Source organism: Lactuca serriola, chromosome 3, assembly GCF_051521515.1.
Source record: "Lactuca serriola cultivar US96UC23 chromosome 3, Lser_US96UC23_V15, whole genome shotgun sequence".
NCBI classification, from domain to species: domain Eukaryota; kingdom Viridiplantae; phylum Streptophyta; class Magnoliopsida; order Asterales; family Asteraceae; genus Lactuca; species Lactuca serriola.
In genome coordinates, this window is record NC_136410.1 from 9240632 (window position 1) to 9312550 (window position 71919).

The 71919-nt window shown below is 35.4% G+C and overlaps 6 protein-coding genes, 1 long non-coding RNA gene and 1 pseudogene across 10 annotated transcripts; 4 read left to right on the forward strand and 4 right to left on the reverse strand.

The window, feature by feature from the left end:
* The first annotated feature begins 3870 nt into the window (after positions 1–3870).
* LOC145091414 (E3 ubiquitin-protein ligase At1g63170-like) lies at positions 3871–5974 on the forward strand. Of its 2 annotated transcripts, none has more exons than XM_079029123.1 (5): positions 3871–4754; positions 4897–5019; positions 5113–5245; positions 5330–5503; positions 5642–5974. In XM_079029123.1, exons 1-5 carry the CDS (start codon positions 4234–4236, stop codon positions 5813–5815), a joined length of 1125 nt encoding a protein of 374 aa, XP_078885249.1. In that variant the 5' UTR covers positions 3871–4233; the 3' UTR covers positions 5816–5974. The 2 variants fall into 2 exon arrangements, with proteins under 2 accessions (XP_078885249.1, XP_078885251.1); XM_079029125.1 differs by having other exon boundaries at positions 3873–4754; positions 5333–5503.
* A 2901-nt stretch (positions 5975–8875) lies between these two features.
* Positions 8876–9682, forward strand: LOC145095010 (uncharacterized). Its single transcript, XM_079032954.1, has one exon. The coding sequence runs from the start codon at positions 8876–8878 to the stop codon at positions 9680–9682; it is 807 nt and encodes a 268-aa protein (XP_078889080.1).
* A 1431-nt stretch (positions 9683–11113) lies between these two features.
* On the forward strand, positions 11114–19724 carry LOC145095011 (4-hydroxy-3-methylbut-2-enyl diphosphate reductase, chloroplastic-like; annotated as a pseudogene). The gene is made up of 9 exons (XR_013703677.1): positions 11114–11197; positions 16956–17178; positions 17468–17664; positions 17927–18237; positions 18328–18402; positions 18661–18770; positions 18844–18931; positions 19342–19569; positions 19659–19724. The product of XR_013703677.1 is annotated as a 4-hydroxy-3-methylbut-2-enyl diphosphate reductase, chloroplastic-like (transcript).
* A 6078-nt stretch (positions 19725–25802) lies between these two features.
* On the reverse strand, positions 25803–27069 carry LOC145095012 (uncharacterized). The gene is made up of 5 exons (XM_079032955.1): positions 26885–27069; positions 26669–26726; positions 26560–26596; positions 25928–26475; positions 25803–25856 (listed from the first exon to the last, which is right to left on the reverse strand). Exons 1-5 carry the CDS (start codon positions 27067–27069, stop codon positions 25803–25805), a joined length of 882 nt encoding a protein of 293 aa, XP_078889081.1.
* A 3950-nt stretch (positions 27070–31019) lies between these two features.
* LOC145091415 (DNA topoisomerase 4 subunit B (DUF810)) lies at positions 31020–37809 on the forward strand. Of its 2 annotated transcripts, none has more exons than XM_079029126.1 (23): positions 31020–31289; positions 32003–32067; positions 32212–32461; positions 32551–32617; positions 32783–32933; positions 33043–33210; positions 33286–33375; positions 33465–33662; positions 33737–33838; positions 33916–34146; positions 34241–34543; positions 34638–34784; positions 35116–35208; positions 35324–35395; positions 35489–35606; positions 35696–35868; positions 35955–36135; positions 36490–36596; positions 36671–36748; positions 36834–36929; positions 37016–37111; positions 37203–37386; positions 37479–37809. In XM_079029126.1, the coding sequence occupies exons 1-23, from the start codon at positions 31127–31129 to the stop codon at positions 37646–37648; spliced, it is 3303 nt and encodes a 1100-aa protein (XP_078885252.1). In that variant the 5' UTR covers positions 31020–31126; the 3' UTR covers positions 37649–37809. The 2 variants fall into 2 exon arrangements, with proteins under 2 accessions (XP_078885252.1, XP_078885253.1); XM_079029127.1 differs by having other exon boundaries at positions 31020–31286.
* A 7251-nt stretch (positions 37810–45060) lies between these two features.
* LOC145091416 (uncharacterized) lies at positions 45061–45868 on the reverse strand. Its single transcript, XM_079029128.1, has one exon. The coding sequence runs from the start codon at positions 45717–45719 to the stop codon at positions 45144–45146; it is 576 nt and encodes a 191-aa protein (XP_078885254.1). The 5' UTR covers positions 45720–45868; the 3' UTR covers positions 45061–45143.
* Positions 45869–62013: 16145 nt separating this feature from the next.
* Positions 62014–63314, reverse strand: LOC145094262 (uncharacterized). Its single transcript, XR_013703247.1, has 2 exons — positions 62696–63314; positions 62014–62240 (listed from the first exon to the last, which is right to left on the reverse strand). It is a non-coding gene; the product is annotated as an uncharacterized LOC145094262 (long non-coding RNA).
* A 988-nt stretch (positions 63315–64302) lies between these two features.
* LOC145095013 (transcription initiation factor TFIID subunit 8-like) lies at positions 64303–65133 on the reverse strand. The gene has a single exon (XM_079032956.1). It carries the CDS (start codon positions 65131–65133, stop codon positions 64303–64305), a length of 831 nt encoding a protein of 276 aa, XP_078889082.1.
* Between the last annotated feature and the right edge of the window lie 6786 nt (positions 65134–71919).

Consider the following 71919-nt stretch of genomic DNA (forward strand, 5'->3'; position numbering starts at 1 on the left):
TGAATTGAACAAATTAATTTTTGGGGGAATGTAATGTTTAAACAATGTATGATATGTAAACACTACTGGTTGTACTATGTTAATGAATGGTGACGAATGTTGTTATGTTTCATATATATTCAATGTTATGGTATTCAATTGAGTCACGACAGCCCCCGGACGTTTCCGCCGTCTGGTTCGGGGGTGTGACATCAGAAGAGCTATTGTTAAGGAATCCCCTTAGCAGTAGTGTCCATCCCGATGATGATCCTTAGACTAGGTCCCTTATGATAGGTGTTTAGGGATGTAAAGTGAGGATAACGGGAACGGGTAATCGGGTTATTGTTGATTGATGAAATTAATAAACTTATTTATTGTGGGTTGAAAACCCTATGTGCTCACCAGGCTCCCAAGCCTGACCCACTCAGTTTCTTTTATTACAGGTAGTGGCGCATGAACATAGATGTGATGTTTTGGATGAGGGATTGCGGATATAGGCCTGTAGATATGAAATAATGTAGTAATGCTTATATTGTATTGTTTATACTTATGTATTGTATTGAACATGACATCCCGAGTCTTTTAATGAAATACATTTCTAAGGAAATGCTTTTGATAAATCTTTATCATCATATTGTTTTGGGACAAATTCTGCAACTCTTTTATTAAAAGATTACTCTGATTTTGAAATAAAGTATAAACAAAACTGGTCTTTTCTGGCTATGATTTTGGGGATGTCACAACACCCCCTACGCGCGGGTAAGAATTGGAGTAAAACCATAGACATAAGCTTGTAATCATATCATACATCCAAGCTTATAAACTCACTTGAGTATGGTCTTCCTACCAATGTGAGATTCATTCCCACATCCACCTCTTTTGCTAACTTCTATTCTCAAATACCTAATTTTAAGTATTGATATCTCATTCACATATACTACATTCTTGACATACAATATATCGTTTCAAAGCTCTCACGGAGTAGAACACAAACCAACTTAGAGTTAATTATATATATATATATATATATATATATATATATATATATATATATATATATAGGAAAAACTGCAATAAAGTCCCCACATATTGGATTCATAATCGATTTAGTCCCTATATTTATTTTTTATGCAACTAAGTCCTAAAAACCGGTAATTGTATTAGATTTAACCCTTTGACCCGGTCAACAGGTCATCCAACTTTCAAAAATTACATTTTTGGCCCAGATTTCAAAAATTATTACAAATTTGGTCCAAATTTTACACTTTTGGCCCAAATTTTAATTTTTTTTACAAATTTGGTCCAAACTTTATCCTTTTTGCCCAAATTTTAGAATTTTATTATGAATTCATCCTAACTTTTGTTCTTTTTACAACTTTTTTTCTCAAAAATTTGTTTCTAATATGTTTTTTCTTTATAAAACCATATTTATACAAAAAAACGTATTTTCACATAAAAATCTTATATTTTCTATATAATTTTTTTTAAAACTTTTTTGTATATGAAGTATCTAGTTATAAAAATAAATTTATTAAGTATATAAATATATACAAAACCGTTTTTATGAAAAAAATGTATACAAAAACGTATTTTACAAAAAATGTATACAAACTCCTATCACCTTTATATATATATATATATATATATATATATATATATATATATATATATATAGGTGTGTATCTATTTTTTTTATAAAATCGTGTTTGTTTATATATATTTTTTATAAAAACGTGTTTGACTAACTTTTTATATAATACGTGTTTGTATACATTTTATAAAAATGTGTTTAAATAAGGTTTCATATAATATGTGTTTGTATATATTTTATAAAATCGTGTTTGTATATATTTTATAAAATGTATACAAACACGTATTATATTAAAAATTAGTCAAACACGTTTTTATAAAAAAATATATATAAACAAACAAGATACCTAGTTTACTCGTTGAGTCTCTTTGAATCCATGGCTGAATGGTTAAAGCGCCCAACCGGGCAAATTCGTAGGTTCGATTCCTGTTGGATGCACTTTTTACGTTCAGTTCAATCACTGCTCACGGAATTGATACATATAGCTCGCCCTTATAGCTTATGGGGCACTTCTCTCGCTTAACACTCGTTCAAAACATCCAATCTTTCTTCACTCGCAAGGGAAAGATAAAGGATAGATGACTTAAAATCCCGCTTAGAGATCGCAAAACTAAAGTCAGAGTAGGAGTTCCCATCCGTCGAGGCCTCGTTTTACCCGCCCTTGGGAATAGAACTGATTGGTTGCTTGTTGTGACAGCTAAGGTCTGAACATGATAAAATAGATGTTTGTATACATTTTTTTTTTTCTAAAATACATTTTTGTATACATTTTCTTATAAAAACGGATTTGTATATATTTATATACTTAATATATATATATTTTTATAACTAGATATTTCATATAAAAAAAACTTTTTATATAGACAATACAAGATTTTTAAGTGAAAATACGTTTTTTTTTTTGTATAAATATGATTTTATAAAGAAAAAACATATTAGAAACAATTCTTTGAGAAAAAAAGTTGTAAAAAAAACTAAAGTTAGGATGAATTCATAATAAATTTCTAAAATTTGGGCAAAAAGGGTAAAGTTTGGACCAAATTTGTAACAAAATTTAAAATTTATGCCAAAAGTGTAAAATTTGGACCAAATTTGTAATAAATTTTGAAATCTGGGTCAAAAATATAATTTTTGAAAGTTGGATAACCTGTTGACCGGGTCAAAGGGTTAAATTGAATACAATTACTGGTATTTGGAACTTAAATTGAATAAAAAAAATATATAGGGACTAAATCAATTATGGGACCAATATGTAAGGACTTTATTGCAGTTTTCCTATATATATATATATATATATATATATATATATATATATATATATATATATATATATATATATATATATATATATCCAAAGTAAGTAAAAATACATATATTTATACTAAAATTTCCAACAGTTATCATAGTTGTTATTCACTAAGCCGTGAGGCTTACTGTGTTTGTTTGTGGTTGTTTTTGCAAGTTAGATGTGGTAGTGTCCGGCTCGGATCATGTATTTGTGACCAGTACAATCCCTAGGGATAGTTTCTTGTGCTATAGGGTACCATTATACCTGGAATGAAAAACTGGGAGTTACAATCATAACAAATCAGGTTAATAAATTTCTTCACAACATTGTATTGAATGAATAATAGTATAATGCACGATCTACCTATAAACTCAAACCCTAAATGTCCATCTACACATTTGGATCAGGATAATTGTACTAGATTTGATAAAACCAACCTATAAATTTTGTAAATTATATGAACCGAAAAAAATCGGTAAGTTTATATTTTCTTTTATCAAAGTGTAAATGCTCCCAACGTTTTATCACCTAACTTTTGTTAGATAGGATGTCTCAATCTCGTTATTAAGTCATGAAAAGAAAATCTTCCCATATTTGTATATGAAAAGGAAAAATCATCAGATGCCATAATTAAGAAGGTATTATAAGTCAAGTCAATCTAAAAATTAAATAATTAAGTGCTTCATATTTATGTACAATAAATCAATAATCAATCATGAATGTTTAAATGTTTTATCACTATTTCCCTATCATAAAGTTGAAAGATTTGACAATAGAAATACAAGATATTTTTATAATTATATCAGTTGATACAATATACATATTAACTATAAAAAGTAGAACCGTTCAATTTGATACGTCTTTATGATTGCATATAAGCTATATGTAAAATAATAGTATAATTAATTGATTATATTAAATGCTTGAAAAGAATAATAGTAGTAAAATGAATAGAATTGAAGAATAAAGTTGAATTGCTTCTAACGCCAAAAAGGTGCATCCATTCCATCGGCCAACCATAATTCACGAGCCACATGCAAGCGTAGAAGAATACAAGTATAGATGATGTACCAATACTGGAGTCTGGACACCGGTTCTTATTTACCCGCAAAATCAGTTCTTGTTTTCAGGTAGGGACACCCACACATCACATACCAATCAATCACTGTTCACACAACAAACAGTCAAAACGTTGGAAAATCCCTTTTATTTCGAATCTAATCCGACCCTAAAACCCCCAATTCTGTTATACAATTCTGCTGACAACTTCTCCGATTTGTTCGTAAATCAACACCCAACGGTTCAATAACGATGAACTGATCTGAACTTTGAAGGAATCAAATTCACGATTTAGGGTTTAATCCGTTACTGAAAAATGTTGGCTCCAAGTCCATCTGGCAACATCCCCGGTACGACTCCGCTGCTTTACTCCGTGGAAGATGATCGAGGCCGCCGGTCACTCAGGCGACAGAGTTTACGTGATGCCGCTCGGTTTTTACGGCGAGCAAGTAGCCGGCGGATGATGAGGGAGCCGTCGATGCTCGTTAGGGAAACGGCAGCCGAGCAGCTGGAGGAGAGGCAGAGCGACTGGGCTTATTCGAAGCCGGTGGTGATACTTGATCTCGTATGGAACCTGGCGTTTGTTGTTGTGGCTGCTGTCGTTTTGGTTTTGAGCCAGGATGAGTCGCCGACGGCGTGGTTGAGGTTGTGGATTGTAGGGTATGCTGTGCAGTGTATTGTGCATATGGTGTGTGTTTGGAGTGAGTATAAGAACAGGCGTGAGCATCGGTGGGCTGGTGGTGGAGAATCCGGTGAGAGCAGTGACAGCGTCAATGGGTCCAGAGGAAATGGCAGCCAGTATGTTACATTAGCCAATTTGACCAATAACGACAACAGGTATGTACTTTCTATCTGCAAATTCAACAATACGAAGGATCTTCTTGTCTTGATTCAGTTTTAAATCATGAGTCGGCTGTTTGTAGTAAGTATTGATGTCGTATCATTCTGATCCGATTGAAATGAATGATCCGTTTTGCAGTGGGGTGGCTAAGTATTTGGAATCTGCAAATACAATGTTTTCATTTGTATGGTGGATCCTTGGGTTCTATTGGGTTTCCTCAGGTGGGCAAGCATTGGCACAGGATTCCCCTAAGCTTTACTGGTAAAATTGACCTGCGTTTTTTTTTTTTCTTGTTTATATTTGTTAACTCAACTGCAGATGATTGATTGATTGATATTTGGAAACGCATTGCAGGCTTTGTGTAATATTCTTGGCATTTGATGTGTTTTTTGTTGTTTTCTGCGTTGCACTGGCATGTGTCATTGGTATAGCAGTTTGCTGTTGTCTTCCATGTATAATTGCTGTCTTGTATGCTGTTGCTGATCAGGTATAAATCAGTGTGTACTTCTGAATGAAGCATCATTTGGGTCTTAAAAGTAAATTAAGTTTGTTGCTGTTATAAAATATAAAGCAGGAAGGAGCAAGCAAAGAGGACATTGAGCTGCTGCCAAAGTTCACATTCAGGCGGGAAGGTGGGAAAAGTGATGATGAAATACAAGGAGGAGGAGGGGGGCTTTGTGGAGGAGTAATGATTGAACATGCTACAGAAACACCCATTCAACATCTTCTCTCACCTGAGGATGCTGTAAGTTCTATTTTTTGTCATTTTTTTGACTTTTATTTAACTTATATATGAATGTTTCTTTTTGACTTAGTGCATATCAGGAAAATTACTTGATTTGAGATGTGATGTGATGTGAAATGGTTAATGGTAAAAATGCAGGAGTGTTGTATCTGTCTATCTGCATATGAAGATGGAGCAGAGTTACGTGAGCTTCCATGTTGTCACCATTTTCATTGCAGCTGCATAGACAAGTGGCTCTACATCAACGCCACCTGTCCTCTCTGCAAATACAACATTGTCAAGAATCGCACCAGTGCTTGTGAGGAGGTCTAGTCTAGTAGTAGTAACAACATAATATTAAATATCATTTTCACTTGTATCAACAACGCCTGTTTCTTGCATGTTTGCTTTCATTTTGGCTCATAAATTATCATTCATGAAAACCCAATGTATGTTTGTGTGTGGTTTTCCCATTATAACATTTTTATGATATCCGCTATGTTTCAATCATGCACTCATAATTACGTTATTGGGACCGGGTACCAAACTCTTGACCCGAACCTGTCCTAAAAATTTGGACCCGATTGGAGTTGGGTCAGGTTTGGGTTCTTGATTTATAGGTAAAATCAGCTGCAAAAGATCTTCTTGAGTTTAGAATATGGATGTAGCCTAAGGTGTTGTTTGATGGATTGATGGACTTTTAATTTTTCAATTAAGAGAAAGACTCCTTAACTTTTAGATTCAAAGCGTTTGATAGCCTCTTATTTATTAGGGGTGAGCATAATAACCGAAAAACCGAACCATAACCAAATTAACCAATATAACCGAACCATAATAACCAAGCTGTTTTAAAAACCGTTTGTTCGGTTTCTAATTTTTGTTAACCAATAACAAATGGTTCGGTTATGGTTTTATAGGTTAATCGAACCATTATTAATCGAACCGCTAACTTTATATTTTAATACATAAAAATTGTGGATTATATATAAAATAATATAGTCAAACTTATTTAAGACACATTAAAATTTCAAAAGATAATTCATTAATTCTCACTTATCAGGAGACGAACGTGCAATCAAACCATCAAAGGATGATCACGTAGATCATGCAGACACACACAATTTTCCAATCATGTATTGAGTTAGATTATTGATTAATGTGATAATTCTTAATCAGCTAATTCTATAATTCGTAAATATTATTCACAATTACTTTAACCTCTACACTCATAATCCTAATCGGAGGCTTCTCACACCGTTAATCCTAACTAAAGATTGTTTTGACTTTATAGTTCTATTCGAAGGATTTTTTTAATTTATAATCAAAAGTTCTAGGTAAGTTAAGTTTTTGATTCTTTTTCACTTTGTGATATATTAAGAATGTATTTTTTTTAAAAAAAATCTTTTTTTATTTACTGTATTTGACTTAATCACATTGAATGTATATGAGTGATTGGTTTTTTTTATATCCATATAACACGTAATATAAATGTTTAGCTATTTTATTTTATAGTTTTTTATTTAATCGCATTGAACGTGTATGAATGTTTGACTTTATTTTAATGTTAATATCGATTATCAATATATGAAGTTATTAATGTCAATTTTTTTTAATGTTTTATACTTTTTATTAAATGTTTTTGATTTTGAATGTGATTATGTGTTATCTCACTTTAAGTATCAGATACACATTTTATTATATTGGCGCTGAGGACTTTTTGTATTATTTTTTCATTTTTTATGCCACTATACTTTCGTCATTTATATTATTTTGAACATTATGGTTAACCAATATTAACCATTAACCAAAACCGTTAACCGACAAAAACCATTAATAATAACCAATATTAATCATACCCAATGATTACCAAAATGCATTAACCAATCATAATGATTATGGTTCGGTTTTGACTAATAACCGAACCAAACCGCCCCATACACACCCCTATAATATTTATTGTCTCTTAATTGTTCAACAATCTCTTATCTTTTAAAAGAAAACGTTGTATCTGAATTAAAAAAATAATTGTATTTTGGAAATATTTTAATTTTTTAACAACTTTTTTCCCTATTTTTTTTTTTTTTTTGTATTTCAAACGACCGTCTCCCTTTCCCCTCCCGGTTCATCTTTTAAAAATGTAGGATCTGGACCAAACAGATTTTAATATTTTCATTATATGGTGACAACATTATATAAACTATATTCTTGTTGTATATTTGTCTTATATAATGATAAAGTTGGTTGTAAGCTTGTAAGAGTTGTAGATGCATTTAGTTAAATTAGGTGTTTCAAAATAAAATTTGGATATTTTTGAACTCGTTAATATAAAATAAACTACTTTAAACCAAAAAAAGAAAAGAATAAAAATATAGTCAAATATTTATGAAAGTAATTTATATATAATTTTTTTATTTGTGTACAACATTTTATGCATGTTGTATAACTTCTCTAAAAACATACAGATTTTAAATTGTATTGAGTTATTGACTATCTCTTATTGTATTACTATATTTGAAGTAAATTGGGGCATTTGGGATTTTGGACTATTAAAATATAAAACGTGGGCTTTAGAAATATTGAGATATATATATATCTTTATTCTAATAAAAGAATAGTTTTAATATCTTTTTGATATGTGTTATCATATTAGGTCTCCTAATTAATACACATTTTATTCTTTTTTTTGCCATGTGTTACCCTATTAAACATTTTAATTAATGCATTCCACTTGTCAACCTATTAATTCTCTATTTCAAATTTTAAAATTTTCACTTTAATTACAATAAACTATTTGTGAGACCCGTATATTATACGGGTTGATTAAAACAAAATGTTAAATAGAAACGATTAAATAAGAAGTTTATTTGAATTTGAAATTTGAACTAAATAAAAATTATGAGAAAAAAACATGCAAAAATTAAATAAATTAAAATTATTGTTTAGTTATCAGATCCGTATACTAAACAGGTTAATTATAACAAAATGTTAAACACAAATGTTTAAACTGTATATTTATTTGAAATTGAAATTGAAATTTAAAATTAAAAATTTGAAATTAATATCATTATGGTAGGTTTAATTTATGGAAACTAATTAATAATATATTAGAAATGGAAAATGAAATAAATGACAAGTGGAAAATAAATATATCTCTAAATTATGACAAAATGACATGTGGCAAATTGAATGAGAGAATGACATGTGGCAAAATTATTCTTATTTATTAGGGTAGATTAATAACAATGCATTAAAAATTAAAATAAAATTAATACAAATTATAAGGTGATATAATTTCACATATTTATTTAAATTAACGATTATAATTGATTAATAATTTTGAGTTATAACTATTAAAGTTTAATTAATTTTGTAGCCGTGGTTTCACGGGTTATAATGAAATGGTGGTGGAAATTGAGAACTGAACCACATCATATTTGGGCACAAGTAATATCAAGCCTGCATAATCTTAAAGAGAAACCTGATGGTATTTACTCGAAGAAATCATTAACTGGAGTTTGGAATAACATCGCTGGTATAAAGAAGGCCCTTGGTAAAAAAGAAATCCCGATTGAATCCGTGTTATCCAAACAACACACAACTAATGGGGAAACTTGGAGATGTTGTCTGTCTTCGACGGGAACGTATGAGGTTCGTGACCTTGGACATAGATGGGATTACACGACATCTGTCATGGATGGTCAAACCAGTTGGCTTAAGGAAGTCCCTCTAAAAGTCAATTGCTTTATCTGGAGGGCGAAAATGGGAAGGATACCTGTTGCTGTGGAGTTAGCAAGGAGAGGGGTCGTTCTGGAAAATTTGACTTGCCCCATGTGTAATGACTACGAAGAAGACTCTAATCATGTCCTGGTGGACTGCAGATATGCCAGGAGTGTATGTGAAGGGGTATCAAGATGGTGTAATATTCAATTGGGACCTCTCCACACAGTCAAGGATGTATTGGGTTCCATTTCTCAATGGGGGGTATGCAAAAAAAGGAGAAGGATAATCTTAGCAATCTATTATGGAACTTTATGGAGTCTTTGGAAGGCAATGAATGAAATGGTCTTCAAGAAAAACCGGCTGTCACCAGATAAAGTTACTGATATCATCAAATCAGTGGTTTACCTGTGGGTGAAGAATAGGGGGAACAGCGACAAGATAAATTGGGCATCATGGTCTCATTGCCCTTTGCTTTTTTGAATTTTTCTTTGTTTTGTTTTACAATTCATGTTTCTTTTCATTTCATTGTATTTTGAACTCTTGTTTGCCACTAGTTGTGGCTTTCTTTTTTCCTCTATATAAATCATTGGCCGGTTCCAAAAAATATATATATATATATATAAACTAGTATATATATATATATATATATATATATATATATATATATATATATATATATATATATATATAAATGACATGTATTTTTATATTTTAATACACATGTATAACGTCCCAAATCTAAAACCAAATTTTCATTTTCAAAATAAAGTATAATATTAAACTTCGTTTCCAAAAGTAATATAAAACTCACTTGTTCAACATTGTAAAAACATGGTTTCCAAAACATGCTAATAACATAAAATCAACGGAAGTCTAGGTCATGAAAATCTATCGATGCGAATGTACATTCATGTCGCATTGTTCCCTTTTGTACATGAACAATATGAAAAGCATACAACTTAACAACGCAAGCACACAACTTAATAAAATTTCTAATATACCACATATCACATCACATATACCATACATATAAAAACAAGGCTCTCAGCTCTAGTGTTGATCCACCTGATCAAGGAAGACTAATGACACTAGTGTCGTCTAATCATCAACGACGACTAATAGCTTCGGTGCATGTTTAGTCATCAACAGCGACTAATAGCTCTTGTACGTGTCTAGTCATCAACAACGACTAACAACGTTAGTGCTTGTCTAGTCATCAATGACGACTAACAACTCTGGTGCTCGTATAGTCATCAACAATAAGTATTCTAGGCTCACAACTCTAGTATTGTTCCACCATCAACCCTCAACATAGCATATCACCATATCATACAATTAAGTAATCATCATGCAAAAGACTATACCAGCCTACTTGCATACTATTCAATTCTTCTCGCCTTTATTAGGTTAGCATCAACCAATAACACAAAAATAAAAAAGAAAACTAAAATTTCACCATCAAAATCCATATGTGACTTGTTAAATATAGCATGGAAATTGTTAACATATACTGCATACCACTTAACATGCCAATTGCATACCACATAAACATGTATGTTGCATAACATATAAATTCATAATATAACATCCAAAATTCATCTAAAAAACGTCCATAAGTCAGCCCCTTAGACTTTAAGGATATTGTGTTATTATCATATATTATTTAATTAATTATATTACAAAAATAATTAAATATTAAATTCATGTTTAACCGTTGATTGTTGATAGTTGCAAATTTTTGGTTTTAGCAAGTTTTAACTATTATAAATACCAAATCAATTGTAGAATTATGTTCGGCTCTTTTTCACCCAAAATTGGGTTTCCCTCTTATGTTTTCTTTACACTACATAATAGAAATGCATTTGATTTTAGACATTCAAGTTAGATTGATAGTTATATTATCTATTAGGCATGGAAATTGCATTCGATCCGGTGGGGAATCCGGTTGACCCATCCCAATTGGGGACAAATATTCCCTGCAAAAACGAGTACCAGGTATGGAGCTGAGGATCCCCATTATGTTAAAACTGGGGATGGGATCGGTATATATATATATATATATATATATATTACTATATTGATAGTTTATTGATTATGAAATAATTCCACTGATAATGAATTGATTTGTATTGGACTGAGAGTCCGTATACCAAATTATGTTCCTAATTCCAAGAGTTCTTAAATCCTTATTTTGTTCGAGGGTCCATATACCAAATCACTACTTCTTGTTTTGATGCTTGTTAGACTTTATGATTGATGTAAACATAATCTGATTATGGCCTCTATTTTGTATCACTTTAATAAACTTGAATTTTTTGTGTAATTTTTTGATAGGTCGGGGATGGGTCGGGGAAAAGCCCATTTTAAAGGGGATGGGATTCGATTCCCCGCATCTGTCGGGATGAGGACAATGTTAGACACTCGGGGATGGGGAAAATGATGATCAACCCCGCCCAATACCAACCTATTTCCATCCCTATTATCTATACAAACATTATATTTTATTTCTCATTCTTAAGCCACTACGTATTACATATCGTTGTCGGCCTCAATACTAAACAATTTTGTTATTTGAAATTGTTGTCAAGCACATAAGTGATTTTTATATATTATATATCTATGTAATATCACAATTGAAAGTAAAGAATATATATATATATATATATATATATATATATATATATATATATATATATATATAGAGAGAGAGAGAGAGAGTAAGAGGTTCAAGTATTCTAACTAATTATTGTGTGGATGTAGGAATTAATGTGGACCAATTGTAACGCTCGTGTTTCTAGGCTACCCATTAGTATGATGATGTAATAGTCAATGTCAACCATTGTAACTCATTGTGAAGTAATAAAGATGAATAACTTGAATATTATGTGATTTTATGTACTTATATACTTGTCTATAAATATATAATAAATCAAGAATGAGAATAAGCGTCTAAAATAAAATGTTAGATAAACCCGATATCTATGAAGAAAGTTGTAGTGGTCGTGACAAGGATTCCGGACATATAAAGAACGCCGAAATCCGAGTTATAACGAAGAATTTATGACTTGTCGAAGTTTTACGGCTAAACCGGCATGACACCGCGTAATGTAAAAAGTGAATTTTGACAAAAATACTTTTTAGCCTTATAGATCTAAATGAAATTTGTAGTATACGTTAAACCGAGAGTGTGCACAAAAAGAACGCCCAAATCCGACTTCGTACGAGGAAGTTATGATTTTTCTAAACTTTGGCATAACAGTACACAACCTAAAATTCAAATTTTAGATAGATCAATTTTTAGCCGACACAACCTAAATGAGAATTGAATATCTCATTAATAAGAGTTCAACGATAAAAAGACAGACGAAAACGAAGTCTGTAGTATGTAGAAGTTATGAATTTTACATGGTCGTTAAACAGTGTAACATTCTCATACTGTTAAATTTAAAATTGGTCGAGAATTAGTCATTGGAGTCAAAAGGAGAGTTGTAGATCTTGTCAATACCTACGCGTGGATATAAAGAACGTCAAAAACGGAGCTCATATGAAGTTACGAGGTTTAGAAGTCGGCAGGGTGGTGCTGCGAAGGGGGTGACGTAACTGAATCTGGGCCATTGCTTTCTTCCCAAGCCTTGACACCTGATGGTGACATGTGGCACCAACTCGACGAGTTTGAGGCCAAAAATCGACGAGTTGAGCTGTGTTTCAGCCTATAAATACCTTGCGAGACTACCTTCATTTCTCACACTAAAACCTACTTCCCTCTCACTCTAACTTCTCTCTAAACCTCCCAAAACCCCTCTAAAGCCCTAGTAACCTCAAGGTGCTATAGGAAAGCCTCAGAGCACCCGAAGGCTCCAAGAAAAAAGCTTTTTGGCTCAGAAGCTCTGCTCCAGCGGATCCCAGTTTTTTAGCAAAACTCACTGTAAGTGAGATACGCCTACCCTACTTTAAATATAGCTTATATTTAAATATAATATTGTTATTATGAACCTATAAGCACTACAAGAAAATGACCCTTTTACGATGTGCAAACCACGACACTCATTAATTTATGTTACGCAAAAGAGAGTGACATTAAAAAAGTGTTGTCTCTTCAAAAAATTTAAAGACTTAGGTCACGCATTATTGTGTGCCCTTAAATTAGTGTCTAAAAAAACACGGAGGACACCTATAATAAAATGTGTGTCATCTAAGGCTGACGCTTTATAAATTTTAATGGAACGCGCGCTCCATCCTTTAATAGCAGGGGGGAAATGAGATCCTAAAAAATTAAAAACCCCGCGTTTCATCCGTCTTTTAGGATTTCCATGTAAACCTTAGACCTCATTTACAGGTTTCGTTCGTTCTCTGATCAAGTTGTTGTTGTTCGGGAAGAAATAACAAATTTATCCTCTTCACCAGCCAACAACCTTCACTATCTCCTTCTCCTTTTCTCTGTAAACCCTAATCCGCCTCCACCACTACCGAATACCTTTTGTTTATCCTAAATAAATAACACAAACAAGCTCGTATCTCAGATCAATTACTCTGGCGTGGAGTTAACCTGCTTCAGGCTCACATCCTCGCTGACGTGCATCACGTGATATTCCAGACCACCGCGGTTTGATCGACTTGACGGCTCCACTCGGAGGCTGGAGCAGCGGCTCGTGTCCATGAAAATCGGAGGAGGTGGTGAAGGATGGTGGTTGGAGGAGGCGATGAATAACATGACCGAGGAGATCTATGGTCGCTTCCACATCTCACAAGCTTCCTGATCCTCTCCTCTACTTCGATCTTATTTCCAATCTTATTTCCTCCATTCACAACGAGCCCAAGGTCTGCGATTGTCTACATTTCTTTATGATACGTATGATTTGTTTTAGTTAACTTTTAATATGATTATTTTGTTCGGTTTACATCACTAAAACATATTGATTGTGAAATTGATGACAAACTACACCCAGTTATTTGAACTCCTTTGGACTAATTCTTAAAACCAAAACTTTATGCTATCTAAAGCTTGAATCTGGGAAGTAGGGTTTGAATCTCATAAGTTAATTGTGGAATCCTTAATTAAGAATTAAGGGATTAGGAGTTTATGATGGAAGTTTCCACATCTGAATAATTAATTTGAAATTATCAGGAGTCTGTACTTCTATTGCAAAGGAAATGTGAGGATGCACTCTTTTCTCTGCAAGTTCTTGGTGCAAGGCGCCCTGTGCGTCATCTGGAGTTGGAGAGCTTGATGATTCCCAGGCCTCTTACTGTGTCAAGGTACCACTTTCTTAGTTACTCTGTGTATCTTGTTGCATGAGGTTAGACTTGAAGAAGTTGACTCCTACGAAGGAGATGACTCTAGATAGGACGATGTGGAGGCTTAAAATCAGGGTAGTCAGTAGTGGATGTAATGCCCGTAGATCAGGGCTAGTCAATTTAGAGACGATAAGCGTCAAAAATGACTTTTTGATAGAATATTATTTAGAATGAATAATCTTAAATAAGTTGTAGTATATGTTACAAGGATTCCGTACATATAAAGAACGCCAAAATCCGAGTTATAACGAATAAGTGATGACCTGTCGAAGTTTCGCGACAGAACCGACACGACACAGCGCGACGTAAAAAGTGAATTTACGTTAGAGCGATATTTAGCCTTATCAATCTAAATTAAAGTCGTAGAATACGTTAAACCATGAGCGTGCATAAAAAGAACGTCCAAATCTGACTTCGTATGAGGAAGTTATGATTTTTCTAAGTTTCTACTTAGCAGTATGCAACCCGAATACTCGATTTGAGACCGAGCGGTTTTTAGCCGAAACAATCTAAACGAGAATCGAAGATCTCGTTAATTGTAGTGAAACGATAAAAAGATAGGCGAAAACGGACGTCGGATGAAGAAGTTATGAATTTATAACAGAGTTTTCCTGTCCCTGCTACTAAAAATAAATAATAAAAATAAATTCAAAATTAGCCGACAGAGTCTAAACGAAAGTTGTAGAGCGTAGTCTCACCTACGCGGGGATATAAAGAACGTCGAAAATGGAGTTCGTATGAGGAAGATATAAATTCTTGAAGTTTATTAAATATTTTCGATATTAAATTTAAATATAAATTTTCGATATTATCCAAGGGGACCGGGCTTATCCAGGTTACGCCCAGCGTAACTTAAGATTACGCCCAACGTAAATCGTGAATCCATACCCTATAAAAGGAGTCGAGTGCAGCCGATTCATTTGCTCATTTCTCTTCTTTCTCTCGCGTTTTTGCATCGTTTTTCGTACAAGAATTATCCCGAAGCCCCGGTATCATCCCGAGCCCCGAAGCAAGTCCCAAGGCCCCGAAGATCCCGAGAAGTGAAATTCCCGAGCCGAAGCTCTGCCCACGAGGAGCCCGGTTTTTGTGAAGATCTTCCAGATCTACCGAAGAATACTACTTTTACAAGCCGTAGTGCTGTCCGATCATCTTCTGATCAAGTGAGTGTATAGTTACTTTCTTCTAACACATAAATATAAAGTATTAGCTATGAAATACGTGCTATGTGTTATATATTATTTGTCTATTTGAGATGGGCTTAGAATTGATGTTTTTATACGGGTGTTAAATGATTTAAATTGTGCTTGTATTTATATCTACAAAAATGTTGGGTAGAACATGGGTAGATGGAATAGTTGGTGACGATGCGACTTCGTGCCTATTAAGTAAAGCTTTGGTGACGATGCGACTTCGTGCCTATTGAGTAAGCTTTGGTGACGATGCGACTTCGTGCCTGTTTAATAAACCTTGGTGACGATGTGACTTCGTGCCTGTTGTGTAAACCTTGGTGACTATGAGACGTAGTGCCTATTGTATGAACCCTGGTGACTATGTGACGTAGTGCCTGTTGTATAAACCGTGTTAGCAAATGGACCTTGTGCCAATTCCTTAGGTAAATCCTTAGGAATGAATGAATGAAGGATAGTGGATTCTTAGGGTAAACCCTTGAGAAAATAAAGGACAAATGGGGATGGGTATTTGGGTTGATTGTTTGATAATTGAATATAATAAATGTATTATTGTGGGTTGAAAACCCTATATGCTCACCAGGCTTCCAAGCCTGACCCAATCAGTTTTCTTTGCATTACAGGTAATGGCACAAGGGTGTAAGTTGGTGGACTTGACGAGAGATTTTGGATTGTAGATCAGTAGTTATAAATAACTGTTGTAAGGTTTATTTTATATTGTTTATGCTTTTGGTCTGTATCGAACATGACATCCCGAGGTTTTATTATTTAATGAAAATACAGTCTCTTTGAGAAATGTTTTGATAAATGGTTATCATATTTTTGTTTTTGGAAACAAATTCCGCAACAGTTTTCTTTAAACGATTACTCTAATTTTAAAAATAAAGCATAAACAAATCGGTCTTTTCTGGCCGTGAAATTTGGGGATGTCACAGTGGAGTAGCTTTAGGAGTAGTCTAGACCCTAGGTGTCTTTCTGTTAAAATTTGAACTCCATTGTATCGGTTTTTTTAGCATATATAATATTTTGATAGATGTATTAATTTTTGCAGCAAGTGGACCTCTTTCAAAGGATTTGCGAATAGGTACAACCTTGTCATGGGTGTTCTTCTTAGAGGTCAAATTTTGTCTCTATTACTAGTTTTTAGGATATTATCTGCAATATTCATCTCTACTTGTTGCTATTGGTTCTCATTTACCAGACCTTGTAAGCTTGATTGTTCAAAAATGTTCCAAAATGATGATTTTATCTACAATATTCATCTCCAATAGCGTCTCTCTCTTCCTGTCATCAGAGTTTTCCGTTGCCGGAAGACTCTCTCCGTCCGGTGCTCTACTGGAGAACCTTCTTCATCCTCATCTCCTTCGATTTCTGTTGGTTCTGATTTCGACGCCAAGGTTTTTCGACATAATTTGACCAGAAGCGAGAACTACAACCGGAAAGGATTCGGACACAAGAAGGAGACGCTTGACCTAATGAGTCAAGAGTATACCAGTAATAATCTTATCCGTTTAGCTTGTTTCAACTAATTCTTTTTCCCGAATTTGAGATAATTGAGCATTGAGAATTTATAAATTTGTTGCGACTTTTGATGTTGTTCAAATTTACTTATCTCATGGGCTAATTGTCTACGACTGGAAAACTGATTGAGATCATTTTCTAGTCAACGGAGTTTCCAACACTGATGTTTATGTTAAATAATCGTTTCAACACGGTGTAAGCTATCTTATAGCCTAAAATTCTAATGATTGATATGTATTTTGTTTAAATTGAATTTTTATAGGTGACATAATAAAGACTTTGAAGGAGAATAACTATGAATATACATGGGGAAATGTTACTGTAAAGCTTGCAGAAGCTTATGGCTTTTGCTGGGGTGTTGAGCGTGCTGTCCGGATTGCTTATGAAGCCAGGAAACAATTCCCTGATAAGAAGATTTGGATCACTAACGAAATTATTCACAAACCGACTATTAATAAGGTATTAGTTTAGTTTCTTTGGGTAAAGTCTATAGCATACAGTTTTCTGGTGATTTTCCTCTAATAATAAACATTTTTAAGGGTCTTTTATTTGTTCTGTTTTCAGTTGATCCTTGAATAGTGCTGTCATTTTAATAGATTTATGTTGATTCCTAAGTGAAAGTATTCTCTATTATTCCTACTTCCCTAATATGCATGTATCTTGTAAAAATTTACATTTTTCAACAAATGATCATTAAAGTTTTTAACTTTTGTAATGCTAGAGGCTAGAAGAGATGGAAGTTAAATATATCCCAATTGAGGAAGGAGAAAAACAATTTGATGTCGTTGATAAGGGTGATGTTGTAATTCTGCCTGCTTTTGGAGTTGCAGTAGACGAAATGTTGACTTTGAGTAACAAACAAGTACAATAGTTGATACAACATGCCCTTGGGTGTCTAAGGTGTGGAATACTGTTGAAAAGCACAAGAAGGGGGATTATACTTCAATCATTCATGGTAAGTATTCCCATGAAGAGATAGTGGCAACAACCGCTTTTGCAGGAAAGTATATCATTGTAAAGAACATGGATGAGGTATGCTTAATGGGCTTCTTCTTTTGAAGTGCAAAACACTTTTCCACATTGATATAATTATATTAAATAATATTTTATTACTTGATCCAGGCAACATATGTGTGTGATTACATTCTTGGTGGTGAACTTAATGGATCTAGCTCAACCAAAGAAGCTTTTCTGGAGGTGATTTGTTTAGTATAACATCTTACTTGAATAATTTTTTTCCTGTTTACAACATTGAATGTCAAAAATCTACCCAGTTATTTTTACTTGAATAAAGCTTTTCTGGAGGTGATTTGGTTATTTTTCAAAGTTGAATGTCCCAATAAGAAAAAAGTTGAAAGTACAATGTTGTAGTTTGGTAAAAATTTTAAAAGTAAAATGCTTTAATAGGGAAAAGATTGAAAGTAAAATGTTGTGATAAACTTTCAATTCTTGCAGAAATTTAAATTTGCAGTTTCCAAAGGTTTTGATCCAGATAAGGATATTGTGAAAGCTGGCGTGGCGAACCAAACTACAATGTTGAAAGGAGAAACAGAGGAGATAAGTCAGTTCTTTTTTTTTTGCTTCAACATAATTCAGAACTCATGGTTCTTAATATATTTGTTTATCTGTTGAAATAAGGGAGGAAGTTGGAGGGGACAATTTTTTCCTTTCTGGAGCAAAAGCAGATGAAGTTCCCAAGCTCAGGAAAGATCAAGAAAATGGATTGGTGAATTTGGATCTACAGTCTTCATAGGAAATAGCATGCCCATACGCGATGCATATATGTATGGAAGTAGTCATGGAAAGGGTAGTTACGGTAAAATTACCAAATTACCCTCAGGTGTTCCATTAGAAACAGAGGTGCTAGTGGTATCGATGGTTGACTCAGTAATGCTATTGGTTTTGCTGTGGACCACAACAAAAAAAGTGAGTATTTGATAGAAATATTTTCTATATTCATTTTTATATTTTTAATGTTTCTATAATTTGGGATTCAGATTTTTTGTGTGATTGTAGATGTTTCCTTTTTACATGATACTAATCGATTAGCACTTCTAAAACAGGGGTACAAAATACAAATCCTATATTTCTCAGATTTTTATATTTATGTGTTTGCTAAATTTCTTGTTTTTGAAGGATTTCAAGAAAACAGATGACAATAATTGTGATCAACAACCATGGGGATGCGATTTAAGACAAATTTCATGTCAAGTAGCAGATCTGGTGGCTTGGAGTTTATATAGGCTGCTAAAATCACAATACAAAGATGTTAATGAACTTTTGAAACTTGTTGATGAGTCATACAGATTCATGCTCTTCTCAAATGGTGACAAATGTTGGAATGGGCCTCAAAGAAGCTTAACTGTACCTATCTCAATATTTTAATCTTTACATTAATTAAAAATTACAGAAATTCCCCTTTGAACATATGATATTTACTCAACATTTTACAGGTGAGATTAAGGTGTGGTTCAAAAGTTGAAGTTGCTGATATAGATGAACCTAGCCGTTGCGAGTAACCCCCCCCCCCCCCCCAAGAAAAAAAAATAATAATTTATTTATTTTTATTGTGAATTGTGAATAAAAATGTTAATTGGCGATACGCGACATTATTAACTACTCCAGCCCTTTGTCAAGAAGGAAGACTCAAGGTATACATGTTTTCACCATTTTGTCTGTGAAAAAGACGAAAATACCATTCTCATTGTAAAAGAATAAGCTGAGAAAGATTGTATGGAATGTTTCAGGAACTACAAGATAAATTAGAAGCAGTGAAAATGGAACAACCATAAGGTTATGATGAGCTTTAAATATTTTTTTAATACTATTTATTATGGAAAAAGCAAAAAAAAAAAAAAAAAAACAATGACTGATTTGACCTTTTATTACAGTAAGGTTGAATGATGCAGTTACAAATGAGTGTGGGGTGAGTTTTGTGTATGATGATGGGGAAAAAGAAGAAGAATATGTGTTGGGTTATTACAAGTCATGGAATCACATCGTTGGTGGAGATCTTACCGGGTTTCAGTTAACAACAGGAGAATACATCCTAAGCAACCATCTAATTCTACAACCTATGTTTTTAAATTTTTTTTTTTCGTACAGCAGGTGCCACCTTTAAAGGTAAATTGTCATTCATATGTATTGCTTTTTACTTAAAGCACAATAAGTAAATGGTAGTGATTTTAGTGATATATATTTCAAGATTTGATTTTATGCAATCGTTCTGAAATCTTTTATCTATTTCTTTTCGGTAGACGATCCAGTGTACTTCAGGGTAATAGTAATGTGGCCACCAAATTCCATGATAAATAATTCATGTTTTGATTTTATGTAAATCATTGCCAAATCTCTAATCTATTTCTTTTCATTAGTGTCAGATCATAACATAACATCTATGATCCATGTATAAAATATACATACGATTCACACAATACTAGATATTAGATACCTTATTCATTTATTGGAGCTTGTATAAGTTGTTTTCATCCCATAAAATTAACCCATCCCTACAAATATGTCCTCTAGTTTAGACTTTAGATTCACTGTATTGACAGTAACATTGTTTTGCATCTAATGGTTGCATTATTCAAATTTTTAGGTCTTGATGTGCATAGTGTTAAGCAAAGTAGCTCGAATGATGTCAAGGTGGGCAACAAGTTCTTATAGTTCAACTATTATTTGTTAATGACTTTAATTTCTTTCACATTTGATGTATTACATTTGTCTACTATCGGAATGATTATTTGTATGACATTAACTTTTGTGTAATGAATTGTATTTTTTGTATATGATATTTTATTTTCTATTATGAGACATGAAATGCAAATTTAATTTGAAAATTAGTAAATCTATAAATATTTAAAAAAAATAAAATTAAAATTACGATACGCAAAAATGTGTGTCATCTTCATTTATGACATGGTCTTTCTTGATAGCGACTTTAATGATACACATTGCGTGTTATAAATGTGTGTCGTCTATAGACGACGCACAAAAGCGTGTCGCCTCTCGTTATGACAGGGTCTTCCTTGACACGCATTTGCGCGTCGTCTGAGCGTTTTACGATACACATTGCGCGTCGTAAAAGGCTGTTTTTCTAGTAGTGAAATAAGATTTATCAGTGATTCAAAGTCGTTATACTGGATTGAACTACTTACGAAAGAGGTGTCTAAAATGGTCACATTGGGTTTGGTTGTTGGATTTCAGAAAAGCTATATGCCGAAATGGTCTTGCCTTCCAACTATCCTGCCTGGTTGATCCTTAATCGATAGATCATGAAGTAGACTCTGAGTTAATGATGCATCTAGACTAATAATTAGTCACAATGAATATTAGACTAAAATCTAATGGTAATTATACTAGGTTTCTCCGAAAGAAAATAAATTAAGCGAAGCGTTGTCTGAGTTCGGAATCACCACCTTAACAGGCGAGTGCATAATTACTTTCATCTTACACATAAATATGAAGTATTTAATATAAATTACATGCTACGTGTGCATATTATTTGTGTTATTGATATCTATGTTGGATGAACGATTTATACATGTTTTAAATGATTTAAACTGTATACGTATTTTATATCTACAAAAATGTTAGGAATAACATAGGTTGATGAAATAGTTGATGTGTGATAAAATGATGAGAGGCCTCGGTCTTGACAATGATCCAGTCATCTAGCAGAGTATAGATGATGGCCACATATTATTCTAGACAGTCTAGTGAAATGCTAGCAGGCTCGCAACCTATATGTGTTTGTGAACGATGTGTTCACCGGTGTACTCCATCCTCCTCATGGTTTCCTTACAGAAAATTATTGTTGAGGAACTCCCTTTGCAGTAGTGTCCATCCAGATGAAAATCCTTAGGATAGGTCCCTTATGATAGATGTTTTAGGGACGTAAAGTGATGATAACGGGAACGGGTAGTTAGGTTGTTTGGTTTGATGAAATTAATAAAGTTATTTGTTGTGGGCTGAAAACTCTATGTACTCACCAGGCTCCCAAGCCTGACCCACTCAGTTTCTTGTATTACAGGTAGTGGCACAAGATCATAGTTGGATGACATGATGAGTGATTACAGATTATAGGCCAGTAATATAAATAAATGTTGTAAGGCCTATGTTGTTGTGTTTATGCTTTTGATCTATATCGAACATGACATCCCGATGTTTTAATATAATGAAATACATTTCTTCGGAAATGATTTGATAAATCTTTATCATATTTATATTTTGGGAAAAAAATTCTGCAATACTTTTCTTTAAAATGTTACTATGATTTTCAAAAAAAAGCATTAACAACTCGGTCTTTTCTGGCCGTGAAAATGGGGATGTCACACCAATCATTACAAAAACCTAGATAGGGCTAAAATAGTAATCTTAATTATTAACTAATTTCTTTAATTCAATAATTTAATGATTAAACCTTTAAATTAGGCAAATTAATGTTTCATGAACCAGATATAACAAACATCGACGTTCAAAAAACCCTAAATCTTTCGATAAGCGTTTCCCAATCGTTGGGATGATCGTGAACAAAAGGAGATGAGGTCGAAGATTGGGTACATAGCCGAAGATGATGGCATTGCAACCTACGAGGGAACCCATGTTCGATCAGACCATTACAACCTCTCTTTATGTCGCCTGCTTCCATTGCTTCAAACGATTGCCATTTGTCATCATCTTCCTGATTTTCATCGCGATCTTCGATTTCATGATCACTTGTAAGAAGGAGTCTATTGAGGTATACTTCGCTTTAATGCCAGTTGTATTCAGAATCGTTTTGGCGAGTAACAACGAACCATTGTTTCATTTGTTTGGATTTTTGATGTGTGTGGGATCAACTGTTGGCAGAGCGTTGAAGTTTGTGTTTCAAGGATTGTTGCTAACGCTAAGGCTGCTGTTGCAAAGGTGGTTTCTATAATGATTTTCAAAAATCCGGTGACGGCGATGGGGATGCCTGGTTTCGGGGTGACGATAATGGGAGTAGTTCTTTACAACGAGGCAAGGAAAAGATCTAAAGTCACAGTTCACTGACAACCAAAAAGAAAATTCATTGGTGCACGTTCTTTTCCTCTTACTGTCATTTGGTCATTGATGCCTATTTAATTTCATTTCTTTCTCAACTTAATTGAAGACAATGAACATCACACGATTATATTGTATAGTATTTCTTATTACTGTATACCATTCATTTGCAGAACATTCCCTTGTTTTTGTTTGTACCTTTTTACATGTTATCAACAACATGAAGTTAGAATACAAATTTCCTGAATTGAAAGATTCTTAAAATGATAATATTTGCCTCTTTATAGTTATATGTATGTAGAAATTAATACGTACTCGATTTAGTTGAACATGGATATATGGTTATGCTATATAGACTATTGAGTGTGTTCCAATTCATCTTTGCCTTTAATATGAGAATAGGATAATACCATCGCTCTGAATGTTTGGACATATGTGGTTATGGATACTTTTGAAGTATGTGAAATAAGTTGTTTGTTTTTATTTATTTTTTGTTTCTTTTTCATTGTTGGTTGCTATTGTTGTATGTGGTAGATTATTCGTGTCCTTTGACAGTGAAGGAAGTGAAGAACAAAGCTCCATTTGAAGTTATTGTTAAAAGATAATATGGACAAATGGACTCTTCGATTTTATCAAGGAAAAGAAGGACCTAGATTTGTTGCTATCTTAAGGTACTCTCTATTTTTTTTTTCAATGGTAGTAACTTCTTATGGTTTTCTTTTTATGTAATAAGCAATTGCAAGATCCATGTCTCAACTTATGGATGGACACATCTATTCTGTCAGTTGGTATGTAGTGTATTCTATCGGAATGTATGTTATAAATGTATTCCGTCATAATGTGTTTATATGTATATAAATAATTTGTTAGTTATAATCTTCTAATTACAAACAAATTGGTTCACTTGTTCAGGATTTTTAAAGAAGACCAAGTGATGTGGATTTTTCTATTACGGGAATCAAATGAGCTTGCAAAAAAAAAAAAAATTCAAGTGTATTTTGGATTCGAAACGAAGATCAAATGCATTTTGGATTCTGGAAGAAGATCAAGTGTATTATGGATTCCGGTAGAAGATGAAGTCGTTACAAGAAGGAGATGATGATTCTTACAACAATTTCAAGAATGTTATGATGATAATCAACAATTTCCGAAAAAATGTAATTTATATTCATAGTTGTATTCTTTAAGAATAATGTAATTAATGATTTTAGTAATATTAATAACATCGGAATAAAATGTTTTTTGTATGATAACCATAATCACATTCTGTTAGAATGTCCGAATTAATAGAAGAACAAATTACGCGAATGGTCCTTTAGGTTTTGGATTTTCCCTAATGTAGTCCCTACGGTACTTTTTTCCCTCAAATAGTACCTATGGAACATAAGTTGCACGCATTTGGTCCCCGAGTTGGATGTCCGTCCATTCCAACGTTAAGTTGCCCCCATGTGACTTGCACATGAGGGTATTTATGTCATTTTAGCCTAAAGGACCTTTTTCTGAACATATAAATTAACGCTTATATGACTTCTTCTTGTTATTCCTCCTAATTCAATCGATCACTACTACTGTTAGAGAAAGAAAGTTGTGGAAAATGTCGATATGTGCTTGTGGAAATCATGATCTAGCCATCGTCACTTCCTGGTCAGATCGCAACCCTGGAAGGCGATTTTGGTCTTGTATTCGTAATGAGAGAATGTGTGGTTGGATTGGGTGGTTTGATGAGCCGATGTGCCCTAGATTGGTGGAAGTGATACCTGGGTTAATTAGGTCTATGAACAAGCTCCAAGAATCTCTTCAACAAGTCACATTGCAAGCTAGGATGTATAAGTTAATCATTCTCTTCAGTTGGAGTCTTTTTGCAATTCATTACTTGAAGCATGGTCGAAGTTGCCTCTGAATGTGGTGTCTGAATGCAAGAAGTAGTGTCGTAGTCATAGGGTTAATGTATTGGAGGTCTTATTTTGAGTCTGAAGACAGGAAATTGTAGCATGGTTTATGTAACGTTTGTGTCTTTTTTGAGTTTGACTGCAGTAAATTATGTTCTGGTTAATGTTGTCTTAATGTTATAGTCTTTTTGTAATCAAATGGTTTAATTTAAGAACAAGGTTATTGTGTCATGGCTTTGTGCAATCAAATATTATTGACAAGAACACTAATTCAACATGCATGACCATACACTTTGAATATCACAAATACTAGTTGACAAGAACAAGAATATAACAAAAATGTTATTGTATATCACAACAGCAGTTGACATTGTTTCATAGTTTACCTATGTGTACAATGATTCAAGGTCAACATGCATGACCATACAAAATAAGGAGCCCAAAGTAAGTATTGTTTGGTACATAAACATATGTGTTAACATAATCATAAAAGTAAAGTGCAAATTACATCAAAAGACCTAATGGTTCTCAACAACACCCCCATCCTCACTTCTATCCTCCGGTTTCTTCAGTTCTTTTGTCATTAGGGCCACCTTGACCTTTACAAGTTCTTGAATTATGCCCTTTGTTGTTGCACTTTCTACATGTGACAATGGTCCACCTCTTGGACAGTTTATTCCCCTATGTAGTAGGTTCATCATATGCCCTCTTCCTTTTCTTCTTGGGCCTACCCACCTACAAATGTACATAAGATTAAATTGTTGTTCTTAAAAAAACTGCAGTTATATTGATATATGAAGACATACCTGAACAACATGTTTGGGTGGAAGCAACTTGGTTGGGCATTGTGATTTGGGCCACATCAATCTACCATTTATAGGTTCAATTTTGTGTTTGTACACTTCTGCCCATGTAACTAGCCAGTAGCATGGGTGAACCCAATGCTCCAACTCAGGAACATTCTTTGCTCCATGTTTAATCTTGTCCCATATTGCACTTATTGCATATGAGCATAACATGCCTGTAATTTCCCAATGTCTACATGTGCATGTTTTTTCATCCAAATTCACAATAAACTGATCACCCCAATGAGTAGTGACTTGAGTTTTAACCCTATTGAAAATACACTTGTGCTTTTGTGCTTGTCTTTTCATTTGATTAAAAAGACTAGTGGCAGTTGGTGTGAGAGGACCATGACATCTATCAATCTCTCTTTGTACATTGCAAATTCTCTTCATCAAATACTCTCTAATAAACTCCAAACAATAAATGATAGGTTTGTCCCTCCCACCTTGTATTTTTCCATTCAGAACCTCACACAGGTTATTCAACAAGATGTTAGTATGTGCCCTCCCTGTTTAGTCATATAATATAAAATGAGAACAAATCCTAACAATGACAAGTAAATGTTAACATAAAGGAAAGATGAAGTACTAACCTGAGAAATGAGATCTTGCCCAATAAGCTAGAGGAATCTGTATCAGTCAATCATGAGCTTCAACTTTGAATTTCTTTAGCTCTTCTAATGCTTTCTCAAAATGCCTTACAGTAGTAGCAGTTGCACATGCCCACACCAAATCTTTGAGCTCTTTATCCTTCCACTGCCTTTTCATATTTTCATAAATATGCCTCAAACAGAACCTATGCTCAGCTTGAGGGAAAAGTTTGGCAATTGCAGGAATGATACCCTATTTAAATATTTCAATACTTAGTTGACTAAATAACAACATATCAAATTAAATTGAAGTATATGTACCTTCTACCTATGTGAGATGAAAGTGAAGTTTGAATTAGCATAAAGATCCAGATCATCACCAAGTTGTTCCAAAAAGCATGTCCATGAATTGGTGGTTTCATTCTCAACAAGAGCATATGCAAGAGGATATATCCCATTATTGGAATCTACCCCTACGACAGTCAAAATTTGACCAGGATAGGGACCTTTCATGAAAGTACCATCCAACCCTATGAAATCCCTTAGATTAGCCTTAAATCATTCCTTTAATGCTCCTAAACAAATGTAAATTCTCCTAAATGTCCTTGTATCAGAATTTAAATTTGGCTCACTGTAACAATCGATCTTCACATTAGTACTTGGGTTTCTTTCCATCAACTCTAGTCCATAGTCCCTCAAAATAGCATATTGTTTCTGAAAACCCCTAACGACATGCTTCTGAGCCAATTCCTTTGCCCAATGTACCTTCATTCTTGACATGTTCATCTCGAATTTTTGGATGAGATCTTCTTGAAGTGCATTGACTGGAATGGTTGGATTACTCTCAATTTGCTTCACAATGTTTGCTGCAATGAATTTGTAGTTGCAAGCTTTAATGGTTCTTGATTGCACACACCGATGTTCACTAACTATGGTGTTCACTACATAGCCATCTGTCTCTTTAGGTCTAGACACTAGTACAACCCAAAGACATTTACCCTCTTTCATATTTACTGTTTTGTCCTTGAATCCAGTCCTTGACTTTGTCCGTGGCCCTCTTTCACATTTTTCTTTGTTTTGAACTTCTGTCCTAATGTGAAAGCCTTTTGATGAACTACATCCTCAGAACAACTTTTTTCCTTTCTTATGTCTTTCAACATCCTCTCTCTGTTGTTATCTTCATCTATAATAGGTGACTCAAACGATTTTGGGTCTATGATCTCCAAATCTTCACCTTCAGTAAAGTCAACACCACTACCACTTGCTTCCTTGGTGGTTTTTTGAACCCACTCAACATCTTCATCAACATGTATATGAAATTCTTTCATATCAACATCCACATCATCTACAATATTTTCTAAATCCACAAAGAAGTCTTCGTCCTCACTCTCATCATCTATCATATTACCCTCACTCCTACTACCCTCACTCCAAGGACCCTCACTAACACTTTCATTGCTTCCACTGTATTCATCCTCAAAAAACTCAACACCATGTAAATTTTTCCCCCACCATATTCTGCGTCCACATCCCCCATTACCTCATAATCATCTACTGGATCAACATCCCCTTTTGGTTGGTGCTCATCCCCTGTGTCAACATTTTTTTTTACCATAGTTATCCTCAAACTGTACCCCCTAAAGAGATCACTCTCTCGATCAACTGAGTGTTTTTTTGTTTATTACAGGTTCATAGGGTACAATTAACTTTGACAAATCAGTGGACTCATTCAAATCCAACTTCTTACTACATGACCCAATTGATTTCCTTTTCATTCTAACCCTATTCATTTCAGGAGAATCATTCCCTTCAACTTCCTCAATACGAACCTTCAATGGGGACTTAAAGTAAGGAACTACTCTAGTATTTCCATGCTCGATGTACAAATTAATTTCCTTATGATTAAGCACATACCTTGCCAGCTGAATGACTTCCTGATCGGTGCCAAGGGGTAACAATCCACTATCCAAGTCTGTCTCTGGGATCATGAAATGGTAAAACATTATACCTCCATCATTGTACCCTAAAACTGCCATCATATCATCTAACTCGTGGACTGAAAACACATCCATGTCCACAAAATCAAAGTGATCAACAAGCCCATCTATGTATGACCTTCCAGATACCGTATTTGTGAACGAACCTCCATGATTTATCTTGAATGTGCAAAAGCTTGAAATAGAACCTGTGAACATTCAAGAACAATAAAATGTTAATGATGGAGGAAAGAAAAATTACATTTCGTCAAAACCTAACATTACAAGGTCCGTGCTTACCATATTCTTTACGTAGGTCAGGTGGTTGGGTGTAGCGTGGACGTAAAGATCATAATGTGAGCACCATTTTCCTCGATACACCCTTCAATCAGTTGAACTGTAACGGCCGACGACGATAAGAACTCACGATTGAAGAAGATGGGATGATCAAAAGGTTTTCTTGGGGAAAGAGATAGAGTGTAAAGTCAATGTCTGAAACTAAACCCCACCACCTTAATGGATATAACTGTTATTTTATATGTTCAGAAAAGGTCCTTTAGGCTAAAATGACATAAATACCCTCATGTGCAAGTCACATGGAGCAACTTAACGTTGGAATGGACGAACATCCAACTCGGGGACCAAACGCGTGCAACTTATGTTCCATAGGTACTATTTGAGGGAAAAAAGTACCGTAGGGACTACATTAGGGAAAAATCCAAAACCTAAAGGACCATTCGCGTAATTTGTTCTTAATAGAATTATTATAAAAAAAAATCAGATTTTTAAAGTTTAGAGAATTATTTATTCCATAAAATCTGCAATTTTTTTTTAAACTTTATTTTAATTGACTAAAATACCCTTATCATGAAATTAGATGTTATTTTTCATTTATCTTTAATTCAATAATATATATTAATCACTTTCTTAAAATAACTAAAATGATTGGTCTATAATCAATCCTACATCCATACAATAATTAATTAGAATACAATAACCTCTCTCTCTCTCTCTCTCTCTCTATATATATATATATATATATATATATATATATATATATTGAAATTATAAAATCACACTCTTTAAATGTTCATAATTCATATTATGGCACGTTTAGTCTTTCATAACAAACTTCCCATCTAGTAGGCAACAATTGTTTTAGTAGTCACAATATCATCATGACACACATGATATAAATTATATTGCTTTTTCTATGCCATTCAACTCAAGATTCAATTATATTAGATGGAAGACAAAATGTCTAACAAAATATGGTGTAAAATTCTTTATAATAGAAAAACTAAATCTTTTAAAATTACAAACATAAATTTAGGGTTCTAATATATGATATTTTGGACTCTATTGAGGAGCTTCATAATTTTTGATGTTAGGAAACAAAAAATATCAAATACAAATAGTATAAACACGTACTGATTATCTATGCATACTTTCTCATGTTTTATCAATATACATGATACACCGTTTAAGACAATTTGTCCATATCGAAATCCTTATTTCCCAAGTCCACAAAAGGTCACAATCCATCCAAAAACCAAAAAGATAGTCAATAATAACAAATGTTTTTTTTTCATAGAAACCCTAATACAACAAATATCCCAAATGCTATGGTTAAAATAAATATTTTGAGTAGTCGTGAGGGGAGAAGACTAGCAAATGTTTCCACATTCAATCTCTTTCATTTTAGTAGTTCATAAAATTGTTAACAATTATTTAGTATCTAGTCTACCTTAATAAATAAAGATCTTTTTGTCACATGTCATATTTTTATTCATTTTACTACATATAATTTTATGGTTATTTTAAATTAATTTTTATCCACATGTCATTTTATGGGTTTTTATTTTTTATTTTATTAAATTCCACATATTATTTAAATCTAATAATAAATGCATATAAATTTCATTAACGGACTTTCATTCTATTTTTAAAATTACTAAATTAAAGTTTCATTAATTTCCTTTGTTTATTTATCTAAATTATTTGTTTAAATTGAAAAAAAAAAAAAACACTTTAATTTATAATTCAATATTTTTTTTACTTTTCTTATAAATTCAAACCTTTTTAATATTTTGAATTTTTTATTTAAATTTTCCTTTAAATGAATACATGTCATACATTAGTCTCATATCTAGTAAAATCATAAATTATATAGTCTGCCTTCCAAACAATATATTTTTTTGTTTACTTACCAAATTCCATAACAAAAACTAATTTTTTAATAAATAGAAAACATAATGATTCAATTATTAAAAAACAATTAAATAGGTAAATTAGTAATTAAAATAAATTAAAAATACCCTATCTTTTTTGGTATATTACCTATTATTTTAAGTGGTATAATTATTAATAATTATTGTAAGCTGACCGTTCAAAGAGAGAGAAAGGGATAAAAAAGGAAAAGAGAAAAGAAGCCTGAAAAAGGTCAAGGAATCCGGCCGTACCCAATTACCAATTACCCCCGCCGTTTGTTATTTGTTATCTTCGCGCGTCTCCAAATTTTTTCTTTCCCCTTTGCATCATTTGGTTGTACACTCCGAACATGTGAGCGGAGAATCCCAAATTACTCTCAAAATATGGAGTCTCCTCTGCTACAGCGCTACCGTCGCGATCGCCGGAAGCTCCTTAACTTCATAGTCTCTTCAGAGCTGATCACGGATATTCGAAAGTTTCCTGGTTCCGCCATCGATTTCGATGTTATCAGCGCCGATTATGTCCTCGAATGCATAAAATCCGGTGGTAGTTTCTTATTTTCTTACCTAGTTAGCTTTTGTTATTTTATTAAGTAGTTTTTGTTTGTTTTAATGACCGAGGAAGCTGTTGCTGTAAGCTAAAGTGAAGGCAAAGTAATTGTATGAGTCAATGGTTTTGATTTTCAACGTAATCGAAAGCTCCTTAAATTTCATGCTTGTTGACTCGTGATACCATGTCATGCCAATCACTTGAAAAAGAAATGATATGTTTTTTGTTCCATATAACACCGAATTTATATATTTATGGCAATCTTTTCATGTGTAAAATTTAGCGCGGTTAGCATTTTGTCTTTTAGAATATATTGAATCAATATCACTTTTGCAGCTAAAAGTAAAGTGGTTGATAACTGAAGTTCAAAATTCATATCTGCTTGTGGAACCGAAGTGGGGACACTATAATAAGTTAATAACCAATGAACTATATTGATAATCAATGAACATAAGTTGTTGGGAGTATTGTTTCTGGTATCTATTAGGGTTTGGTCAAAGATGTAGAGGTCAATGGGATTCCCTTGTAAAGTAGTCTGTTCATTCCGCCCAAGATTAAACATAATGCATATCAAATTAGAACTTTATACGAAGATATTTAACTTTTTAGAACCCCAAATCTCCATTTTGCAGCATTCTATACTATTTTTAGTCTTTAAAGCAGTTTTTATCATGTAGCTTACTGTAGTTATGATATTTTCTTGTAATCAGGTGGAGTGTTTGATGTTTCTAAAGCAACCACAAAGCACACTGATGAATCTATGTTCCCGCCAATGGTAAGGCTTCAATATGCTGTTTCTGGCGTTGCAAGAAATTAGATAGGACTAAGGATTTCTTAATTGGTAATATGATATCAGTACCATTATGCATGGTTGCAGATGTTGTGAATTTTGTGACAGTTTATTTGGGATTTTCTGCAGATACAGTCCCAATCAGGGGATTCTTTTTTTCTTGTGTCTGCACCAGAATCTGCTGGATCTCCACCTAGACGAGTGCCACCCCCAGTTGAGATCAACAGTGCTAGACAACATTCATCTATTCCCCATGTTTCTTCTAATGATTCAGAAGCAACTACTTCTGGGGTGAATGATCCATATATGGTACCCTCAAGTTCTAAGTCTGCAAAAAATATGGATGTACCTTCTTTAGGACTCCCTGTTTTAAGAACAGGTATTTGCTGTCCTTCTTCTTCAATTCTATAACCAGATGCTGTGGTTTTCTTTTTGAGTGACTGATACATAGTTTTAGTAACTTTTAAGGATTATCGGATGATGACTTGCGGGAATCTGCCTATGAAGTACTGCTTTCATGCATTTCATTTTCTGGGTACTCTCTCATTCTCACTCTATATTTTACTTTTTGACTTTGAGCTTTCATATGTACGGAAAAAAGATTGATAAAAATCTAATATAAAAGTGGCTTTTTGGAATTTTACTTTTTTATAAATAGATAATCATATGTGAATATCTGATCTTTTTTTTTGAACATTAGGATCACAATTCATTCTTTGGAGAACCCGAAGAAAGATAAGGGTTCTAAATTTCTAACCGGGTTAAAAAATAGGAGAGATAGAAGACATATGAGGTCCCACTCTGTTGAAAACCAATTTGAGCACATCGACACCATTCGTGCTCAGATGCAGGTGAACCATTTCCCATTCATCACTATCATCATCAAAAGAGAAATATAAAAAAAAGAAAAAGAATAATCTAACACATGTCATAACAATGTTTGTTCACTTGTTTAATTAGATATCAGAGGCAATGGATGAACGCATTAGGCAAAAGTTGATGCAGTTTTCTATGAGAAAGCCACATGTACCACTTGATATTCCTCAAATCTCAATTGAGCTCTTAAGTGGCATACAATTGAATGATTTTCTGGTTGAAAGATCATACACACAATGGAGGAAACGCCAGGTATGGCCAATGTCATGTTATGGTTTAAAATTTAAATAATTTCTTGTTGCTGTAACTTGAATATATTTCATATAGGCAAATGTTCTAGAAGAACTCTTTGCATCTGTCAATTATCCTGAAATGCAAGAACTTGGGATTTTACTTGACAAGATCAGAAGTCCAGAGGTAATTAATATTTCCATCTATCACTTTGTGTATTCTGACAATTCTGAGTTTAGTGTTGTTCATGAGAACTAGTTATTTGACAACTGTAGGAATGGAACATCATCATGACTCCTGCTGATCGTACTGAAGTGCTACTAGCTATTAGACAGGTGGCATCCTCTCTGTCATCCATGAGGGGGAGTTCTCATACATCTTACTGGAATGCTGGTTATCACTTAAACATAAGACTCTATGAGAAGTTACTGTTTGGAGTATTTGACATTCTGGATGAAGGACAGCTCATCGAGGTGTATTTCTTTTTGTTGCTATGTTTAGTTCTATTGGTCTGATTCTTGATCTTTATAATTTGATCTTGTAATAGGAACATGCGGATTATTTAAAGCTTATCAAGTTGACTTGGGGTACATTAGGCATAACTCAGAAGATGCATGATGCTTTATATGGATGGGTGCTTTTCCAACAGGTAAAAAATTCTTCCTTTTAGTGAGAATTTCCACTTTTAGTTTTGATTTAATGAACTTTTTTTTATGATTACTGAAGTTCATCGAGACAAAAGAAATGGTACTACTAGATCAAGCAAACCTTCAAGTGCAGAAAGTTTTATCCGCCAATCATATAGATGAAAATGAGGAACAATGTATTGACAAAGTAATTTGTACTATTGACAACAATGGTGTCAAAACCAGATGCAATTTGGTGCAAGCAGTATTCTGTTCAATAAACCTTTGGTTTGACAACAGGCTGCAAGATTATCACCTGCATTTCAGTGAGGTTATTTCCTTTTTCTTTTGTCTGATTATATTTTTGTTTCTTTTAGTTTTAGTACTCAACTAATCATTCCCTTTTTGTTATATTTCCTCTTCAGAAGCCAGCTTTTTTCCGGAAGCTAGTTTCTATGGGATTGGCTGTTGCAACAGATAATTCTGCTGCAATTAGGGTTAGGGTTTATGTTGAAAGATCTGTTGAAGCTACATGCAGGCGGGTGGAAGATACCATAAATCTTATATCTAAAATGGAAGGGAAGCATCCATTGGCTATACTTGCAAGTGAATTAAAAGTTATTGCTGAAAGAGAAGTGTCTGTCTTTTCACCAATCTTATCCCAATGGTGTCCAGATGCAGGGATGGTGGCCTCTGTATATTTGCACAAGTTTTATGGAGAAAGACTGGTTTGGTTCTTATGATTAATTTCAAAAATTGCCTCTATCTCTATTTTTCATCAAGCTTCAACATCTTAATAATTTGGTTATGCTTGTTTTGTAGAAACCATTTCTAGAAGATGTATCCTTTTCTGTAGATGCTATATCAGTGCTTTCTTCAGCTCATCGCTTGGAGCATTACTTGATTCAATCTTTTAAATCTAAAGATGAAAAAAATGGTGCTGGGTCATTTTCTGTTGATTTCTATCAGGTTAGTGAATTTTAGAACCTTAATAATGCCTTTGATTTTTTGAGGGTTCCTTTTTAAAAGATATAATTATAACCTAGTTGTTTTATGTGTACTTTGTTACTTCTCATTCTTTAGCAGGGGAAATGGATTTAGTTACAGTTCTGTTCTCTAAAATAACTAGAAAATGTATTTTTATTTTTTATTTTTTTATTATGATATTGTTTTGGGTTTAATGAGCTTCTATTATCTTTAGTTCTTATGAATTCTTGTAGAATATGTATATAACCAAATATTTTCATTTAGATAAATTTATAAATTATGACCCATCTCTTTTCATGCTAAACTCATGCAGATTAATAAAATAAGCCGCCCGATCATTCTGGATTGGCTTATCTCGCAACATGAACGCATACTCGAATGGACAGGACGCGCTTTCCACCTTGAGGTAATGACTTGTATTTTATTGATGGTCCGATTTTACAATTTTGCCCTTACTCTGTAAATGTATGGTAATTAATAAAATAGGGTGAAATAAGAGGGACATTTTAATCATGTTTCAGGTCTGGGAACCCTTATCCAATCAGCAGAAGCAAGCAGCTTCAATTGTAGAGGTTTTTAGGATCATAGAGGAGGTATGCAAAATCATGAACAAATTACACTCGATTCTTTTTACAAATAACATTCACTTTTGATTTATTTATTTATTTTTGTTTCATCTTTTGCAGACTGTTGACCAATTATTCGGGCTGAGTCTTCCAATGGACATATCACACTTGCAGGCATTGCTTTCAATAATTTTCCATGCCCTTGATGGCTATTTGCTAAAATTGTTTAGCCAGTTAGGTACCACACATCTATATCTATATACCATAATTAATGTATGATTTGTAATTTTTATAAACTATTGATCTGAGTTATAATTATATATTTAGTTGAAAAGAACCATTTATATCCTGCTGCCCCTCCGTTGACTCGTTACAAGGACGCAATGTTCCCAATAGTCAAGAAAAAAGTGGTTGAGAGTGTATTTCTTGATGAGGAAGTTGAGGAGAAATTAAAAGAGTTGACAGCTGTGAAGCTGTGTGTCAGATTAAATACTCTTCAAGTGAGTGCCAGCTGCCAATTATATTCCATTTCCATGTCACATATTGTAATTAATAATATGATTTTGTTATGGTATATACTATATAGTATATGCAGAAGCAAATTAATTTACTGGAAGATGGAATTAAAAAATCATGGACATCTACTATGGGAAAAACAGATTCTATGCTCATTGACAGTGAATCACTTGATGAACTATTTGTAGCCACCTTTGACAGCATCAGGGATTCAGTAGCCGATGCTATCAGAAAAATATGCGACTTAATTGGTGAGTTCATGCAAGAAATAGCAACCTACTTTCATTTATATTTGTTTGCTTTAGCTTTCAGTTTTCCATTTCTTCCTATTACAACACTGGACTTTTATCCAAATAACAAGCATATTTCAAAGCATAATTATCCTAATAAGAAAAAAAAAAGTTGAAAATACAATGCTCTAATTGGGTAGAATCTTCAAAATATGATGTCTTAATAAAGAAAAGTTGAAAGTAATAGAAAGAAATGAAAGTAAGTTTTTGTGGAATTTGGCCATAAACAAATAAAAATGAAAGTATTGTTTTTACATTATATTCTATTATATGTTATTCAAGGGCAAGGTCTGAAATGTAAATCCATTGTTTTAGGAACCAAAATTATCTTCTGGGATTTGAGAGATTCATTTCTTCTCCGTTTATATCATGGCACTGTTGAAGGATCTCGGTTGGAAAATTTACTTCCACATATCGATAGTGTAAGCCCTCTATCTTTCCCTCTTCACACATACATACATGCATACTATGGTTTAATCTGGTGAGCATTTTGCAGGTTCTTAACCATGTATGTGGTCTGATTGATGATACGCTTAGAGATATGGTGGTGGCTAGTATTTGTAGGGCAGCCCTGGTATGAATTATGATACATTAAGATATTTATTACCGAAGGTTTTTTTTTTTCTTCAGATATTAACATAACATTTTTCATGTTATAGGAAGGGTACATTTGGATACTTCTGGATGGAGGTCCTTCCCGTGCATTTTCTGATTCAGATATCATCATGATGGAAGATGATCTCAATATGTTACAGGTACATTAAAACTTAAAACTAACCAGAACCAGATTATGATTTAATAAAAAAAAAAATGAAAAATAATAATTTAATTTAATAAACAGGACCTTTTTGTTGCTGATGGAGAAGGTCTTCCCCGTTCACTGGTGGAAGTGGAATCAAAACTTGCCCATCAAATTCTAAGCCTTTTCTCTCTCGATGTATGCATCCTTCATCCCAAATTTGTTTCTACTTATGATAATAACAACATGTTAAAATGTGCTTATATATTTATATATATATTTTTTCCAGGCAGAATCAGTGATTCATATGTTGATGATGGCAAGTGAAAACTTGTCAACAGGATTTGGTTCCAAAATTCAGGGACAAAGATCATTGGATGACGTGGACACATTAATACGTGTTTTATGCCATAAGAAAGACGGAGAGGCCTCTAAGTTCTTAAAATTACAATACCACTTGCCTGCATCTTCAGGTGATCATGTTTAATAAAATATATTTGGAAGGGAAAAAAAATAAATAAATATTTTGAGATTTTCTTCATTTTGTATTTTGTATGTGCAACAGATTATGTTGAGACAGCATCGTACGAGTCAACTCCAAAGTCACCAATCCCAATGGGATCAGAGTTTTTAAGAAGTGCATCGGTGAAATGGGGTGAAAAAGGTAATAGTAGCTTTAGATTATTAAAGAAGAGGTTTCAAGAAGTGCAAGGAGGTTCATTCAGATGGAGCTAATATAATATAAATCACATTAGATGATTAGAAGAGAGCTTATTGCTGTTTGAGTTTCACAATCATTCATTCAAAACATGTACACAACTAACTCACCTACGTATTAAAAACATACAAGAAATGAAAATGAAAATGAAAATGCTGAGAACTGAATTTTCGCCTAACCATTTTGAATTTCTAGTTTTAATTTCTTTTGAGAGAAAATTAGTTAGAGTTTGGAGTGTTAAACTTGATCAACATTTTCTTAAATTGTGTGTATAAATTTGTTTTATTTTTAACCGATTGATTTATTTTGAACTCGTGGTAGAATGTGTTACAGAATACAGAGTATTGGGAAGATTTATTACATGGTAGAGGATATAATTTTGATATGTATCTGTAGAACAAAAAAGAAAAAGAAAAAATGGGTCTTATTAAAATCATACCCTTATGGTTTTCATATAGACTTTCTTTCTAAGCACGTCTAACGACACATTCACAATACATAAGTAAAAGATTATGTTTATATACATGTGGGAGGTATAGATATTGAGTATAAGGATGAATTTGATACAAAAATGTTGGCCATACATGCCTACATGGTAATCATTAAAAGCACATTAGCATTAAAAAAATAGAGAAAGATGCTACCAAGGTGATTCTTGCCATCTTGCCATGGACGTTTGATGATCGGTGATGATGATATTGCTTTAATTATTACTATACTATACTATATTAATAGAAATGGTCCCTAGTAATAGTATAGTTTTTATGTTATAAGATTTTGCCACAATATTTTTTATAGATTGACAATTTTAGTCCATATTTTATATGTTTCAAGATTTTGCCACAATATTTTGTATAGTTTGACAATTTAGTCCCTAACATGTAATTAGAGATTGGCCCATGTCTTTTAATATTTGCCACTTTAAGTCTCATTATTTTGTATGTTTCAACATTTTGCCACAATATTTTATATAGTTTGACAATTTTAATCCTTGGTATGTTGTAATTAGAGACTGACCACATATCTATTAATATTTGTCACTTTAAGTCCCTTTGACCATATTGACCTTCTTTTTGTCCCTTTTTTCGTCTTACTACTTATATTATGAATTTGCCACACGTGTTTTAATATTTCTCACTTTCAGTCCCTTTGATCATTTTTTACCTTCATTTTGTCCGTTTTCAATCTATCGATTTGTGCTTCTGTTTTGGGTTTGGTTTTGTTATCTTTTTCTCATCGTCATTTTTTGTGAATAAAACAAAACGCATCTCATTGCCACAAAGGTGACCTGTGGTTCACCACACGGCTCACCCACTAGTTTACGTTATTATACGTGACACCACAACTAGTATATAAACTAGTTTATTAATTGAGTTTTTATTTGTGGAAACTAAAAAATAGTTTATAAGTTAATATTTTTATAAATAATTTAGACTAATGTTTCGACGAGCTTATTTGTTTGTTTGTTTTTGTTTTTGTTTTTTATTTTGTTTTTAGTTTTTTTTTATGTCCTTTAAAATATGTCATTTATTAATTATAAAAAAAACTCAATTTTCTATATGTTTTACATGTAAATTTATATATTTCAGATATATGTAGTCATTTTTTATTAGCGTGTTTATCAACTAGCTGATAGCTTTTCAGTTAGTATGTTAAAAATAACTTTAATCATGAAAACAATTTGCGATCTCTATTCTAAAATATTTGCATTTTAAAAAAAGACACAAGATAAGAAGATTTTTAAAATCAGATAAATATGATATTATTCAATGATTATGGATTTTGTAAATCTATCAAAATTTTAAACGATAAGAAGAATTTCAAATTCAAGATATATTAAATCAAATGCTATAAACCAAACACATAGAGCATTAAATCGGTCCTCAACTTAGTGATCATTTGGTTAACAAAAAAAAAAAAAAATAGAGAACCATAATGTCATGTGTATTTAAAAAACACTAATTTTTTTTTAGAAAAATAATCAATAGGCCTATAAAACATTTATTCTAAAAAAACACATTTCAAACTGTCATTTCGAATTTTGAATTTCGAAAATAAAAAACTCCAAAATAAAAAAAAAAAACGAATTTTATTAAAGTATAACAGGAAATGAAATATAGTGTGTGTATATATATATATATATATATATATATATATATATATATATATATATATATATATATATATATATATATATAAGTTCAAATAAAAACAGTAAATAGTGTGAGAATGTTAAAAAACATTATGTTTATGTTGTTATTATATAATAAATGTTGTATATGTGTATTCTTGAAGTAATTCTAATATGAATATTAAAGTTTGATTATTCATAAATTTATTAGAATGTTATTATTCTATTATAAATTTATTTATGCGAATTTTTATAGTAAATTCTAATTTTAGTTTTAACATTTGACTATTCATTTATTAATTGCTGAATAATGACATAAAACTGTGAATACAAAATTCATTGCAATATTTAATATCTATTTTTTTTTTATTTATGTTCGAAATGTTTAATATCACTGGTTTTCAATTAGATGTTTAATTTTAAGCAATAGTGTCATATATATATATATATATATATATATATATATATATATATATATATATATATATATATATATGATACTATTGCTTAAAATTATATATCTAATTGAAAAACAGTGATATTAAATATTTCGAACATAACTATAAAAATTATTTGAAAAAAAAATTAAGAAAAGAAAAAACTCTGAAATTTTAAAAAATGAGTACAAAATATGACATTAAAAAAAAGTAGTAATTTTTCAAAAATTGAAAACTAATTGGTAATTTTCTTAATAAAATCATTTATAATGGTCAATTTAGTGAATTTCCAAGAAAAATACGATCATGAGATTCGAAATCGCGGAGTTGAAAAAGCTCCCGGACCCGAAGATTTTTCCTTCAGTTTATTAAACACTATTGACCTTTGATGCAAAACGATATAATGAGATTCATTAAACACTCTGAAGATTTTGGTTGTGTTTCTAGGGGAAGCAATTCCTCTTTTATTACGCTTCTTCCTAAAACCAAAGACCCCCCTCTCTCTCTTAATGAGTTCCGTCCCATCAGTCTCATTGGTTGTGACTATAAGATTATCGCTAAATCTCTTGCTTCACGATTAAAACGAGTTATTAGTTCAATTATCCGTGAGACAAAATCTGCCTTCATTGAAGGTTGAAACATTTTAAATGGCCCATTGATAATAAATGAAGTTTGTAATTGGTCGAAGAAGGCGAAACAAAAATTGTTTTTTTTAAGTTGATTTTGATACAATGTTTGATTCCATAAACTGGAATTACCTTGATTCGGTGATGGTGCAAATGAGTTTTGGTGAGAAATGGTGATTCTGGATTAAAGGATGTCTCTCATCCTCCAGGGCTTCAGTTCTTATTAACGGTTCAACGCCTAAGGAATTCCACATTTCCAAGGGCATGCGTCAAGGCGATCCTCTTTCTCCATTCCTTTTTATTATTGCTATGGAAGGGATCAACGTCGCCATGAAATCCGCTTACCAAAAATCTCTGTTCCGCGGTGTTTGAATCGTTAATCGTGGTCCTATATCACATCTTTTTACGCAGACGATGTCCTATTTGTTGGCAAATGGTTAAGTTCAAATTTTGACAACTTAGCTAGGATCTTAAGATGTTTTCATGCTTGTGCGGGTCTTAAAGTTAATTTCGGTAAATCTTAAGTTTATGGGATTGGAGTTTCGACAAGTGAAGTAAACGGATGTGCGCGTATCTTTAGATGCAATGCCGCTTCTTTTTCCTTCAAATATTTAGGTGTTCCCGTAGGAGCTAATATGTCGCTCAAAAGACATTGACAACCAATCATTGACCGGATTCATTCCAGGTTATCTGTCTGGAAAGATAAAACTCTCTCTTTTGGCGGTCGACTTACTTTGGTTAAAGTTGTGTTGGGTAGTCTTCCGATCCATTTTTCTCCCTGTTTAAGGCCCACTCTTCGATTATTGAGTTTTTGGAAAAAATTAGACGTCGTTTTCTTTGGGGAGGGAACGATGAATTTTTTTTATTGGGTGGCTTCGAAAATGGTTGTTGGTCCGAAAGAATTGGCGGTCGACTTACTTTGGTTAAAGATGTGTTGGGTAGTCTTCCGATCTATTTTTTCTCCCTGTTTAAGGCCCTTTCTTCGATTATTGAGTTTTTGGAGAAAATTTGACAACGTTTTCTTTGGGGAGGGAACGATGAAAAAAACAAAATTTCTTGGGTGGCTTCGAAAACGGTTCTTGGTTCGAAAGAAAAAGGTGGTCTCGGGGTGGGCTCTATTCTATCGCTCAATCTGGCTTTGCTTTCTAAATGGTTATGAAGATTTAAAACTGATCCGAATGCACTCTGGTGTCAAGTTGCATGTGGAATTCACAATTATCTGAAAAAACCCATCTATTCTGTTGGCAAAAAGACCTTTTCAGGCACTTGGTATAACATTGTTCTCTTCTATCGCTCAATTTGCAGGATATGGGGATTTGTGCTTCAGATATACTTCAGATCCAAGTCAATTCAGGAAGGAATACCATTTTTTGGTTAGAAGATTGGTCCGGAAACGGGACGCTTGTTGACCGCTTTCCGAGCATTTTTAAACTTGACAGGAAAAAAATCCTGTTTCATCTCAGATACGATTAATTCCATCAGGAATTTCAATTGGGCGTGGAAGAAAAATCTTAGTAATGCATGTCATAAAGGCTTAAAATAAGGACTTAAAAGAACTAGTTTTCTCTGTTATTTCACAAGCCAAAAACCACAAAATTTGTGGCTTCCTATCTTCATATTCTCTCTAGTTTTTTTTTTTTTTTTTTTTTTTTTTTTTTTTTTTTTTTATCCTCTTAAAGTGTTAAGAACATAAAGATGAATGTTATACTTGAAAACTCTCTTTTAAGGCAAACCATTTTTTTTGTCTTAAGAGCTTAAGAGATTCTTTTATTACAAAAAGAAGACTAACATCTTATCAAATCGATTTATTGCTGGTGGATATCTCTAGAGAACTTCTACCTTGAAGTTTCATGCCATACTTCATCAACTTCCAATCTCTCATGATAATCAAAGTCTTCAAAGGTTGTAACACTTTTCTTTCTGTGTTTGTTTTTATCTTTCTAAGTCTTGCAAAATGATATTTTGGTGGGAATAAAACTAGTTTTATTTTGTTCAAATCTAAACTCTTTAGTTGCTATGTTTATGTTTTTGAAATAACTTTTGAATAAAAACGCAACGGCTCTTTCGCAGGTGGACTTAGTTTCTGGGGCAAATAAATGGATATGCAAGCTCTCTTCTGATAGGAATTTCTATGTTTGTAATTTGAGATCCCTAATTGATTCTAAGGTTACTACTTAGGTGGATAATCCAACCATTTGTGTTCACTTGACTCCTCTTAAAGTTATTGGTTTTGTTTGACGTGCCTGTCTCGATCGGATCCCTTCGGCGCTTGCGCTTTCTCGCATGGGAGTTCCTATTTCTTCTCTGAATTGTTATTTTTGTTCTACTGGTCTGGTTGAGTCGAATCACTTTCTAGTGGGCTGCCATTTCGCTAATGAAGTTTTGAGCTGGATTTTCCAATGGTGTAACATTCCAGCTCAAAATTTTGGGAAGGTTAGTGAGCTGGTGGCTTTCGCGGCGGATTAGGGGTGATGTCCAAAAAAACATCATCTTTTTCTAGTCATCATATATGGTTTCTTACGTTGCATCTGCAAAGCTAGGAATAACTTGTTTTTCAAAAACATGAGAACTTCCTCTTCGAAACTGGTGGATAATATTATCATTTCGGTTTTTAGTTGGGTAAAACATATATTTCATTTTGGTGTTTGTAATTAGACAAACTTTTTAGTTGGGTAAAACATAGATGTCATTTTGGTGTTTGTAATTGGATAGACTGGATTTGCTCCCCATTTAACATTACATAATTGTTTTTTCTTCTTGCCCTGCCTTGTGATTGATTGGCAATGACTTAAATATATTTATGCCGTTTCAAAAAAAAATTGCCTATAATTACCAATAATCATTTGATTAATTTTGTGACTATCTCTCTAAAATTATTTTTAATTCAAAAACAATATTATGAGCGGTGCGGCATCTAAAAGGCGGCTGATTTGTCATCTTCTACACATATTCCACATTCCACAATCTTGTCTTTCATATTTTTAACTTTAAATTCTAAAAATAAATCTACTTTAAACTGCAACTGTATATACTTTATATAGAATTATTTTACGAGTTCACAACTTCACATTAGTCAAATACGTTATTATTACTAGTGTTCTATATTGGGCAAATCAGTATAAGTGTTTATTGAAAATTCCTTATTTACATTTAAAATTAGCATTTCAGTATGCATGTGTTTAAAAATAGTTATTTAAGTACGAATGTTTTTTTTTATTATTTTTATTTTTATTTTTAATTCTTATGACATTACAAATGTAATAATTGAAAGTATGAACGTTCTTAAAATTCAAGTTTAACCATATAATGAAAATTTAAAAGATGAACTTCATCCTCCACATTCATAGTAATTTATTGAATAATATTTGAAGTGAGATTGCTCTGAAAGATTTCATTTGGTCAAATTAATATTAATTGTTAGGGAGAATACTGTCAAATTATTTGTTCAACACACATTCCATAGAAAAGATGTTTATTTCGTTAAATACGTATTATTATTACTAAGTTGTTCTATAGTAGTAGATGAAAATATTTAGAAAAATTGATGAATCTATCTACTTTTGATTCCTGAAACTGAGAAAACACATACTGTCTTTTACGCATCCACATCCACAAGTCCCTTTTGTGGACATTCGTACTTCGAAGCATATTTAATCTTTTATATATCTGATCTTTAAAAAACATGGCTTTCAGCCGTAATTTTTATTTAAGACTTTTCAACAAAAATATATTCCACAATACTAATCATCTAAAATAACCATGCAAGATTGAGAGATTTGTTTGTAGTTTTTTGCTTATAAATACTCACATATATGGTTTGGCTCATGAAATCCTTCAAAATAATAATTAAAGATAAATAGATGTTAATTTTGTATAGATAACTAGTACTATTAAAGAGAGAATCAGATCCAAAGTCGATCAAATCAAACATGAGAAAAAGAACAATTATAGTCATTTAAAACACTCTGCTCTTTATTTCGAAATGACCTAAAACGAATCAAAGACATTGTTGTAGCCACCAGCTCATCCTTTTGAAAAGCGTGTTAATTTTACAAAAGCGAAATAATTAAACACTAAACAGTACATTAATTTCTAAATATCTATCAGACGATATATACACTTAGTTGAATATTTTATCATATTTTATAAATATATCTTTAATAATTTATTAAACAATACTTCAAATCTTAAATAAACGATTTAAACGCAATTTTTTTTTATCATCAACAACCATGTCCATCTAAATAAGCCAAACACTTTCATTTAAGAATCAATGCATAAATCGTGACCTTTAAACAAAACATATGGCCACTAATAATTACACTACTGAACTCCCCTGATGACTAACCGCAGGCAACAATTTCACCGGAATTCCAATCGCCACCCGGTCAAACCTCACCTCCGGCAACCGTTGCACAACAGAATCTACTCTCCTCCGTGCCTGAAAAAGCGAACTATCCAACTTCACAACCACATTAACAACACCATGACCCCTCGAACCGTCCTTTTTTCTTAACCTGTAACTCAATTGCCTCGCAGTTCCCGCCGGAGAAAACCCATCGGCAATATCTGACGCCGGAATCCCACACCATCCCAAAAACCTAGGACCCAGTAAGAGACGGTTTGTGTATAATTGTAGGTATATATATGAGTACTTATGAGAGAAAAAACTAGAATCAATAACATTAGAAAGATCAAACTTATCGCCCCAAGTGGGATTCACCCCTCCTTCATGGTCCACCGTCGTTGTGTACACATGGCTCTGATTTACGCCGCCTGAGGAGGAGGGAGGGGTGGTGGTGAGGATGATGAAAGGCCGGAGGTGATGAGAGAAAAGAGATGATAAGGTCGACGTTTTCTTGAGACCTTGAGCTGAGATCACTGTCATCTCCATTAATGACGAAATTGTTGATCGGAGATGGGAAATATATGGGAGGTGACGGTGGTCGGCGTGGTGGTTCTAGGGAGTTGCTGGGATAGTAAGGAAGCAGTTTCCTCAGTGGATGACGATTTGAAATGTAAACGCATGGACAATTTCAATGAGGGGGGTGCAAGTTTTTGGAAACTTCCTCCTTAAAAAACTATTGATAAATGGAATGGATAAATTAAGCAAACAAATAAGTATTCAACTATTTTAAATGCTCGACTAAGTTACCATCTTAACGTTAAATAAACACTTCATTTTTTTTTAATCAACAATTAATCTATTCCTAAGCTAACAATACCTATTACACCTATGTCTAGGACTTGAACCCTCGACCTCAAAGAAAGAAGACACCACCTGATACCGCTGGGCTTTGTTACTTCATTTATTATGTATAATTAAATACTCTTATAGAACTAAGTTGATAGTTTAGGTCCTTGTGCTATATATCTTTGTATAGGCTTAGTCCTAATTTTGGTTGATAATATACGATTGGTAAACCTATCATCCTAAATATCATCAATCTTTAAGTAGAACTAACAATTCTACCATTATTTTTAATTTTCTACTTTTTTTTTTTGTCATTTTCTAAATTTCAAGGACCGTTTTAGTAAATTTATTGAATTTAAAGAAGCCCAAATGAGCAACTAAGCAATTGTGTTGATCTTCGGTCTAACCCATATGTTTGAACTTTGAGAATGTCAGAAACTCCAAAGACCACCATGACCGTCGACATATCTGTTTGCTCTGTCGACACAACATCTCCCTTACCGCCAATAGCTTCATTGCCACCGCCACCTCTGCCTCCTTCATCGCAGTTAGACCTCCTGTTTCTCTTTGCCCCTACCAGCAATCTTCGTCACCGCATGTGTAACATCCCCCTCTGGCACGTATCACAATATTGTCCGCTTTGGGCCACTCGGCACGAGGACTTCCCAAGGGGTCACCCATCCTGGTACTACTCCCGCCCGAGCACGCTTAATTGCAGAGTTCTTATGGGATCTGCTGCCCTCACGGCTTTAAAACGCGTTGTGATAAGGAAGGTATCCACACCCCTTATAAGGAATGCTTATTTCTCCTTCCGAGCCGATGTGGGATCAGATCTAACCCACTTTCACCCCCCCATTATAGAGTTCGACGTCCCTGTCGAACACATCGACTCGTGCCCTAGCTCTGATACCATTTGTAACATCCCCCTCTGGCACGTATCACAATATTGTCCGCTTTGGGCCACTCGGCACGAGGACTTCCCAGGGGGTCACCCATCCTGGTACTACTCCCGCTCGAGCACGCTTAACTGCATAGTTCTTATGGGATCTGTTGCCCTCATGGCTTTAAAACGCGTTGTGATAAGGAAGGTATCCACACCCCTTATAAGGAATGCTTAATTCTCCTTCCGAGCCGATGTGGGATCAGATCTAACCCACTTTTAAAGTGGGTTAGATCTGATCCCACATCGGCTCAGAAGGAGAACTAAGCATTCCTTATAAGGGGTGTGGATACCTTCCCTATTACAACGCGTTTTAAAACCTTTGAAGATGCTTTTGGGATTCAAAAGAGTTGTTTTTGAAGAAATCAAGAGTTTCTAGGTGTTTGGGGCCTTCCAAAGCAAGAACGGGTGAAAAACGAAGAAAAATGAAGCAAAAATGAAGATCAGGATCAGGAGGTTGCGCGACCCGCGTGCTGTTGCGCGGGTGGGTTGCGCGGCCAGGTGTGATGAAGCGACATTGGCCCAAGACTTAACTGCAAGGTCTGCGCGACCCGCGTGCTACACTGCGCGACCCGCGCACTGTGCTGGGCAATTTGGGCTATTTTTGGCTATTATTTGACCAAGTGTTGACCAAAGGTTTTAATGAGTTGACCTTTTGACTTTTCTTGACCAACATTGACCGAAATTGACCCTTTTTGACCCATAGATTAAAATGTTCAGCTTCCCTTCTCCCTCATTTAATCATCTTGACCTCCCACTCCATTCCTCTCATATAACCTTCCAGCACCCACCTCACCGGAAAATTCAAGATTGTCGGAGTTCTACTGGTCGTAATTTCACGAAACCACCGCCACAAACATCTCCCGTCATCCAATCCTCCGATTTAGGTCATTTTTGCCCTTACCTTAAGCATTGAGGACAATGCTTGTTCTTAAGCTTGGGGTGGGGCATTTCATTTTCCTTTTATATTTTTTTCCATGCATTTTTAATTAGGTTGCATAACATTTTAGATTTAAGCTAATTTTCGTTCATTTTTTTTTAAATCCAAAAAATTTTTATTTTTTCTTTTTCACCTTTTATATTTTTGCATAACATTTAGCTTAGGCATTAACATTCATGCATTTTTGTTGTCTGTTTATTCTCACCCCTGGATGCCATGGAATAGGTTCACAGTTATTGTATCATTATTGGTCCAGGATCTTGCTGTTATCTCACCCATCGAACCGGGACCATTAGCTGCAGTTTGGGATTTCATACTTGGGATCAGATGCTGGTAGCTTAAAGGGGTAAGTGATCATGGACAGGTAGTTTTCATGAAGAATTATGCATACAATACTAATGACTGTAGGATATACTATAGCAATGGATGTCTTAGCCTTGCGGTCACTACCGTCGAGAGGATCACACTTGATCATGTTTGAACCGTTAGGATGAAGCACTAGTGCTTGCCCCCGAGTAGAATCCATATCCGGTCTCTTTACATCACCATATCTTTTTGCGGTTTTCTTAGGATTTTAGAGAAGTCTTTTAGTCCGCATGTGGACATTTTCTTTATTTTTGAAAAAAAAAAAAAAAAAAATTCACAAATTTGAAAAGGAGCTTACATTATATCTTTATGCTCCACACATGGTCATTTTCTCGCTTAGACCATTCGGATTATATTACTACCCTTTCGGTTCCACTTACACACTTTAGGAACCAAATTTTGAGTCAAAGGGTTGTTATTACATTACCTTCAAGTACCAAAAAAAAAAAAAAAAAAAAAATACAAAAAAAAAAGGGGCAGGCAAATTCCCAGCTGCAGAAATCTGAGAAGGGTGACCGGTTCAATTACTGAACTAAATCTTCCAACATTTTGGTCACCCAACGTTTGATATTCATTTATTTAGGTATGTTTTATTGTATATAGATCGAGTTGTTTTTCGCAAATTGGTGATGTTAGGGAGACTGTCGAGTCAGATACTACGGGAGGTTTGGGCCAACACCAAGTGAGCTGATTCCTACAACGGTGCCCGAGCGATTAAACCTAGTTACACATGAGAGAAACCGGCAGACGTGAGATCAGAGTGTACATTTAAAGAAGAGCTCCACCCGAGCCCATCCAGCTGCTTTCTCCCTACTACAGATATTCTTCATTGTATGCATGTTCCATTGAGGCTGCGACTGCTCATCCCTCCTTACTCACCTAAAGGAGTTGTCCTGGCTATGGTTTATGGTACCATTGTCATCGGATGAAAAATTCGTGAGGTAATAGCAAGATCAATTTTGACCATGTTGACTAACGGTGATCAGGTTCTGCGGCTCTATCCATTCTTTTTATTTTCTCTAGGATAGTTCATCCCAAGTTCATTTTAGTCTTGTCTTACTTGAGGACAAGTAAAGTTTAAGCTTGGGGTGATTTGACAGTTAGTTTTGTTTACTTCTTTTTATAGTTTATTTTAGCATATTTCATTCTTAATTTAGATAATTTCCATGCATATTTTCCCTTTTGTTATTTCATGACTACTTCGGGTACTTTCGAATCTTGTGAGCATAATTGCAGGTTTTTGGGTCTAGCGGAGCGGGAGTATTCGGGACGTATGGGAAGCGATGAGATTTGATAGACAAAAAGGATGTTAGGCTTGGTGATTGTGGAGATGATGCATGGAGCGTGCTTGATGATTATTTGAAGGCTTGGAGAGAAATAAACATTTAAATTTGCAAGATGCGGGAGTGTATTCAAGCATGCATAGATTATTAATCGGGCGAGTTTACGAGCTATGAATCATTTGGAGAAGCCAAATTGGGCTTAAATTGAAGAAAACTTGAAGAAAAATGGGCTAGGAGCTGATTGGGCTCGCACTGGGCCAAGTGGGCTAAGCTATGGAGGCCCAAAACCTCAAAGATGCTACATTCAGGGACCACCCGCGCAACCCACCCGCGCAACAGCACGCGGGTCGCACAACCTCCTGCAGGGGCAGTTTCGGAAATTCTTCTTTTGAGCTATTTGAGGAAGGTTGGTGCCCATCTTTTGGAGACTCTTGGACATCCGATTTTTGAAGATTCTCTCTGGAGTTTTGGAGACTTTTGAAGGCCAAGAACCCTTGAAGAACATCATATTTTTACCTCTTGATTCTTGCTTAATGTTTGGTACAAATTTCTCTAACTTTGTTTCTTTGTGTTTAGCCATGCTTGGCTAAGCTAATCTTGGTTGACTTTTGGTTAATCCTTTGAACTTTTGTTGAATGTTGAAGAATCCATGAACATGTTCTTAAATCTTTATGGGAATGTTTTGTGTTTTAACATCTTATCACTACTTGTATGTTTTAGTTCATGAGTTTAAATGTGTTTGTGGTGATTAGTTGGCTAATTTCTTGATTAAGTAAAGGATCCTCAAATTAGCAAGCAACAAATGATTTTTGTGTTGTTTTTGCTTCACACAATCATAAAAACATTTCCTCCAACATGGTGGTGAAAGCATTTGACCCCTCTTGGATTTGGTGACTTTTTGGTTCTTAATGCTAGTTGACTTTCACTAATTACATGCTATTTGGAATTAGTGACTTTGACTAAGGAAATTGTTGTGAGCTTCTCTAGCCATTTCAACAATTAAGAAAAGTCTAGGTAATCTCAAGCTCCTTGGATTACTATAGCCAAATTAAGGATTTAAATCAAAGTATTGCACCATTGGATTCTAATGATATGTTCATCAAAAGTCAAAGTGAGGAAACTTTAAGTCAACCATCTCTCCCTTATTGATTTTACATCAAACTCTTATTTTTGTTGCATTTGTCTATTTAAATCATAGTTAATTCTAGTTTGTTTCAAGTATTTCAAAACACCAAAACCCCCCATTTTATTTTTATTGTCATTTTACAAGTATTTTTATAAAGAGATTTTTCATAGAGTTATAAATTGAACCAATCTCCGTGGATTCGATCCCTTTACCACTATACACTATTTTAGTGTGTAATATTTAGGGTTATTATTTGTGTTGGCCTCGACAACCACCAAATTTTTGGTGCCGTTGCCGGGGATTGGTTTTGATTTAATCAGTTTGTTTCTCTATGCCTACATCTCATTGTGCAGGTACTCTAATTTAAAACCCCGAAATTAAAAAAAAAAGTATGATTTGGAAATGAACACTCCTTGCACCGAAGAGCAACTTTCTGAGCTAGCTCAGTTAGTTATGATGATTGAAAGTGACCAGAGTGTGCAGTTCACACCTCTTCTTTGTGATTTTTGTGCCCAAAATGGACAACATTCCGACACGTGTTCATATTTACAAGGAGAATGGGAAGAAGTGCAAGATAAGGGAAGTTACTACCGGTCAAACCAATGGAGTTATGATCAGCCTCAACATGATCAATGGTGGGACAACAACCAAGTTTGGGGAAATAACCATTACCAAAACCCATACCAAACATGGGGAAATAACCAATACCAACCAACTCCACTGTTCCAAGAACCCTATCCTTATCCTCCTCAACAAACTGAAACGCCAAGCATGTCCTTAGAGGAAATTGTGAAAAGCATTGCCACTTCTACCCAAATTTTCCAAGAAACAACTCAAGCTAGCCTCAAAAGCTTAGAGCAACAAATAACACAAATTTCCCAATCATTGAGTATGGTGGAATCTCAACATAAATTACCATCTGAAGAGAGCCCATGTCATAACGCATGTTGCATTCCTTTGAAAGATGAGAAAACTTTTGATGGCCCAAGAGTGTTATATGAAGAAGAGGAAGAAGAAGTAGAAGTGGAAGAGGTTGTTAAAGAAGAAGAAGAAATTGAAAAAGCTGACAATGAAACTATAGAGGAAGTGATATGGGTTAATGAAAGAGAGGTTGAGCCACCCACTACCATTGAGAAACTAACTCCATTGGTAGACCAACCACAAGAGCTGGAAGCGATAAATTTATCGGACTCTTCAAAGGTTACCTATCCCGAGAAAGAAGACACTCAACCGGTCACCTACTCAACCACCATGTCAAAGAGGGAAGAGTTGGTCACCTTACTGAACATGTACAAGAAAGAATATGGTTGGATGATTGCTATTATCAAAGGACTAAGTCCGATATGGTTCTCCCGTAAAAAGAAAGTCAAATACAAGAAAAGAGTCTCAATGGAGGTGTGGAAATTAAAAAATGTAGACATGGGGCAAATTTGCAAGGTTAATGGACATCGATTGAAGCCATTCAATGAAGGTTTTGATTCAAATGTCCAAGATGTCGTCCATTTGGACGCCCCAAAGTGTTAAAGTGAAGTTTGGAGGCGTTTCGCCAAAGACGTTAAAGAATGGCATTTTTGGAACGCATTGTGTTTTCGTGTTTTTAATTTCAATAAATGAGTTTTGAAGATGCTTTTGGGATTCAAAAGAGTTGTTTTTGAAGAAATCAAGAGTTTCTAGGTGTTTGGGGCCTTCCAAAGCAAGAACGGGTGAAAAACGAAGAAAAATGAAGCAAAAATGAAGATCAGGATCAGGAGGTTGCGCGACCCGCGTGCTGTTGCGCGGGTGGGTTGCGCGGCCAGGTGTGATGAAGCGACATTGGCCCAAGACTTAACTGCAAGGTCTGCGCGACCCGCGTGCTACACTGCGCGACCCGCGCACTGTGCTGGGCAATTTGGGCTATTTTTGGCTATTATTTGACCAAGTGTTGACCAAAGGTTTTAATGAGTTGACCTTTTGACTTTTCTTGACCAACATTGACCGAAATTGACCCTTTTTGACCCATAGATTAAAATGTTCAGCTTCCCTTCTCCCTCATTTAATCATCTTGACCTCCCACTCCATTCCTCTCATATAACCTTCCAGCACCCACCTCACCGGAAAATTCAAGATTGTCGGAGTTCTACTGGTCGTAATTTCACGAAACCACCGCCACAAACATCTCCCGTCATCCAATCCTCCGATTTAGGTCATTTTTGCCCTTACCTTAAGCATTGAGGACAATGCTTGTTCTTAAGCTTGGGGTGGGGCATTTCATTTTCCTTTTATATTTTTTTCCATGCATTTTTAATTAGGTTGCATAACATTTTAGATTTAAGCTAATTTTCGTTCATTTTTTTTTAAATCCAAAAAATTTTTATTTTTTCTTTTTCACCTTTTATATTTTTGCATAACATTTAGCTTAGGCATTAACATTCATGCATTTTTGTTGTCTGTTTATTCTCACCCCTGGATGCCATGGAATAGGTTCACAGTTATTGTATCATTATTGGTCCAGGATCTTGCTGTTATCTCACCCATCGAACCGGGACCATTAGCTGCAGTTTGGGATTTCATACTTGGGATCAGATGCTGGTAGCTTAAAGGGGTAAGTGATCATGGACAGGTAGTTTTCATGAAGAATTATGCATACAATACTAATGACTGTAGGATATACTATAGCAATGGATGTCTTAGCCTTGCGGTCACTACCGTCGAGAGGATCACACTTGATCATGTTTGAACCGTTAGGATGAAGCACTAGTGCTTGCCCCCGAGTAGAATCCATATCCGGTCTCTTTACATCACCATATCTTTTTGCGGTTTTCTTAGGATTTTAGAGAAGTCTTTTAGTCCGCATGTGGACATTTTCTTTATTTTTGAAAAAAAAAAAAAAAAAAATTCACAAATTTGAAAAGGAGCTTACATTATATCTTTATGCTCCACACATGGTCATTTTCTCGCTTAGACCATTCGGATTATATTACTACCCTTTCGGTTCCACTTACACACTTTAGGAACCAAATTTTGAGTCAAAGGGTTGTTATTACATTACCTTCAAGTACCAAAAAAAAAAAAAAAAAAAAAAATACAAAAAAAAAGGGGCAGGCAAATTCCCAGCTGCAGAAATCTGAGAAGGGTGACCGGTTCAATTACTGAACTAAATCTTCCAACATTTTGGTCACCCAACGTTTGATATTCATTTATTTAGGTATGTTTTATTGTATATAGATCGAGTTGTTTTTCGCAAATTGGTGATGTTAGGGAGACTGTCGAGTCAGATACTACGGGAGGTTTGGGCCAACACCAAGTGAGCTGATTCCTACAACGGTGCCCGAGCGATTAAACCTAGTTACACATGAGAGAAACCGGCAGACGTGAGATCAGAGTGTACATTTAAAGAAGAGCTCCACCCGAGCCCATCCAGCTGCTTTCTCCCTACTACAGATATTCTTCATTGTATGCATGTTCCATTGAGGCTGCGACTGCTCATCCCTCCTTACTCACCTAAAGGAGTTGTCCTGGCTATGGTTTATGGTACCATTGTCATCGGATGAAAAATTCGTGAGGTAATAGCAAGATCAATTTTGACCATGTTGACTAACGGTGATCAGGTTCTGCGGCTCTATCCATTCTTTTTATTTTCTCTAGGATAGTTCATCCCAAGTTCATTTTAGTCTTGTCTTACTTGAGGACAAGTAAAGTTTAAGCTTGGGGTGATTTGACAGTTAGTTTTGTTTACTTCTTTTTATAGTTTATTTTAGCATATTTCATTCTTAATTTAGATAATTTCCATGCATATTTTCCCTTTTGTTATTTCATGACTACTTCGGGTACTTTCGAATCTTGTGAGCATAATTGCAGGTTTTTGGGTCTAGCGGAGCGGGAGTATTCGGGACGTATGGGAAGCGATGAGATTTGATAGACAAAAAGGATGTTAGGCTTGGTGATTGTGGAGATGATGCATGGAGCGTGCTTGATGATTATTTGAAGGCTTGGAGAGAAATAAACATTTAAATTTGCAAGATGCGGGAGTGTATTCAAGCATGCATAGATTATTAATCGGGCGAGTTTACGAGCTATGAATCATTTGGAGAAGCCAAATTGGGCTTAAATTGAAGAAAACTTGAAGAAAAATGGGCTAGGAGCTGATTGGGCTCGCACTGGGCCAAGTGGGCTAAGCTATGGAGGCCCAAAACCTCAAAGATGCTACATTCAGGGACCACCCGCGCAACCCACCCGCGCAACAGCACGCGGGTCGCACAACCTCCTGCAGGGGCAGTTTCGGAAATTCTTCTTTTGAGCTATTTGAGGAAGGTTGGTGCCCATCTTTTGGAGACTCTTGGACATCCGATTTTTGAAGATTCTCTCTGGAGTTTTGGAGACTTTTGAAGGCCAAGAACCCTTGAAGAACATCATATTTTTACCTCTTGATTCTTGCTTAATGTTTGGTACAAATTTCTCTAACTTTGTTTCTTTGTGTTTAGCCATGCTTGGCTAAGCTAATCTTGGTTGACTTTTGGTTAATCCTTTGAACTTTTGTTGAATGTTGAAGAATCCATGAACATGTTCTTAAATCTTTATGGGAATGTTTTGTGTTTTAACATCTTATCACTACTTGTATGTTTTAGTTCATGAGTTTAAATGTGTTTGTGGTGATTAGTTGGCTAATTTCTTGATTAAGTAAAGGATCCTCAAATTAGCAAGCAACAAATGATTTTTGTGTTGTTTTTGCTTCACACAATCATAAAAACATTTCCTCCAACATGGTGGTGAAAGCATTTGACCCCTCTTGGATTTGGTGACTTTTTGGTTCTTAATGCTAGTTGACTTTCACTAATTACATGCTATTTGGAATTAGTGACTTTGACTAAGGAAATTGTTGTGAGCTTCTCTAGCCATTTCAACAATTAAGAAAAGTCTAGGTAATCTCAAGCTCCTTGGATTACTATAGCCAAATTAAGGATTTAAATCAAAGTATTGCACCATTGGATTCTAATGATATGTTCATCAAAAGTCAAAGTGAGGAAACTTTAAGTCAACCATCTCTCCCTTATTGATTTTACATCAAACTCTTATTTTTGTTGCATTTGTCTATTTAAATCATAGTTAATTCTAGTTTGTTTCAAGTATTTCAAAACACCAAAACCCCCCATTTTATTTTTATTGTCATTTTACAAGTATTTTTATAAAGAGATTTTTCATAGAGTTATAAATTGAACCAATCTCCGTGGATTCGATCCCTTTACCACTATACACTATTTTAGTGTGTAATATTTAGGGTTATTATTTGTGTTGGCCTCGACAACCACCAAATTTTTGGTGCCGTTGCCGGGGATTGGTTTTGATTTAATCAGTTTGTTTCTCTATGCCTACATCTCATTGTGCAGGTACTCTAATTTAAAACCCCGAAATTAAAAAAAAAAGTATGATTTGGAAATGAACACTCCTTGCACCGAAGAGCAACTTTCTGAGCTAGCTCAGTTAGTTATGATGATTGAAAGTGACCAGAGTGTGCAGTTCACACCTCTTCTTTGTGATTTTTGTGCCCAAAATGGACAACATTCCGACACGTGTTCATATTTACAAGGAGAATGGGAAGAAGTGCAAGATAAGGGAAGTTACTACCGGTCAAACCAATGGAGTTATGATCAGCCTCAACATGATCAATGGTGGGACAACAACCAAGTTTGGGGAAATAACCATTACCAAAACCCATACCAAACATGGGGAAATAACCAATACCAACCAACTCCACTGTTCCAAGAACCCTATCCTTATCCTCCTCAACAAACTGAAACGCCAAGCATGTCCTTAGAGGAAATTGTGAAAAGCATTGCCACTTCTACCCAAATTTTCCAAGAAACAACTCAAGCTAGCCTCAAAAGCTTAGAGCAACAAATAACACAAATTTCCCAATCATTGAGTATGGTGGAATCTCAACATAAATTACCATCTGAAGAGAGCCCATGTCATAACGCATGTTGCATTCCTTTGAAAGATGAGAAAACTTTTGATGGCCCAAGAGTGTTATATGAAGAAGAGGAAGAAGAAGTAGAAGTGGAAGAGGTTGTTAAAGAAGAAGAAGAAATTGAAAAAGCTGACAATGAAACTATAGAGGAAGTGATATGGGTTAATGAAAGAGAGGTTGAGCCACCCACTACCATTGAGAAACTAACTCCATTGGTAGACCAACCACAAGAGCTGGAAGCGATAAATTTATCGGACTCTTCAAAGGTTACCTATCCCGAGAAAGAAGACACTCAACCGGTCACCTACTCAACCACCATGTCAAAGAGGGAAGAGTTGGTCACCTTACTGAACATGTACAAGAAAGAATATGGTTGGATGATTGCTATTATCAAAGGACTAAGTCCGATATGGTTCTCCCGTAAAAAGAAAGTCAAATACAAGAAAAGAGTCTCAATGGAGGTGTGGAAATTAAAAAATGTAGACATGGGGCAAATTTGCAAGGTTAATGGACATCGATTGAAGCCATTCAATGAAGGTTTTGATTCAAATGTCCAAGATGTCGTCCATTTGGACGCCCCAAAGTGTTAAAGTGAAGTTTGGAGGCGTTTCGCCAAAGACGTTAAAGAATGGCATTTTTGGAACGCATTGTGTTTTCGTGTTTTTAATTTCAATAAATGAGTTTTGAAGATGCTTTTGGGATTCAAAAGAGTTGTTTTTGAAGAAATCAAGAGTTTCTAGGTGTTTGGGGCCTTCCAAAGCAAGAACGGGTGAAAAACGAAGAAAAATGAAGCAAAAATGAAGATCAGGATCAGGAGGTTGCGCGACCCGCGTGCTGTTGCGCGGGTGGGTTGCGCGGCCAGGTGTGATGAAGCGACATTGGCCCAAGACTTAACTGCAAGGTCTGCGCGACCCGCGTGCTACACTGCGCGACCCGCGCACTGTGCTGGGCAATTTGGGCTATTTTTGGCTATTATTTGACCAAGTGTTGACCAAAGGTTTTAATGAGTTGACCTTTTGACTTTTCTTGACCAACATTGACCGAAATTGACCCTTTTTGACCCATAGATTAAAATGTTCAGCTTCCCTTCTCCCTCATTTAATCATCTTGACCTCCCACTCCATTCCTCTCATATAACCTTCCAGCACCCACCTCACCGGAAAATTCAAGATTGTCGGAGTTCTACTGGTCGTAATTTCACGAAACCACCGCCACAAACATCTCCCGTCATCCAATCCTCCGATTTAGGTCATTTTTGCCCTTACCTTAAGCATTGAGGACAATGCTTGTTCTTAAGCTTGGGGTGGGGCATTTCATTTTCCTTTTATATTTTTTTCCATGCATTTTTAATTAGGTTGCATAACATTTTAGATTTAAGCTAATTTTCGTTCATTTTTTTTTAAATCCAAAAAATTTTTATTTTTTCTTTTTCACCTTTTATATTTTTGCATAACATTTAGCTTAGGCATTAACATTCATGCATTTTTGTTGTCTGTTTATTCTCACCCCTGGATGCCATGGAATAGGTTCACAGTTATTGTATCATTATTGGTCCAGGATCTTGCTGTTATCTCACCCATCGAACCGGGACCATTAGCTGCAGTTTGGGATTTCATACTTGGGATCAGATGCTGGTAGCTTAAAGGGGTAAGTGATCATGGACAGGTAGTTTTCATGAAGAATTATGCATACAATACTAATGACTGTAGGATATACTATAGCAATGGATGTCTTAGCCTTGCGGTCACTACCGCCGAGAGGATCACACTTGATCATGTTTGAACCGTTAGGATGAAGCACTAGTGCTTGTCCCCGAGTAGAATCCATATCCGGTCTCTTTACATCACCATATCTTTTTGCGGTTTTCTTAGGATTTTAGAGAAGTCTTTTAGTCCGCATGTGGACATTTTCTTTATTTTTGAAAAAAAAAAAAAAAAAAAATTCACAAATTTGAAAAGGAGCTTACATTATATCTTTATGCTCCACACATGGTCATTTTCTCGCTTAGACCATTCGGATTATATTACTACCCTTTCGGTTCCACTTACACACTTTAGGAACCAAATTTTGAGTCAAAGGGTTGTTATTACATTACCTTCAAGTACCAAAAAAAAAAAAAAAAAAAAATACAAAAAAAAAGGGGCAGGCAAATTCCCAGCTGCAGAAATCTGAGAAGGGTGACCGGTTCAATTACTGAACTAAATCTTCCAACATTTTGGTCACCCAACGTTTGATATTCATTTATTTAGGTATGTTTTATTGTATATAGATCGAGTTGTTTTTCGCAAATTGGTGATGTTAGGGAGACTGTCGAGTCAGATACTACGGGAGGTTTGGGCCAACACCAAGTGAGCTGATTCCTACAACGGTGCCCGAGCGATTAAACCTAGTTACACATGAGAGAAACCGGCAGACGTGAGATCAGAGTGTACATTTAAAGAAGAGCTCCACCCGAGCCCATCCAGCTGCTTTCTCCCTACTACAGATATTCTTCATTGTATGCATGTTCCATTGAGGCTGCGACTGCTCATCCCTCCTTACTCACCTAAAGGAGTTGTCCTGGCTATGGTTTATGGTACCATTGTCATCGGATGAAAAATTCGTGAGGTAATAGCAAGATCAATTTTGACCATGTTGACTAACGGTGATCAGGTTCTGCGGCTCTATCCATTCTTTTTATTTTCTCTAGGATAGTTCATCCCAAGTTCATTTTAGTCTTGTCTTACTTGAGGACAAGTAAAGTTTAAGCTTGGGGTGATTTGACAGTTAGTTTTGTTTACTTCTTTTTATAGTTTATTTTAGCATATTTCATTCTTAATTTAGATAATTTCCATGCATATTTTCCCTTTTGTTATTTCATGACTACTTCGGGTACTTTCGAATCTTGTGAGCATAATTGCAGGTTTTTGGGTCTAGCGGAGCGGGAGTATTCGGGACGTATGGGAAGCGATGAGATTTGGTAGACAAAAAGGATGTTAGGCTTGGTGATTGTGAAGATGATGCATGGAGCGTGCTTGATGATTATTTGAAGGCTTGGAGAGAAATAAACATTTAAATTTGCAAGATGCGGGAGTGTATTCAAGCATGCATAGATTATTAATCGGGCGAGTTTACGAGCTATGAATCATTTGGAGAAGCCAAATTGGGCTTAAATTGAAGAAAACTTGAAGAAAAATGGGCTAGGAGCTGATTGGGCTCGCACTGGGCCAAGTGGGCTAAGCTATGGAGGCCCAAAACCTCAAAGATGCTACATTCAGGGACCACCCGCGCAACCCACCCGCGCAACAGCACGCGGGTCGCACAACCTCCTGCAGGGGCAGTTTCGGAAATTCTTCTTTTGAGCTATTTGAGGAAGGTTAGTGCCCATCTTTTGGAGACTCTTGGACATCCGATTTTTGAAGATTCTCTCTGGAGTTTTGGAGACTTTTGAAGGCCAAGAACCCTTGAAGAACATCATATTTTTACCTCTTGATTCTTGCTTAATGTTTGGTACAAATTTCTCTAACTTTGTTTCTTTGTGTTTAGCCATGCTTGGCTAAGCTAATCTTGGTTGACTTTTGGTTAATCCTTTGAACTTTTGTTGAATGTTGAAGAATCCATGAACATGTTCTTAAATCTTTATGGGAATGTTTTGTGTTTTAACATCTTATCACTACTTGTATGTTTTAGTTCATGAGTTTAAATGTGTTTGTGGTGATTAGTTGGCTAATTTCTTGATTAAGTAAAGGATCCTCAAATTAGCAAGCAACAAATGATTTTTGTGTTGTTTTTGCTTCACACAATCATAAAAACATTTCCTCCAACATGGTGGTGAAAGCATTTGACCCCTCTTGGATTTGGTGACTTTTTGGTTCTTAATGCTAGTTGACTTTCACTAATTACATGCTATTTGGAATTAGTGACTTTGACTAAGGAAATTGTTGTGAGCTTCTCTAGCCATTTCAACAATTAAGAAAAGTCTAGGTAATCTCAAGCTCCTTGGATTACTATAGCCAAATTAAGGATTTAAATCAAAGTATTGCACCATTGGATTCTAATGATATGTTCATCAAAAGTCAAAGTGAGGAAACTTTAAGTCAACCATCTCTCCCTTATTGATTTTACATCAAACTCTTATTTTTGTTGCATTTGTCTATTTAAATCATAGTTAATTCTAGTTTGTTTCAAGTATTTCAAAACACCAAAACCCCCCATTTTATTTTTATTGTCATTTTACAAGTATTTTTACAAAGAGATTTTTCATAGAGTTATAAATTGAACCAATCTCCGTGGATTCGATCCCTTTACCACTATACACTATTTTAGTGTGTAATATTTAGGGTTATTATTTGTGTTGGCCTCGACAACCACCACCCAACTCCAAAAGGTTGGAGTGTTGAAATCATATGACCTAAGGTCAAATGATATATGCAAGTCTTGTTTACTGGAAAAAATGACAAAATCACCTTTCACTGGTTCTTGTGAAAGAGGTGAAGGATTGTTGGATCTCATATACATAGATGTGTGTGGGCCCTTCAGATCTACCACAAGGGATGCAAATTGACTCTATGTGAATTTTACTGATGATTATAGTAGATATGGCTATATTTACTTAATCAAGCATAAGTTAGAAACCTTTGAAAAGTTCAAAGAGTTTAAACAGGAAGTCGAGTATCAATTGGGCATGAAGATAAAGATGTTTAGATCCAATAGAGGCAGTGAGTATCTTAGTATCGAGTTCCATGACTACCTCAAGGATTATGGAATAGTTTCACAATTGACACCTCCTAGAACACCACAACTTAATGGTGTGGCTAAGAGGCATAATCAGACCTTGTTGGACATGGTTCGTTCCATGACGAGTCAAACTTTACTTCCAATCTCATTCTGGGGGTATGCCTTAGAGACTGCCGCCCACATTCTTAATCTTGTCCTAACTAAGAAGATTGCGAAAACACCTCACGAAATATGGACAAGTAAGGTTCCCTCATTGGCACATATCAAGGTTCAGGGTTGTGAAGCTTTCGTTAGACGAGAGACTCACGACAAGCTTAAACCTCGAAGTGAGAGACATATTTTCATCGGCTATCCACATAATTCCTTTGGATATTTGTTCTACATACCTATTGAGAACATGGTTTTTGTAGCACGAAGTGGAGTCTTTCGTGAGACAGGGCTCATATGCAAAGAGGACAATGGAAGTACAATTGATCTTAAAGAGATTCAGGAATCAAACGATGAAGGAACCTCTAAAGATGTTAGGGCTCAACCTGAGGAAGAAATTCCAGTTGAACCAATTGACGAGTCATTACCTCTTAGGCGTTCCAATAGAGTTAGGATTTCACCTGAGTTTTATGGTTTCCATATTACTACAGATGATGATACGTTTATCAGTGATAGTACTATAACATCCCAATTTTTCAAGCCAAAATTTTCATTTTTAATTAACTTATAAAACCATTTATCAAAACATTGTCGATAACATAACAATCCATAAGACCATAGTAATCATGTTTCCGAAATCATATCATCAAGTGACAATAAAATTAGAGTACAATCCCATGAATCACAAAATGCGGAAAGCTTATGTGCGTGTGATGTGCAGCTACCGCGCCGACTCCTTCCCATTCGCTGAAGAGGTGCCTGAAACAAAAATGAAAATTGTAAGCACGAAGCTTAGTGAGTTCCCCCATCATACCACATGCCATATAATCACATAACATATATACTGCCGGGCAATTCTGGGGTGCCTGACCTACCCAGTCTGGCCATTCTGGGGTGCTGACCTACCCTTCGGTCCTAACAACTGAACCCCAGGGACTATTTCACCCCTACCACTACTACCGCATATATCATAACATAAACATACCGTCAGGCAGATCTGGGGTGCCCGACCTACCCTTCGGTCCTAACAATCGAACTTGGGGACTAGTCCCCTCCTACTACCACTAACGAATATAACATATCATGCTCACACATAAAATATCAGGTAGTAGCAAACCAGACAATTATCACAAAGACAATCATCTCAACTATAATCAACTACTAGTAGGCCGGCCTTGGTGCCTTAGACCCACTTCTACTGGAAGGTAACTCACCTCGATGTCGCGTAGTGTCTGCATACTCCTCGGTACGAAAATCCTCTCGTCTCAACTCCTCAATCCCTACACAACAACCCTCCTTGATTACTAATTCGTACCCACAACCCTCCTTTGAGTAGTCGATCGTTTCTAGCCTTCCATACCATCCAAAACATCTCATAGCAAATAGCCATAAGCCGTTCTCTTTTTTTAGACATCGCCCCCATGATGCTGTGAACTGTATGATATCACTTACATTTTGAACTGTGATGAAGCTAATACCACACCAGTTGAACCGTGATGAACATTGTAACTTCTTCATACGATATTAGACTTTAACGATCTTTATATCCACATGTTCGTTTTTGAGTCTACTACAACTTTCGTTAAAATTACTTCCGTTAAAATGTAATATATTTTTAATTATGATTTTATAAAAAAACATCCATACATGCATTCGTAAATAAATATATATTATTTTTTAACGAGAGTGATCTAAACAAAAGTTGTAGTAGATTAAAATACGAACACATCGAGATCGTATAAAGAAATTATAACGTTCAGAACACATGACCTAAGCAATAAAGTAGTCGTGAGAAAACCCTAAAAAACAACATTCATAATTATTGAATGAATATAAAAACAAAAATGACTTATTTGTAACAAAAAAAAATATTAAGGATTAAATGTTTAAAAAAATATTAATGAGTAAATATATACAAAATAAGTATATTACCTATTAAATCATTTTTATCAGCTAACCTATAATAGACGGTCATAAAGACTGAATGTGTACAGTTTAACAAGTTGAATGGGTAAAATATAGACAAAAAAAATTCAGTGACCGAATATATAAAAATCGAAAAAGATATTACCTTTTTAAGTCATTATCACATAAAACTATATATGAAAAATGTTTCATTTCATTTGCACATGATAAATAGATATAATAAGAGGAATTATTATGAAAATGAGTTTAATTATAATTATAAATGGATACCAGAAGAATGAAAAATTACTATGGATATAAATGATTATTTTTTTAAAATATAAAATTTACCTTACCTAAGTTTTAGTATGCCAATAACCAAAAAAGTAGGAATAACAAGCTAACGGTAAAATTGCAACAAACAAATTTTTTTTTAATGCACTTTGCAAACTAGCAGACACAAAATTTTGAATTAAGATAAGGTTGAAGTATTTCACACTGGTCCTTTTAGTCAATATCTCATTGAATAAAGATAAGGTTGAAGTATCAGGAAATGCTAACTTGAAATGTAGTTTTTTTTTTTTTAAATAATTTGACGGTATTTAAAAAAACCATAAAATATGGTCCTATTCTCTTTGAATAATCATAATATTATAAAAATTAAAATCTAGGAAGTTAATCATTAGATATTAATAACATGTATGCAAGCAGACTCGAACGCGTAACCTTTTCGAGACACATAAATCTCAGACATTTTAACAACCAACGATCTATATCAATTATATGAATCATGGATCCCATTTACGCTATATATTTAAAACTTACAAACAAAATCGGCACAGATCAAATTTATCCCCCCCAAGTGGCTATACTTTATAAGAATCCCTCTTTTGAGAATTTCGGCAATTGTGATTCATCATGAATGCCTCACAATCATCTTTGTTCTTGAAGAAGATTCTTCTAATTTCTTCTTGCTACTGCTGCTAGCATTTGAAAACCTGTCATCATCATAGATTTGGCACGAAATTCTCTTTCCACCTTTACAAACCCCACTCTTCAAATCAACCCCAAACGCCATCTCAATTTCATTCTTACCACCACCAATCTTAAAACTTATCTTTTTCCTATTCACTGGTAACTTGCTGATTTGCTTATTTGACTCGGTCGATCGCATCTTCTTCTCCCATGCGGTTTCACCTTCATTTGATGCAGTAAAGATCGGTTTTTCTCCAGCGTCACTGATTTTAGGGAAATCCGGCAACCAACTCGGAACGTGATTCCATTTTGTATTCTGATTGGAAAAACATGGTGGATTTGATGGAAGTGTAGGACTACGGCGAGGCAAGGGCTTTGCAAATGGAATTTCGCGTCTCCTATAGACAAAATTCATCGTGTCGCGGAGGATCGATGAATCGGTGAGTATATTTAATCTTCTTTTAGGCTCTGAGTTTCCATGGAATCCAATGTCGGAATGAAGCTCTTCCAATGCACGGACGATGTCGAAAAGGTTACACTGTGTTCGGCCGGTGGAATTAGCGAAGGTAGTAGAATACTTCGCCAGTGATCGAAGGTACCTAACGGCAACGTCCGTTAGGGTTTTGAGTGCTGAGATTTGAGCGCCTTGATACCCGACGGACTGACACATCTGTGCGACGGCGATTCTCATGACTGCCGTGTTGAAATCCGACGATTCTAAATCACTTTCCTTCGATAATCGGGATGAATCTTTGACTTTCTTCTTCTTCATTGTGGAATCAAAACGACAAAAACCCTAGTTCGTCAAGTCTGTATTCAATCTGTTTTCAAAGACAGATCGCTCATTTCTCAGTTTCTCCGTAACCGTTGATGGGCTGTTTAATCATATGATTGGGCTTCACATCGACCTAACGGACCCATGGCGAAAATGGAAATTTTACTTTGGGCCCAAATAAACTTAAATTGTCCTACCAAACTAGCATAAAATTTATAAATGTTTCTGTAAATCCACAAGTTTGCAGTAAAAAAATGTTGGGCAAATCTATTATTGAGTAATTAAATGTGAAGTTTCCAATTAATTTTATGGTAAAATGATGAAACAATTATAACAACAATTCTTAAGAACATGGAAACTGAGAAGCAAGCTTGATGAAGAATTCACTATGAATAAAATCATTTTTAACTACAAACTTTTAGGATAATTACTTTTAACAGTACAACTTGTGGCAACAAACTTTAGAAAAACACATTAGTAGCTAAACCTTCAAGACAGAATTAAAACTCTTCGAGCTAACTATACTGGCTTTCGACCACATTTGAATGCATCCACCTTCAAATCTTGACATTAACATCCAAAACAGGACCTATGTTTTTCTGTTTTTCATCCATGATAATACAGACCCAAATGTTTCTGGCAACTTAAAACATTTGTAATGGTTTATTATGAATATCAATTTACATCCAAGGTACCTCTAATCAGTGAAACCAAATTGATGAGTAGGGATATTAATTGATTGGAGGCTAAAAGTCTAAAACCCAATCGCAAAAACTATTTTGGCAGCAGGACGGTATACAAACTATTTTCCCAAATATAGCACCAAAACATCAATCTAAAAAAACATTTAACGGGGAGAGATTGAAAGACTGATGCCCCATTATGAATTGTTGCCCTGGGCTTTGGCTGGCCCAAACTTAATCTAATATCTTTTGTTATTATGAAAAAACAAAACTAAAGATAATAGACAAAATTGCAAAAATGGTCCCTGTGGTATGTATTTTTTTGGGGTTTTAGTCTAAACCCCGACTTTTTTGGATTAGTTGTCATTTTGAGCTAGTTTCGTTGCGGATTTGGTCATTTGGTAAACTGAAATGACTGTAATGCCCTTAGGATTTATTTTTTATGTTTTTTTCTATTAAATTTAAATAAAAAAGAAAATAATTAATTAATTTGGGCCTCTCTCTCTCTCTCTCTCTCTCTCTCTCTCTATATATATATATATATATATATATATATATATATATATATATATATATATATATTACCAGCCACACCTTTCGGTGACGCTACCACCAAACACCATCATCGGTTTCTATTATTCATCTTCTTCCCCTTTCACCAAATATAGATCTGATGAACACCCAAAAACAAAAATCGTATCCAGATCTGATGAACCCAAAGCAAAAATCGTATCAATTTTGATTTTGTTCTTGAAGAGAAGAAAGAGAGTTCGATTTCACACACCCACACACAACTACGATTTCATCTGAAGAGAGAGAAAAGAGCTCAAGAACATACCAACATATTTGTAACCACAAGTTCATATTTGCTTAAGTTTTTAGATTCAAGTTCCTATTTGATTTCGGGGTTTATTCTTGAGAGTTAAAAGTAAGAAAACTCAACCCTACATATCTGCAACTATCGATTTGTGTGTGTGAGTTCGTTTATGAACAAAAAAACCATGATTCACCTGAAGAAGAAGAAAATATGGTGATACAGGTGTGAGTTCTTTGAAGACGAAGATGGAATCAAGGTGGGGTTTTTTTTTTTTTTTTTTTTTTTTACTTTTATATCTGTTGAGAGATAAGAAGGAGGGGATGAGTGGTGATTTTTGTGTGTTTCTTATATGTTACAATGTCATATACATAGGTATGTGTGAACGTTCATGTGACCAACCTAGGATTTAAACAGATACGAGATGAACAAATTTGAGAAGGGCTTTTCAGATCTGTAACGACCCGTCTTTGGTATGTTGCTTCCATGGTATTTATTTAGAAGTTTTCAAGAGGGACTCGACGAGTCTATACCCCGACTCGTCGAGTACGGACGGGATTTCGAGCACGTGTAAGTCGGCGACTCGGCGAGTCCATATTCGGGACTCGGCGAGTCCGCCTGCCAGGAAGAAACCCTAAATCCCCGGGTTTGCTCACTATTTAAGCAATGTTATGTGCCCCAAACTCGCCTCCTTCACCCTCAGAGAGCCTGTGAGAAACCCTAACCATTCCTTTGTATAATCTAAGTGTTTTGTGTGGATTCTTGAAGGATTGAAGAAGAAAAGGAAGAAAGGACCAAAAAGAGGAAGTGTAGAGCAAAGATCCAAGGCCAAAGTCAGAGTTCATTGAGGTATGTCTCGGAATTATCCTGTTTTATGCTTAAAACCTCCATTAGAACACTTCTAGGGCTAGTTTAATGTATTTTCCAAGCTTTATAGTTGTATGGATGCCTTGTTGGGTCGAGATATCCCTATATCTGTTCATTTAGGAGTGTTAGAGCCCTGATTTAGTGCCTTTTCGAAGTTTCCTTGCTTGAGAACCCTAGATCTAGCCTTTATTGTGCTTTTTGAGCCTTTTAATCTTCATGGGTGCATATGGGCACGTAAAGATAGAATATTTACGTGTTAATCGAGCTAAGGGAGCCCAGATCTATAAGTTTTATGCGCTGGATTCAAGCAGAATCGAGTTTAGAGTAGCTGCATGCATGCGACTCGGCGAGTCGGAAGAACGACTCGGCAAGTCGAGTCGTGAGTCCCCGATTTTTCCCCTTTTGAGTGATGCCGAGTGGGGACCAGTGAGTAGTAGAGTGGACTCAGTGAGTTGGAGGTCAGACTCAGTAATGGAGGGACTCGACGAGTTGTTCATACAACTCGGCGAGTCCAAGGCAATCTTCTTAGCTCAAGAACAACTCGTCGAGTTGTTCATACGACTCGGTGAGTCGGATGCAGATAGCCTGAGTTTTAGAATCGAAAGGGAACTCGTCGAGTTGATGCCATACTCGACGAGTAGCCACGAGTAGGGTTGAGAAGTGAGAATAGAGACTCGGCGAGTCAGGTCAACTGTAGGTTGACTTTGACCGGGAGAGTTGACTTTGACCAGGGGTAAAAGAGTCATTTTACCCCAATTCAGTTATTAGTAGTTGATTGAGTGTGTTTATGGAATTGTAGCCGGGGAGATATCGGAGCAGCAGCAGATAGCTTCCAGAGCCATACACTCAGCAACCAGTTCACGAGGTGAGGTTTCCTTCCAGTAGGAACGGGTCTACGGCCACAATGCCGACCCGTTTAGTTAGCAGTAGTTCCGGACTTCAGTCCGATGCAGTAGTTAGAGTGCTTGATGTCTTTGTGATTCAAGCATGTTTTGTGTTATGTGTTCCGGACTTCAGTCCGATGCAGTATATATGTTATGTTAGCAAATACGTGTTTATGTTGTGCTATGTTCAGACAGTTCCGGATTTTGGTCCGATGCAGCTAGTTCCGGACTCCGGTCCGATGCAGGGGACAAGGTCTCAGTCAGTTCCGGACTTCGGTCCGATGCAGTCAATTCCGGACTTCGGTCCGATGCAGTGGGCAAGGCCCAGTATGTGCTTTATTTGTTATTGTGTGGTATGTGGTAGTTTGGGGGAGCTCACTAAGCTTCGTGCTTACGGTTTCAGTTTTGGTTTCAAGTACTTCCGCAAGTAAAGGGAAGAGCTCGGGATGATGGCATCGCACACACCACAGCTTCAGTTTTTGTCCTGGGAGTTGATTCAGTTTCTTAGATATGTTTTGATACAGTTGTGACACAGTTTTTCTCATAGTATTTTAGTATGGTTTCGAGATACGTAACGTATGGCTTTATTATGTGATACTCAGTTTTATGATTTTTGTTATATTAAAAATGAAATTTTCGGGTCGTATTTTTGGGATGTTTCAAGTTGGTATCAGAGCCTTGGTTTGAGGGATTCGGATACACTTCCGGGTGTATCTGAACTCAAACTAAGGGAAAGATAAAAAGATTTTCAAAAAAAGAAAATGTTTTCGAAAGAAATTTTGAAAAGTACTTAGAAAGAAAAGAATTTTTAAACGAGATAAGGGTGTGGTGCATGTGATCAGCCGAGCTCAAGTAAGTACTCCCAAATTACCCATACAAGTTTATTAGTTCAGTTTCAGTTTCAGTAGAACAACATGCTAGTATAGGACTAAGGATCTAGGAGGATGCCTTATGTGCCTGCTATATGTGTTTCAGCTTTATGAGAATTGCATGCTAGTATTGAGTAGACAGCAGTAGGATAACCTGTTTAGGTTATGCCTGATAGTATGAGTTTAGCATTGTATGCTAGTACAGTTTTCTCGTTATGAGGATAGAATTGCTTGAGTAGTTTCTTGTGTGCGAATACTGCTTGCTTTGTGCTTTGTTGGACTCCGAGTGATGGGAGTTAGCCATTAGGTGAATACGTCACATCACATGTGATCAGGGTTGAATAATCTCAGAGTGTTGGATTTGACCCTATTGCGCAGCTCTTGTTTGAGTCCAACCGTTGTAGGGACGAGCCTTTTACTCGAAGGATTATCTGAGCCTCATCACATGTGATGGTATTCAGGTGATGGCTAATTAGCATTATAAGGAGGCCTTCGGCATCTGAGGACTGGTTTGAGTGAAGTCAGAGATTTCCCTAGGGCAAGCCTAGGATGAGAGTAGCAGAGATCAGTAGTAGTAGTAGTGACTTGGTGGAGTCAAGGCAGTTCTTGAGGAAAGTACGGATAGATGTGGAAGGTAGTATGGGCCCGTACTACTGAAAGCAGAGGATCCGTACTCGAATCAAGGAAGGCTGAGGCAAGACCAGGAAGCTAGTAGTAGTATCAATGATCCCTTGAGATATTTCAGTTTTCTGATGTTGCCATGATGTGTTTCAGAATGGTGGTTTTGCGTTCGAGGCTAGCAGACGGTAGTACCGGTGTCGAGGAGGGATCAGGAACAGGCTCGGGGGCTGAGCGTATGGATGAGTAGACCAGAGAGTTTATTTCTTCAGAGATTACTCGTATCATACTGGAGCAGACTCCTGTGATCTTCGGTTTGATCAAGGAGGGTATCCTAGAGCTGATGGATGAGAGGTTGGGCACCTTCCGTGCCGAGGTGGCGGCCATGATGGGGTCGCGCACACTTACGTTCAGGGAGTTTAGGGCATGTGGAGCTCCAGATTACCACGGGGCGCGGGACCCCATAACGAGTACTAGATGGTTGGCGGATGTGGCTAACGCTTTCCGCACGAGCAGGTGTCCCGAGGGGGACAAGGTTAGATTGGCGTCCTGTCTTCTGAAGGACAGGGTACAAGATTGGTGGGAAGAGGTCGCACATACCATTGGAGATGATGCAGTGTTAGATGCCATGACCTGGGCTGACTTTTCTACCAAGTTCAGGGCGGAGTTTGCACCGGTTATTGAGGTGCAGCAGTTAGCCAGATAGTTTCAGGACCTCACCCAGACTACAGAGACCGTGGCGGAGATCACCGCCAAGTTCAGGGAGAGGGCTCTTCTCATTCCTCAGTATGCAGCCGATGAGGAAATGAAGAAGGCCCGTTATCATGAGATGTTGCGGAGCGATATCCGCCAGTTTGTGTGCCGGTCCAGCTGTAAAACGCTGGATAACATGATTGCTAGGGCTCGGGAGAGGGAGATTGACCTTGAGATGGAGAAGAAGAGGAAACCGGAGGCGGTTTCGGGTACAGGTAGTTCGGGCAAAAAGCCCAAGGTTTCAGATCACAGATCCATGAGTTAGCAGAGCCACGGTCGATGTGGCAAGTATGGGAGATTGCACGATGGGGTGTGCAACGCATGGAGTTTCGGCTGCTACAAGTGCGGTCGGACTGGGCATTTGAGCAGGGATTGTACGGCCCCTGCTACCGCCATTGCAGCATCAGATCTGATTTGCTTTCAGTGCAATCAGAGGGGACATAAAAAGTCCCAGTGTCCGAGTTTAGCTGCAGCAGGGAAGGTGGCTGCACCTGCCCCTGCTACTTTGAGGATTACAGATGGCCGGCAGGGCCGAGCCGAGGCGCCAGTGGCGAAGAGTAGAGCTTTTCAGATGACAGCAGAGGAGGCACGAGCGACTCCTGATGTGGTGACGGGTATGTATCTTCCCTTCATCTCTATACTATTATTGATTGTTTATTGCTTATGATTATATGTTTTGTATAGGGTCGTTCTCTGTGAACGGCATTTCTGCTACAATATTATTTGCTTCGGGGGCTACCCGATCGTTTGTATCGCTAGCGCTTAGCAAGAGATTTAGTAGAGCTCCAGGGGAGCTGGATTGTCCACTAGAGGTTGAGATAGCAGATGACAGGACCGTGAGGGTCGCCAGAGTGCATAGAGGATGTTCTCTTCAGTTGTTCGACGAGCAGTTTTCGGTGGACTTGGTCCCTATTCCCCTGCAAGGGAATAAGGTTATAGTAGGCATGGATTGGTTGAGTCCCAATGGGGCGGTGATTGATTGCGAGCTGCAGCTAGTGAGAGTTCGCACTCCCAGTGGGGGAGAGTTAGTGATTCAGGGCGAGAGACCACAGTGCGGACCAGCTTTTTGTTCAGCTGCGAGAGCGAGGCGCTATTTTCAGCAGGGTTGCGCCGGATATACAGCTTATGTTTTGGATGCCCGGGAGAAGGGTAAAATGGCAGTAGATGATGTTCCGGTAGTGCGAGACTACCCTGATGTATTCCCAGAGGATTTTCCTGGAATACCTCCAGAGAGACAGGTAGAGTTCGGGATTGATTTGATTCCGGGTGTGGCGCCGATAGCTAAGGCACCGTAT

Bases quoted from the DNA above. Each gene is read 5' to 3' on its own strand.
- LOC145091414 (XM_079029123.1), top strand. From the start codon at position 4,234: ATGTTGGCTCCAAGTCCATCTGGCAACATCCCCGGTACGACTCCGCTG. The intron at 5,246-5,329 runs GTATAAATCAGT...TAAAATATAAAG, and splicing joins TGTATGCTGTTGCTGATCAG to CAGGAAGGAGCAAGCAAAGA. The intron at 5,504-5,641 runs GTAAGTTCTATT...GTAAAAATGCAG, and splicing joins TTCTCTCACCTGAGGATGCT to GAGTGTTGTATCTGTCTATC.
- LOC145095010 (XM_079032954.1), top strand. From the start codon at position 8,876: ATGAAATGGTGGTGGAAATTGAGAACTGAACCACATCATATTTGGGCA.
- LOC145095012 (XM_079032955.1), bottom strand. From the start codon at position 27,069: ATGAAAGGTCCCTATCCTGGTCAAATTTTGACTGTCGTAGGGGTAGAT. The intron at 26,476-26,559 runs GTTAGTACTTCA...ATGACTAAACAG, and splicing joins GGCAAGATCTCATTTCTCAG to GGAGGGCACATACTAACATC. The intron at 25,857-25,927 runs GTATGTCTTCAT...GTACATTTGTAG, and splicing joins CACCCAAACATGTTGTTCAG to GTGGGTAGGCCCAAGAAGAA.
- LOC145091415 (XM_079029126.1), top strand. From the start codon at position 31,127: ATGGAGTCTCCTCTGCTACAGCGCTACCGTCGCGATCGCCGGAAGCTC. The intron at 31,290-32,002 runs GTAGTTTCTTAT...TCTTGTAATCAG, and splicing joins CGAATGCATAAAATCCGGTG to GTGGAGTGTTTGATGTTTCT. The intron at 37,387-37,478 runs GTGATCATGTTT...TATGTGCAACAG, and splicing joins CCACTTGCCTGCATCTTCAG to ATTATGTTGAGACAGCATCG.
- LOC145091416 (XM_079029128.1), bottom strand. From the start codon at position 45,719: ATGGAGATGACAGTGATCTCAGCTCAAGGTCTCAAGAAAACGTCGACC.
- LOC145095013 (XM_079032956.1), bottom strand. From the start codon at position 65,133: ATGAAGAAGAAGAAAGTCAAAGATTCATCCCGATTATCGAAGGAAAGT.